This window comes from Oryctolagus cuniculus, chromosome 16, assembly GCF_964237555.1.
Source record: "Oryctolagus cuniculus chromosome 16, mOryCun1.1, whole genome shotgun sequence".
Classification (NCBI taxonomy): domain Eukaryota; kingdom Metazoa; phylum Chordata; class Mammalia; order Lagomorpha; family Leporidae; genus Oryctolagus; species Oryctolagus cuniculus.
In genome coordinates, this window is record NC_091447.1 from 71,648,034 (window position 1) to 71,720,122 (window position 72,089).

Sequence of the window (72,089 nt, forward strand, 5' to 3'; positions counted from 1 at the left end):
ATAAAAAATATAAATTTATTTGAAAGGAAGTGTTACAGAGAAGCAGAGGCAGAGAGAGAGAGATGTATTCCATCCAAGATTTACTCCCCAAATGGCTGAAATGACCAGAGCTGGGCAAACCTGAAACCAGGAGTCAGGAGACTCTTCTGGCACTCACATGTGGGTGCAGGGGCCCAAGGATGTGGGCCATCTTCTACTGCTTTTCCAGGCCATAGAAGAGAGCTGTATTGGAAGTGGAGCAGTAGGGACTTGAACTGGCACGCATATTGGATGCCAACGCTGCAGAAGGCAGTTTTACCTGATATGCCACTGTGCCAACCGTCTGCTCATATGTTTTAAAAACACTTTTTCTTTATTCTTTGTTTCTGTTGTACAGACTTACTATATTGATGATATTCTCCATTTTCACTATCCTATATTGCTGTATAGTTCATCTTAGATCTTAAGAAGGATGTCACGATGTTTAGGTATCTGTCTTCTCACATAATATCTTGAGCCTATAAATGTATCTGTGCACTGATTTATATGACATCTCCTCTATTTCTTTCTGTGTTTTCCAATCCTCCATCACTCTGCCAACTATTTGCCTCGTGATGTCTCAAGCCCTATGTGCCTTCCAGCTATGCCAGACTTTATGTATCTCTGATCTTGCTCCTGAAACCATATATTATCAGCAATTTTACCATTTTCTGTGGCTGGGTCTGATGTTCATCCTTGTAATCTTGCATTTAAAAATCTTTGACATCCAAGCCTGCTCTTAGTAGCCTATCCTTGTGCAGGCTTCAGGGTTTCCAGCCCTTTTGTTTACACCACGTCTTTCCTCAAGTGGCTCCTACTGTGCTTGTATCTTATGCCAATCCTCATGAGTCTCCAGCTCCTCTACATGTAGCCATTATCTCCCCTCACATGCTGACCTCTCTGATTCATACAGCCCATGTCAGGACACCTGTGTCTCCATTCCTTTATACACATTGACTTCACTCCTAATTCCTGGTTATTGCTGCATTCCTCTAAAGAAGGCTAAAATTCCCAATTGGTTTGCAATATTTGTCTCACTGTTGCAAATATATTGAGAATTACTGCCTGGCCTGAAAGTCAGTTGGTGGACAATCAGTTGAAAAATCACACAGATATTCACTATCAGTACAGCTGCAGTGTCCTTTCAGATTTTTCAAAACAAAATGCTAATGTTACACACAAATGGCATAACCACGAACAATGCCTGCCCTGCAACAAGGAAACAGAAACCACTTATTATTGAATGAGACAACTGTGCAGAATAGATATTCAAAATATAACCTATTGAAATACTGGATTTTGAAAATAAGTATATATTTGACTCTCAGGTCATACCAAATCTGGCTCTGATGTCTAATAGCCCCTGAAATTAGGCTCTCACTATCAAACTGCCCTGGAAAATCCCCAAGCACAAGCATCCAAGAAGCGTTCACAGCAGCAGCTTCCTGCCACACTACTGAGTGTACCACCATGTGATGTTCTCCCTAATTTCCCTTTATCCATTATCCCCCAGCTGGTACCCAATCTGGCCATCCACAACAAAAGCAGAATACTCTCTACTTGATGCTGTCCTGAAGGGGCTCCTAAGTTGATGGATTTCAGGGAAATCTCATGGGTTCCTCTGGACCTTCCTTGACATTGATGAGGCTCATCCACCCATATAGTCACCAGATAGTCACCTGTGATAGGCCCACTGGCATACTGGGTCTGAAACCCCACAGGCACTCCTCTGGATGACAGTCACCTTTTGCTGGCTCATGACATAGATAATTGGGGCCTGATTGGAGACTGAATTATAGGGCAGGCTCTCTTCAATTCATTATTGCAGTGCATCAGCCCTGCTGGGTCACTGACGGACTTAGGATAATTTCATGGTCATCATTATTAATGCAGGACCCATGTTTTCTCATGAAATCTGGCATTGTTCCTCCCCACCTCTCATTTACCATTTCTGATCCTTGGCATGCATTGAATTTGTGATAGTCTAATATCAATCTCCGGTATCTGTCTGATTTTAACTATCTAAACTGTTGAATTAAATCTGGATATGTTGGAGTTCACAATCTCTGATTCTTGCCTCATTTATTTTTAAGGAAAGAACTTAAACAGATAATGCTCTTTACAACATAAATCCAGTATCAGTATACCAACTTTCAAAATTGATAATTTAATAATATCTAATATCCATTGTTTCTGCAATGTAACATAGATTATGACTTAGGTATAGTTGTTGGAAGGATGGTTAGAGGGTTTCATTTGTATCTGCTCTTACAGTATAGGTCATGGAACCAATGTTGTGTCCTTCCCATTACCAAGTATTTTCCCTCCATTTTACAATTTGAGAGCAGAGAGGTTAACCATGTTGGGCTAGGGGAACCAATAGACTCTTTGAAAACTTACCTTGGACTAGAGCACTGTTTTCTGCCATAGTCGCTATTATTTTGGAATCTTAACATTCAAGTTGCTATCTGAGTTCCCAGTGTTTATGACATTCCCTACCATGAGGAATGACCCACAGAAAAGATCCACCTCTGTGATTCTCAGCAGTAACAGTGCCCTTCACATCAACACCAATTTTATTCCTTTTGTAAATGGAATGTCTTTGGGCCTCTTGTAGAAAACATAGTCATTTCATAACATTTTCAGCTGTATCAGTTTATTAACTGTAGCATAATTCCTGTGAGATTTTGATTGTTTCTTTCTCTATCACAGAAATTCAGCTATTTCTACCTCCCTTAGCATGGACTGTTTTTGGTTTAAGTTTTCAAATGTCATCCTAGTATTATCATCATCCTTTGGGATCTTTGACAATGGGTTAAAACCTTTGTCGTTGATGAGTGTTCTCACATTGAGAAACCCTCCCTTTTCTAAATTTTTCTTCCACCCTCAGGACTCAGTCTCATGCACACTCTGCCACTCCTGATAATACATATTGGCTAGGCCTTACAACTGTTTCTTTTTAGACACAGCAATTTTTTTTTTTTTGCAGGCCAAAACTCTGGTTTATTTCAGCATCAGCAACATCTTAGCCATCAAAAAAAAATAGACTCTACCAGGGGCGACACAAGTCTCTACAGCGAGGCTAAGGGCTCAGCCACCGGGCAATCTTCGGGGTGCGTGTGGGTGCTGCCCAGGCAATAAGTCAGGAAGTGGGGCTGGTGGCAGGCACGGGCCGGCTTCACTTCTGGGCAGGCATGAGGTCGTCGATGGCCTGGCCCTGCTCCAGCTGCTGCTCCATCTCAATGAGCAGCTTCACACCGTCCACCACCATCTGTATCAGCTCCACCTCAGAGAAGCCCAGGCGGTTGGCGTTGGAGATGTCAAAGACCCCGCCCACGGCGGGCATGTCCAGACCACCTGTGCCTCACTTCTGATTAATAATAAAAGATTATACTTCTGTAGCTAGGGCCATTATCATGAAAAGGTTATTTAGCCTTGAAAGCTACTGTTAGGAAGAGTAGATGCAGTGAAATCCCAAAGTGAAATCTATTTCTGGGTGGCAAACTCCCTTCTTTCTCTAAGGCACATGTGATATGATAATATTATATTGACATAAGTTGATGAAGTCAGAGTGGCCACAATTTGAGTGATTTTAGAAAGTCCATTGTCTGGGGAATAGTTTGGCAAGAGAGTATAGTTAAATCTAATAGCCAAAGATCATTTTCCTCAAGAGAAAGGGACATAGCAGGTTATACTATCATCAAAATTATGTAAGTATATTATAAGGCTTCATTGGAGTACTATCATAATTTAGACTTTTTTTATAGCCTTTCTTGTTTTACCCCCATAACCACCTGTTCAGTTAATATTAACAGCATTAAAATGATAGTTATGTTAAAATGCTTTATAGCCACAGTTATTAATTTTAGATTAATCAGAGATGGAAACTAATTTTCATGGGTGTAAATTATCATAATTGTAGCTAGTTGAATCATTTGGAAGCTTTCTTCACTTTTAGAACAAATTTTTAAAACCAAAAATTAAAGTTTAATATACAGTTTTGTCTTTATTGCATATAGCAATGTGTATCAACCATTTTATGTCCTAGAATCAGGATGATCATAAAAATGTTCTCTCTCTCTCTCTCTATATATATATATGTGTGTGTGTGTGTGTGTGTGTGTGTGTGTGTGTATTATAGCTGAAAGTGCTTAACATATACCTTAAACTGTAAGTCAGTATTCATTGGTGTAGATGTCTATCTGAATTTCAAGATTCTGGGTTACGCTATATAATTCTAGCAATTCATCTCATTCAGAAGAGAACAAGTTGTAGGCTGCTTACATACTCTGCTGGAATTGTGCTAACAGTGTTAAACTTCCTAAGAATCCTCCACTCTAAACTTATTACTTTTCCCCCAAATACTTTATTTTTAATTGATAGCTGGTGGCAAAGTGCTTCTGCTTAAAACAGAAATAATCTTAAGATGATAAAACAAGCTGTAATTAACATGTTCCAATCATAAACATCACTAGAATGGAGAACTCAATGCTCTGTTAAAGAGTAATGAAGCATCAAGCTATGGATGTATCTCAGTGGATCCCTAGTGGTGGAACATGTTGTGGATAATAAGAGCATTGACAGATTTGCAAGTCTTCAATTAATGACATAAAGTGTATAATAATTCAGCTCAATAGACAATATAGCCAGTTTGAAAACTTCTAATCAAAGTGGAAAAAAATTCCTCTTACATTAGTAAGCACCGAATCACAAGGGTACTTATATCATGCAGGATGCATTTATGAGTAGTAAGCCACTTTTATAATTTAAATCTTACATTACTAGAAATTATGGACTTTGCATTTGGTTAAACTTAGCTTTTTTAAAAAGATTTATTCATGTAGGATCTCTGTCCTTAATGTGCTCTACATTGAGGCTTAATGCTATAACAAGTACTCAAACAGTATATTTCACTTTGTGTTTCTTTGGGGGTGCAAACTGTTGAAATCTTTACTTAATGTATACTAAACTGATCTTCTGTTAAAAAAAAGAAGAAATTAGCAATTCCCAACTTGACTCTCACTGGGATTAAACATGACAATTGGTCTGATCTGATTTCATCATCATTTAAAAAATAATCTATTATTTTTCACTTTATGTTTCTGTGTGGGAGAAAACTGTTGAAATCTTTACTTAATGTATGCTAAACTGATCTTCTGTATATAAAGAGAATTGAAAATTAATCCTCATGTGAATGGAAGGGGATGGGAAAGGGGAGGGTTGTGGGTGGGAGGGACGTTATGGGGGGGAAGCCATTGTAATCCATAAGCCGTACTTTGGAAATTTATATTCATTAAATAAAAGTTAAAAAAAGCAATAAAAAAGATTTATTCATTTATATGGAAGTCAGAGTTACACACAGAGAGAAGCAGAGGCAGAGGCAGGGGGTCTTCCATCTGCTGGTTCACTTCCCAATTGGCTGCAATAGCTGGAGCTCTGCTTATCCAAGGCCAGGAGCCATGAGCTTCTTCCAGGTCTCTCACATAGATACAGGGGCCCAAGAATTTGGGCTATCCTCTACTGATTTTCCAGGCTATAGCCGTGAACTGGATTGTAAGTGGAGCAGCTAGGACTCGAACTGGTGCCCATGTGGGATGCCAGCACTGCAGGCAGCAGCTTTACCTGCTACACCACAGTGCCACCCCATGCTTAAACTTATAATGAACAATTTAGAGATGAAATAGAAAACATATAAAGAGTGGGGGTTGACATTTTGGTGTAGCAGGTAAAGACATCTCCTGTATTGCTGACATTTCATATTGGTGCCCCATTTGAGTCCCAGTTATTCCATTTCTGATCTGTACCCCTGCTAATGTGCCTGGGAAAGTTGCAGAGCATTGCCAAGTGCTTGGGTCGCTGCACCCACATGAGATACCTGGAAGCATATCTTGGCTATTGACCAGAAACAGCATCATTTTACCTAGCAGTAGTGCTCGAATAGAATGAAGTACAAGCTATGCATGGATTTCAACATTTTTGCACCAAAATAAGTCCCTCTATTTTTGTCTATGAACTTTTTGAAGCCTCAGTGTATTATAGGACCATATGGACCAAAAATGACTTTTCATTTGCTTACATTCATTATTTTAAAGAAAATTCTAGGGATGGTGCTGTGGTGTAGTGGTTAATGCCAATGCCTGCAGTGCTGGTATACATTATGAGTGCCCATTTGAGACCCAGGTGCTCTACTTCTGACCCAGCTCTTTCTGTGGCCTGGGAAAGCAGTAAAAGATGGCCCAAGTGCTTGCAAACATGTACCCATGTGGGAGATCAGCCCAGCTTGAGCTGTTGTGGCCATTTGGGGAGTAAACCAATGGGTGGAAGTTCTCTTCCTCTGCCTCTGCCTCTTTGTAACTCTGCCTTTCAAATAAACAACTCTTTTTAAAAATTGAAAGTTCTGTGGCTGAATAGTGTAGAAAATTATAGCGCCCCCTCTCTGTCATTCCAATTTGTTCAGGGATAGAAAATCCTTGCATGACACAAAGATCCTGGTTCAGGTTGCCAAATGTGACATTTGGAGTTCCAATCATCTCTAGTGCTGGGAGGCAATTCTGTCTTTATTCCCTTAGTTGAACTTCAGGAGGGCCAATGTATTCTGTGACTAAGATGGTTTTAAATTCTGTCTCTTGTCATAATGTCCCAGACTTCCAGCAGAAGTTCTCCCTTCACAGTAAAGAGATTGTGGCTATGTTCTTCCTGGTGCCAGCAGATGATAAGTTTGGGAAGCAATAAAATAATGTGGGCTCATGTTTTATCAAAAAAGAAAAGTATTTCATTATTTGAGTTCCTATTTGGAAGTGGAAATTATCCTAATTTAGTGTTGCTTTTCTCATATAGGTTTCCTGGAACATGAAAGAGAGACATACTATCAAACAATAGTGTATATGAGCTGGGAGAAACTATGTCAATTAACTAACCTCTTCATGTTTTCATGTGAACTTTGGACAAGGACTAGAAAATTTTATTCTGTTCCAAGTGTAGGACTCTGATTGAGGGTTTCTCACTCACAAGCAATTTTGTTTTTCCTAGTCCACCAGAATGGAACCCTTTTGCTGAGGGGGGAAATATTAATACCCTCCAAATCGAGTGTGAGTGCGATGTTCAGGTTAATTCAATCAGAATTCCACAGCTAGTCAGCGGTGAGGTGTGGATGAATCCGGAAGCAGCAGGTTTCCTTGTGACAAAATCAAGCCCAATGTCTTGGATTTCTTGGGCTTTTTCATATTTTTCTTATTTATCATGGTTCCTAATGAATTTTCTGATGTGAGCTTTGGATTTGAGGCTGGAATATGGAGTTTAGGGCATGGGAGAAATGGTCTTTTTCAATCATGGCACAACTATTGGCTTGCTCCAATTCTGGCTCTCTGTCACTCTTTTGGGTGCCTCAACCAATTTTTGGGTTTTTGAGTGGGAATTTCCTAAATGTATTCTGGGTCTGAGTGGGTTTTGCCTTCTTCCTTGCCAAATTTTGTATTCTGACGCAATACAAACAAGAGTTTAGACAGAGTATCCATTAGAAAATAAAAAAAAAAAAACAACAAATTGGCGTTTCATGCTAAGAAATCTACAGGCAACATGACCAAGAGGAGTTTCTGTGTTTTGGAAAAAGAAATGGAAACCTTTTGATAAGGGGACAGACATTAATTCCCTCCAAATTGGGTGTGAGTTCGATGTTCAGGTTAATTCAATCAGAATTCCACAGCCAGTCAGCTCGGAGGTGTGGATGAATCCGGAAGCAACCAGTTTCCTTGTGAATAAATCAAGCCCAATATCACTAAGGACTCTGGGGTTTCTTTGGCTTTTTCACGTTTTTCTTGCTTATCATGGTTTGTAATGAAGTTTCTGATGTGAGCTTTGGTTTTGAGGCTGGAAAATGGATTTCAGGGCATGGGAGGTATGGTCTTTTACAATCAGGGCACAGCTGTTGGCTTGCTACAATTCTGGCTTTCTGTCATTGTTTTGGGTGCCTAAGACGATTTTTGGTTTGTTGAGTGACAATTTCCTAAATTACTTCATGGTCTGAGTTTGCTTTGCCTTCTTCCTTCCCTAATTCAGTATTCTGAATCAATACAAACAAGAGTTTAGCCAGAGTAGCCATTATGAAATAAAAAACACAACAAATTGCCATTTCATGCTTGGAAATCTACAGGCAACAAACCAAGAGGAGTTTTTCTGTTTTGGAAAATGAAATGGAACCCTTTTGCAGAGGGGGCAGATATTAATTCCCTCCAAATCGAGTGTGAGTGGGGTTTTCAGATTAATTCAATCAGAATTCCACAGCCAGTCAGCTGGGAGGGGTGCATGACTCCGGAAGCAGCCAGTTTCCTTGTGACTAAATCAAGCCCAATATCACTAAGGACACTTGGATTTCTTTCTTTTTCTTTTTTTTTTTTACATTTTTTCTTATTTATCGTCACTTGTAATGAAGTTTCTGATGTGAGCTTTGGTTTTGAGGCTGGAACATGGTGTTCAGGGCACGGGAGGTATGGTCTTTTTCAATCAGGTCACAGCTGTTGGCTTGCTCCAATTCTGGTTTTCTGTCATTGTTTTGGGTGCCTCAAGTGAGTTTAGGTTTCTTGAGTGGCAATTTCCTAAATTGCTTCTGGGTCTGAGTTTGTTTTGCCTTCTTCCTTCCCAAATTTATTATTCTAACACAATAGAAACAACAGTTTACACAGAGTATCCATTAGGAAATAAAAAAACACAACAAATTGGCATTACAAGTTTGGAAATCTACAGGCAACACAACCAAGAGGAGTTTTTGTGTTTTGGAAAATGGAATGGAATCCTTTTGCAGAGGGGGCAGATATTAATTCCCTCCAAATTGAGTGTGCATTTGGTTTCCAGGTTAACTCAATCAGAATTCCACAGCCCGTCAGCTGGGAGGGGTGGATTAATCCGGAAGCAGCCGGTTTCCTTCTGACCAAATCAAGCCCAATATCACTAAGGACTCGTGGGTTTCTTTGGCTTTTTTCAATTTTTTTTCTTATTTGTCATGGTTTATAATGAATTTTCTGATGTGAGCTTTGGTTTTGAGTCTGGAATGTGGAGTTAAGGGCACAGGATGGATGGTCTTTTTCAATCAGGGCACAACTGTTGGCTTGCTCCAATTCTGGCTTTCTTTCCTTTTTCGGGTGCCTCAGCCAATTTTTGGTTTGTTGAGCGGCAATTACCTAAATTGCTTCGGGGTCTGAGTTGTTTTTGCCTTATCCCTCCCAAATATTTTATTCTATCGCAATAGAAACAAGAATTTAGACAGGGTATCTATTAGGAAATAAAAAAACAACAAATTGGTGTTTCATGCTTAGAAATATACAGGCAACATGACCTAAAGGAGTATTTTTTTTTTTGTTTTTTGTTTTTTTTTTTGGAAAATGAAATGGAACCCTTTTGCTGAGTTGGCAGATATTAATTCCCTCCAAATTGAGTGTGAGTGCGATGTTCAGGTTAATTCAATCAGAATTCCACAGCCAGTCAGTGGGGAGGGGTGGATTAATTTGGAAGCAGCTGGTTTCCTTGAGATTGAATCAAGAAAAATATCACTAAGGACTCTTGGATTTCTTGGGCTTTTTCATATTTTTTCTTATTTATCTTGGTTTGTAATATATTTTCTGATGTGAGCTTTGGATTTGTGACTGGAATGTGGAGTTCAGGGCATGGGAGGAATGCTCCTTTTCAATCAGGGCACAACTGTTGGCTTGCTCCAATTCTGGCTTTGTGTCATGGTTTTGGGAGCCTCAGCTGATTTTTTGGTTCTTGAGCGGCAATTACCTAAATGTATTCTGGGGATGAGTTTGTTTTGCCTTCTTCCTTCCCAAATTTTGTATTCTGACACAATACAAACAAGAGTTTAGCCAGAGTAGCCATTATGAAATAAAAATAACAAATTGGCGTTACATGCTTAGAAATGTACAGGCAACCTGACCAAGAGGAGTTTTTCTGTTCTGGATAATAAAATGGAACCCTTTTGATGAGGGGCAGATATTCATTCCCTCCATATCATGTGAGTGCAGTTTTCAGGTGAATTCAATCAGATTTCCACAGCCAGTCAGTGCAGAGGGGTGGATGAATCCAGAAGTAGCCAGTTTCCTTGTGACAAAATTTAGCCCAGTAGCACTAAGGAATCTTGGATTTCTTTTCTTTTTTTCACATTTTTTCTTATTTCTCATGGTTTGTAATGAAGTTTCTGATGTGAGCTTTGGTTTTGAGGCTGGAACATGGTGTTCAGGGCACGGGAGGTATGGTCTTTTTCAATCAGGGCACAGCTGTTGACTTGCTCCAGTTCTGGTTTCTGTCATTGTTTTGGGGGCCTCAGCCGATTTTTGGTTTCCTGAGGGGCAATTTCCTAAATGTATTCTGGGTATGAGTTTGCTTTGCCTCTTCGTTCGCAAATTTTGTATTCTGACGCAATACAACAAGAGTTTAGACAGAGTAGCCATTAGGATATAAAAAACACAACGTATTGGCGTTACATGCTTAGAAATGTACAGGCAACATGACAAAGAGGGGTTTTTGTGTTTTGGAAAATGAAATGGAACCCTTTTGCTGAGGGGGCAGATATTAATTCCTTCCAAATCGAGTGTGAGTGCAGTGCTCAGCTTAATTCAATCAGAATTCCACAGCCAGTCAGTGGAGAGGGGTGGATGAATGTGGAAGCAGCCGGTTTCCTTGTCACTAAATTTTGCCCAATATCATTAAGGATTCTGGGATTTCTTTCTGTTTTTTTTTTCACATTTTTCTTATTTCTCATGGTTTGTAATGAACTTTCTGAGGTGAACTTTGGTTTTGAGGCTGGAATATGGAGTCCAGGGTACGGGAGTAATGGTCTTTCTCAATCATGGCAAAGCTGTTGGCTTGCTCCAATTCCGGGTTTCTGTCATTGTTTTGGGGGCCTCATCCAATTTTTGGTTTCTTTACAGCAATTTCCTAAATGTATTCTGGGTATGAGTTTGTTTTGCCTTCTTCATTCCCAAATTATGTATTCGGACAAAATACAAACAAGAGTTTAGACAGAGTAGCCATTATGAAATAAAAAACACAACACATTGGTGTTTCATGCTTAGAAATCTATAGGCAACATGACCAAGAGGAGTTTCTGTGTTTGGGAAAAAGAAATGGAAACCTTTTGCTGAGGGGGCAGATATTAATTCCCTTCAAATCGAGTGTGATTTCAGTTTTCAGGTGAATTTAATGAGAATTCCACAGCCAGTCAGCTGGGAGGTGTGGATGAATACAGAAGCAGCTGGTTTCCTTGTGACTCAATCAAGCCCAAATACACTAAGGACTCTTGGATTTTTTAATTTTTGCACATTTGTTTTATTTCTCCTTGTTTGCAATGAACTTTGTGATGTGAGCTTTGGTTTTGAGGCTGGAATATGGAATTCAGGCCACAGGAGGTGTGGTCTTTTTCAATCAGGGCACAACTGTTGACTTGTTCCAGTTTCACTTTCTGTCATTGTTTTGGGTGCCTCAGCTGATTTCTGGTTTCTTTTGCGGCAATTTCCTAAATGTATTCTGGGTGTGAGTTTTCTTTGCCTTCTTCATTCCCAAATTTTGTATTCTGACACAATACAAACAAGAGTTTAGGCAGAGTAGCCATTATGAAATAAAAAACACAACAAATTGGCGTTACATGCTTAGAAATGTATAGTCAACACACCCAGGAGTAGTTTTTGTGTTTTGGAAAATGATTTGGAAACCTTTTGCCGAGGGGACAGATACTAATTCCTTCCAAATCGAGTGTGAGTGCGAGAAATATCTTGTGTGTTGTGTCTATCATAAAGGCATATACAGACATGTGTTGTTGAATTCGTGTGAAATTGAACAAACATACCACTGTGAAAGTGGTTTTAGAGAAAAGCACAATCTTACGGGAAGGAAAGTGGATCAAATGTCATGTATACAGACAGAAATATGATGTTTTCTCGGGTTTTTGAAGTTGTCTGCTTTGAAAACTCGAATGTGAGGAGGAATGGACTCCATGTGGATCCAATCAGCTTTTGCCAGCAGAAAACAAAAAGTTACATGCTAAAATGCATTCAAAACTGTCACGTTCTTAGATAATGCCCAGAAAACACGAACAAACACAGAGGTGGGAGGAAGATCTGGTTTTAAGATAGCCATGACATACCAGATATTTCTGCATTCCTCCAGGCATATCCGGACAAAGTGGTGTGGAATTCATTTGAAATTTAACCAAACAATCACCGTTTAGGTGGTTTAGCAGAAAAACGCAATCTTTCTCTTGGCAAGTGGATTCAATTCATGTTTATAGATAAAGCCCAGAAAACACAAACACAGAGGCTGTAGCAATATGTGGGATTGATATAGCCACAACACACTGGATATTTCTGCTTTCATCCAGGCATATCCGGACAAAGAGTTGTGGAATTTGGGTGAAATGTAACCAAAAATCACCGTCAAATCAGTTTTGGAGAAAAGCACAATCTTTCTGTTCGGCAAGTGGATCCAATGTTATGTTTACAAAGAGAAATAGAATGTTTTCTCGATATTCTGAATTGTTCTGCCGAGAAAACTCGAATGTGTGGAGGATTTGACTGCATGTGGAACCAATTACGGTTTTCCGGTAGAAAATAAAAAGTTACATCCTAAAAATGCATTCAAAACCACCAAGTCCGTAGAAAAATCCCAGAAAACACAGACAAACACAGAGGCTGTAGCAAGAGCTGGGATTGAGATAACCACAAAACACATCGGATATTTCTGCTTTCCTCCAAAATATCTGAACAAAATATTGTGGAATTTGGGTGAAATGTAATGAAAAAATCACCGTCAACGTGGTTTTGGAGAAAAGCACAATCTTTCTGTTCGGAAAGTGAATCCAATGTCATGTTTACAAACAGAAATAGCATGTTTTCTCGGGTTTCTGAATTGTTCTGCCGAGAAAACTCGAATGTGTGGAGGAATTGGCTCCATGTGGAACCAATTAGCATTTGACAGCAGAAAACTAAAAGTTACATGCTAAAATGCATTCAAAACCATCAAGTCAATATATAAAGCCCAGAAAACAAAAGAAACCCAGAGCCTGTAGCAAGATCCGGGATTGAGATAGACACAACATACCAGATATTTCTGCTTTCATCCAGTCATATTCGGACAAAGTGTTGTGGAATTCGGGTGAAATTTAACAAAAATCACCCTCAAAGTGCTTTTGGAGAAAAGCACCATCTTTTTGTTAGGCAATTGGATCCAATGTCATGTTTACAAACAGAAATAGCATGTTTTCTCAGGATTCTGAATTGTTATGCTGAGAAAACTCGAAGTGGAGGAATTGACTCCATGTGGAACCAATTAGCGTTTGCCAGCAGAAAACAAAAAGTTACATGCTAAAATGCATTCAAAACCATCAAGTCCATAGAAAAAGCCTAGAAAACACAAACAAACACAGAGGCTGTAGCAAGAGCTGGGATTGAGATAACCACAAAACACACGGGATATTTCTGCTTTCATCCAGGCATATCCGGACAAAGTGATCTGGAATTCGGGTGAAATTTAACGCAAAAACCACCGTCAAAGTGGTTTTGGAGAAAAGCACATTCTTTCTGTTCAGCAAATGCATCCAATGTCATATTTACAAACAGAAATAGCTGGTTTTCTTGGGTTTCTGAAGCTCTTTGCTTAGAAAATTGAATGTGTGGAGGGATTTACTCCATGTGGAACGTATTAGCGTTTGCTTGTAGAAAACAAAAAGTTACATGCTAAAATGCATTCAAAACCATAAAGTCCGTAGAGAATGTCCAGAAAACACAAACAAACAGAGAGGCTGTAGCAAGATCTGGGATTGAAATAGCCACAACACACTGGATATTTCTGCTATCATCCAGGCATATCCGGAAAAAGTGTTATGGAATTTGGGTGAAATTTATTCAAAAAATCATGGTGAAAGTGGTTTTGGAGAAAAGCACAATATTTCTATTCGGCAAGTGAATCCAATGTCATGTTTACAAACAGAAACAGCATGTTGTCTCGGGTTTCTGAAGCTCTCTGCCTAGAAAACTCGAATGTGTGGACGAATTGACTCCATGTCAAACCAATTAGCCTTTTCTGGGAGAAAAGAAAAGGTTACATGCTAAAATGCATTTAAAACAGTCAAGTTCATAGATAAAGCCCAGAAAACACAAACAAACACATAGGCTGTAGCAAGATCTGGGATTGAGATAGGCACAACACACTGGATATTTCTGCTTTCCTCCAGGTATATCCGGACAAAGTGTTGTGGAATTCGGGTGAAATTTAACAAAAAATCACCCTCAAAGTTCTTTTGGAGAAAAGCACCATCTTTTTGTTCTGGAAGTGGATCCATTGTCATGTTTACAAACAGAAATAGCATGTTTTCTCAGGATTCTGAATTGTTATGCTGAGAAAACTCGAATGTGTGGAGGAATTGACTCCATGTGGAACCAATTAGTGTTTCGCAGCAGAAAACAAAAAACTTACATGCTAAAATGCATTCAAAACTGTAAAGACGGCCGGCGCCGTGGCTCAATAGGCTAATCCTCCACCTTGCGGCGCCGGCACACCGGGTTCTAGTCCCGGTTGGGGCGCCGGATTCTGTCCCGGTTGCCCCTCTTCCAGGCCAGCTCTCTGCTATGGCCAGGGAGTGCAGTGGAGGATGGCCCAGGTGCTTGGGCCATGCACCCCATGGGAGACCAGGAAAAGCACCTGGCTCCTGGCTCCTGTCAGGATCAGCGCGGTGCGCCGGCTGCAGCGGCGGCCATTGGAGGGTGAACCAACGGCAAAAGGAAGACCTTTCTCTCTCTGTCTCTCTCTCTCACTGTCCACTCTGCCTGTCAAAAAAAAAAAAAAAACTGTAAAGTCCATAGAGAATGTCCAGAAAACACAAACACACACAGAGGCTGTAGCAAGATCTGGGATTGAGATAGCCAAAACACACCAGATAGTTTTGTTTTCATCCAGGAGTATCTGGACCAATTGTTGTGGATTTCGGGAGAAATTTAACCAAAAAATCACCGTGAAAGTGGTTTTGGAGAAAAGCACAATCTTCCTGTTCGGCAAATGCATCCAATGTCATGTTTACAGAAAGAAATATCATGTTTTCTCAGGTTTCTGAAGCTTTCTTCCTAGAAAACTCGAATGTGTGGAGGATTTGACTCCAGGTGGAACCAATTAGCGTTTGCCAGCTGAAAACAAAAAACTTACATGCTAAAATGCATTCAAAACCGTAAAGTCCATAGAGAATGTCCAGAAAACACAAACACACAGAGGCTGTAGCAAGATCTGGGATTGAGATAGCCACCAAACACCAGATATTTCTGCTTTCATCCAGGCATATCCGGACAAAGTGTTGTGGAATGTGGGTGAAATGTAACCAAAAAATCACCGTCAAAGCAGTTTTGGAGAAAAGCACAATCTTTCTGTTCGGCAAGTGGGTCCAATGTCACGTTTACTAAGAGAAATAACATGTATTCTCGGGATTCTAAATTGTTCTACATAGAAAACTCGAATGTGTAAGGAATTGACTCCATGTGGAACCAATTAGCGTTTGCCAGCAGAAAACAAAAAGTTACATGCTAAAATGCATTCAAAACAGTCAACTCTGTAGATAAAGCCCAGAAAACACAAACACACACAGAGGCTGTAGCAAGATCTGGGATTGAGATAGCCACAACACACCAGATCTTTTTGTTTGTATCCAGGAGTATCTGGACAAATTGCTGTGGTTTTCCGGTCAAATTTAACCAAAAAATCACTGTCAAAGTGGTTTTGGAGAAAAGCACAATCTTTCTGTTCTGCCAGTGGATCCAATGTCACGTTTATAAAGAGAAATAGCATGTTTTCTCGGGACTCTTTATTGTTCTGCCTAGAAAACAAGAATGTGTTGAGGAATTGACTCCATGTGGAACCAATTAGCATTTGCCAGGAGGAAACAAAAAGTTACATGCTAAAATGCATTCAAAACCGTCAATTCCATAGATAAAGCCCAGAAAACCAAACAAACACAGAGGCTGTATCAAGATCTCGGATTGAGATAGCCACAACACACCACATATTTCTGCGTTCATCCCAACATATACGGACAAAGTTTGTGGAATTTGGGTGAAATTTAACCAAAAAATCAGCGTCACAGTGGTTTTGGAGAAAAGTACAATCTTTCTGTTCAGCAAGTGGATCCAATCTCATGTATACAAACAGAAATAGCATGTTTTCCCCGGTTTCTGAATTGTTCTGCCAAGAAAACTCGAATATGTGGAGGAATTGACTCCATGTCGAACCAATTAGCGTTTGCCAGCATAAAACAAAAAGTTACATGATAAAATGCATTCAAAACTGTCAAGTCTGTAGATAAAGCCCAGAAAACAAACAAACACATAGGCTGTAGCAAGATCTGGGTTTGTGATAACCACAACACACCGGTTATTTCTGTTTTCCTCCAGGCATATCCGGAGAATGTGTTGTGGAATTCAGGTGAAATGTAACCAAAAAATCACCGTCAAAATTGTTTTGGAGAAATGCACCATTTTTCTGTGTGGCAAGTGGATCAAATATCATGTTTACCAAGAGAAATAGCATGTTTTCTTGGATTTCTGAAGCTCTGTGCCTAGAAAACTTTAATGTGTGGAGGAATTGACCCCATGTGGAACCAATTAGCCTTTTCCAGGAGAAAACAAAAGGTTACATGTTATAATGCATGTAAAACTGTCAAGTCTGTAGATAAAGCCCAGAAAACACAAACACAAAGCCTTAGCAAGATCTAGGATTGAGATTGTTAGGGTCCAAAACAGCCCACCACCCAAGGAACGACTCCAAGAGACTTTTTCTCTCATGTAACCAGCAAAGGGTTAAATTTATTGATCCAACATGTTGGGGCCCTCTGACAAGGACAGAGGAGCAGTGAGGAACTACAGCATAGGGTTTATAAAGGCAAAAACCGCAAAATCAGGAGGAGGGAGAGAATACACGGTTGCTAAGCGGTTGCTAAAATCTTACAAACAGGAATTATGATTTTAAGACATAGACAAATCACATCTTCATTATTAGCCCAGGTAACCCAGGTGCAACCTTTCTACTTTTAAGCTTGAACAATCATGCTAGGGGGTTTTTGTGCGTTGCCAAGGGTGATGTGGTGCACTGCTTTTGTCCAACTATTTGAGATCATAGTTTCAGACAAGAGTCTCACGATGGGGGGGGGGGTTGCTTTCCCAGAATGTAGTCTCAAGTGCTCCAAAATGGAGTCCCTACTGTCAAGGTGCTACTTTACTCTGTCTTATTTTCACAGCTGCACCAGGAAGGTTTAAACCTGTAAGCTTAAGCTTAACATTTTACACCCGCACATATACAATTTTAACTCTTCAAGAAAGCCACAACACACCGGATATTTCTGCTTTCATCTAGGCCTATCCGGACAAAGTGTTGTGGAATTTGGGTGAAATGTAACCAAAAAATCACCGTCAAAGCGGTATTGGAGAAAGCACAATGTTTTTGTTCGGCAAGTGGATCCAATGTCATGTTTATAAACAGAAATAGCATGTTTTCCCAGGTTTCTGAATTGCTCTGCCAAGAAAACACGATTGTGTGGAGGAATTGACTCCATGTGGAACCAATTAGTGTTTGCCAGCAGAAAACAAAAACTTACATGCAAAAACACATTAAAAACTGTAAAGTACATAAAGAATGTCCAGAAAATGCAAACAAACACAGAGGCTGTAGCAAGATCTGGGATCGAGAGAGCCACAACACACCGGATATTTCTGCTTTCATCCAGGCATTTCCAGACAAAGTGTTGTGGAATTCGGGTGAAATTTAACCAAAAAATCACCGTGAAAGTGGTTTTGGAGAAAAGCACAATCTGTTCGGCAAGTGGGTACAATGTCATGTTTACAAACAGAAACAGCATGTTGTCTTGGGTTTCTGAAGCTCTCTGCCTACAAAATTTGAATTTGTGGAGGAATTGACCCCATGTGGAACCATTTAGCCTTTGCCAGCAGGAAACAAAAGGCTACATGCTAAAATGCATTTAAAACCGTCAAGTCCGTTCATAAAGCCCAGAAAACACAAACAAACCCAGAGGCTGTAGGAAGATCTGGGATTGAGATAGCCACAACACACCGGATATTTCTGCTTTCCTCCAGGCATATCGGGACAAAGGGTTGTGGAATTCGGGTGAAATGTAACCAAAAAATCACTGTCAAAGTGGTTTTGGAGAAAAGCACCATTTATCTGTTCGGCAAGTGGATCCAATGTCACGTTTTCAAAGAGAAATAGCATGTTTTCTCGGGATTCTGAATGGTTCTGCCAAGAAAACTTGAATGTGTGGAGGAATTGATTCCATGTGGAACAAATTAGTATTTGCTGGCAAAAAGCTAAACGTTCCAAGGTAAAATGCATTCAAAACCATAGATAAATCCAAGATAAACACAAACAAAGCCAGTCCATAGATAAAGTCCATAGATAAAGCCCAGAAAAGACAAACAAACCCAGAGCCTTAGCAAGATCTGGGATTGAGATAGCCACAACACACCAGATATTTCTGCTTTCATCCATGCATATCCGGACAAAGTGTTGTGGAATTTGGGTGAAATTTACCCAAAAAATCACCGTCAAAGTGTATTGGAGAAAGTACAATATTTTTGTTGGGCAAGTGGATCCAATGTCATGTTTACAAAGAGAAATAGCATGTGTTCTCAGGATTCTGAACAGTTCTGCCAAGAAAACTTCAATGTGTGGAGGAATTGACTCCATGTGGAACCAATTATCGTTTGCCAGCAGAAAACAAAGTTACATGCTAAAATGCGTTCAAAAAATTCAAGTCCATAGATAAAGCCCAGAAAACACAAACACAAAGGCTGTAGCAAGATCTGGGATTGAGATAGCCACAACACACCGGATATTTCTGCTTACATGCAGGCATATCCCGAAAAATAGTTGAGGAATATTTGAGAAATTTAACCAAAATTCACCGTCCAAGTGGTTTGAGAGAAAAGCACAATCTTTTTGTTTGGCAAGTGGATCCAATGTTATGTTTACAAAGAGAAATAGCATGTTTTCTCGGGATAATGAATTGTTCTGCCGAGAAAACTTGAAATTGTGGAGGAATTGACTCCATGTGGAACGAATTAGCGTTTGCAGGTAGAAAAGAAAAAGTTACATGCTAAAATGCATTCAAAACCGTCAAGTCCGAAGATAAAGCCCAGAAAACACAAACAAACATAGAGGCTGTAGCAAGATCTGGGATTGAGATAGCCACAACACACCAGATATTTCTTCTTTCATCCAGGCATATCCGGACAAAGTGTTGTGGAAATTGGGTGAAATTTAACCAAAAAATCACCGTAAAATTGGTTTTCGAGAAAAGCACAATCTTTCTGTTCGGCAAGTGTATCCAATGTCATGTTTACAAACAGAAATAGTATGTTTTTTTAATGTTTCTGTAGCTCTCTGCCTAGAAAACTTGAATGTGTGGAGGAATTGACTTCATGGGGAACCAATTAGCGTTTGCCGGCAGAAAACTAAATGTTACATGCTAAAATGCATTGATAACCGTCAAGTCCATAGAGAAAGCCCAGAAAACACAAACAAACACAGAGGCTGTAGCAAGATCTGGTATTCAGATTGTCACAACACACCGGATATTTCTGCTTTCATCCAGGAATATCGGACAAAGTTTGTGAAATTAAGGTGAAATTTAACCAAAAATCACAGTCAAAGTGGTATTTCAGAAAAGCACAAGATTTTGTTCTGCAAGCGGATCCAATCTCATGTTTACAAAGAGAAATAGCATGTTTTCTTGGGATTCTGAATAGTTCTGCCGAGAAAACTCGAATGTGTGGAGGAATTGACTATATGTGAAACCGATCAGCGTTTGACAGCAGGAAACAAAATGTTACATGCTAAAATGCATTCAAAACCATCAAGTTTATAGATAAGCCCAGAAAACACAAACAAACACAGAGGCGGTAGCAAGAACTGGGATTGAGAGAGTCACAACACACCGGATATTTCTGCTTTCATCCAGGCATACCCGGCCAAAGTGTTGTGGAATTCAGGTGAAATGTAACCAAAAAATCACCGTCACAGTGGTTTTGGAGAAAAGTACAATCATTCTATTCAGCAAGTGGATCCAATCTCATGTTTACAAACAGAAATAGCATGTTTTCCCCGGTTTCTGAATTGTGCTGCCAAGAAAACTCGAATGTGTGGAGGAATTGACTCCATGTGGAACCAATTAGCGTTTGCCGGAAGAAAACAAAAAGTTACATGCTAAAATGCATTCAAAACCATCAAGTACATAGATAAAGCCCAGAAAACACAAACAAACACAGAGACTGTAGCAACATCTGGGATTGAAAGAGTACTACACACTGGATATTTTTGCTTTCATCCAGGCATATCCGGACAATGTATTGTGGACTTCGGTTGAAATTTAACCAAAAAAACACCGTCAAAGTGTTTTTGGAAAAAGCACAATCATTTTGTTTGGCAAGTGGATCAAATCTCATGTTTACAAAGGGAAATAGCATGTTTTCTCTGGATTCTGAATTATTCTACCTAGAAAACACGAATGTGTGGGGGAATTGACTCCATGTGGAACCGATTAGCGTTTGCTAGCAGGAAACAAGAAGTTATATGCTAAAATGCATTCAAAACTGTCAAGTCCGTAGATAAAGCCCAGAAAACACAAACGAACACAGAGGCTGTAGCAAGATCTGGGATTGAGATAGCCTCAACACACCAGATATTTCTGCTTTCATCCAGGCATATCCGGACAAAGAGTTGTGGAAAAATGTGTGAAATTTAACCAAAAAATCACCATCAAAGTGGTGTTCGTCACCTGGATCCAATGACATGTTTACGAACAGAATTAGCATGTTTTCTCGGGTTTCTGATACTCTCTGTCTAGAAAACTTGAATGTGTGGAGGAATTAATTCCATGAGTAACCAATTAGGGTTTGCCGGCAGAAAACAAAAAGTTACATGCTAAAATGCATTCAAACTGTAAAGTCCATACATAAAGCCCAGAAAACACAAACAAACAAAGAGTCTGTAGCAAGATCTGGGATTGAGATATCCACAAAACACAGGATATTTCTGCTTTTCCAGGCAAATCCGGACAAAGTGTTGTTGAATTCGGGAAAAATTTAACCAAAAAATCACCATCAAAGTGGTTTTGGAGAAAAGCACAATCTTTCTGTTCGGCAAGTGTTTCAAATGTCACGTTTGCAAGAAGAAATAGCAGTTTTCTCAGGATTCTGAAGCTTTCTGCCTAGAAAACTCGGATGTGCAGAGGATTTGACTCCAGGTGGAAGCAATTAGAATTTGCCGGCACAAAACAAAAACTTATATGCTCAAACGCATTCAAAACCGTAAAGTCCATAGAGAATGTCCAGAAAACACAAAAAAACACAGAGGCTGTAGGAAGATCTGGGATTGAGATAGCCACAACACACCAGATCTTTTGGTTTCCATCCAGGAGTATCTGGACAAATTGTTGTGGTTTTTGAGTGAAATTTAACCAAAAAATCATCGTCAAAGCGGTTTTTTGAGAATATACAATCTTTCTGATCAGCAAATGCACCCAATGTTATGTTTACAAAAAGAAATATCATGTTTTCTCGGGTTTCTGAAGCTTTCTGAATAGAAAACTCGAATGCATGGAGGATTGACTCCAGGTGGATACAATTAGAGCTTGCCGGGAGAAAACAAAAAGTGTCATGCTAAAATGCATTCAAAACCATAAAGTCTGTGGAGAATGCCCAGAAAACACAAACAAACACAGAGGCTGTAGCAAGATCTGGGATTGAGATAGCCACAACACACCGGATATTTCTGCGTTCATCCCAACATATCAGGACAAATTGTTGTGGAATTCGGGTGAAATTTAACCAAAAAATCACGGTGAACGTGGTTTTGGAGAAAAGCACAATCTTTCTGTTCGGCAAGTGCATCCAATGTCATGTTTACAAAAAGAAATGTTGTGTTTTCTCGGGTTTCTGAAGCTTTCTGCCTAGAAAACTCGGATGTGCAGAGGATTTAACTCCATGTGGAAGCAATTAGAATTTGCCGGCACAAAAAAAAACTTACATGCGCAAACGCATTGAAAAACATAAAGTCCATAGAGAATGTCCAGAAAACACAAAAAAACACAGAGGCTGTAGGAAGATCTGGGATTGAGATAGCCACAACACACCAGATATATCTGCTTTCATTCCGGGAAATCCTGACAAATTGTTGTGGAATTCGGGTGAAATTAAAAAAAATAAATAAAAACAAACACCATTTAAGTGGTTTGGGAGAAAAGCACAATCTTTCTTTTCGGCAAGTGCATCCAATGTCATGTTTACAAACACAAATACTACTTTTTCTCAGGTTTCAGAAGATTTCTGCCTGGAACACTGGAATGTGTCAAGGATTAGACTCCAGGTGGAACCAATTAGCTTTTGCCAGCTGAAAACAAAAACTTACATGCTAAAATGCATTCAAAACCGTAAAGTCCATAGAGAATGTCCAGAAAACACAAACACACACAGAGGCTGTAGCAAGATCTGGGATTGTGATAGCCACAACACACCCGATCTTTTTGTTTGCATCCAGGAATATCTGGAAAAATTGTTGTGGTTTTTGGGTGAAATTTAACCAAAAAATCACCGTCAAAGTGGTTTTTGGAGAAAATACAATCTTTCTGTTCAGAAAATGCACCCAATGTTATGTTTACAAAAAGAAATATCATGTTTTCTCGGGTTTCTGAAGCTTTCTTCCTAGAAAACTCGAATGTGTGGAGGATTTGACTCCAGGTGGAACCAATTCGCGTTTGCGGCAGAAAACAAAAAGTGTCATGCTAAAATGCATTCAAAACCGTAAAGTCCATAGAGAATGTCCAGAAAACACAAACAAACACAGAAGCTGTAGCAAGATCTCGGATTGAGATGCCATAACACAGCAGATATTTCTGCCTTCATCCCATATTTCAGGACAAATTGTTGTGGAATTTGGGTTAAATTCATCCAAAAAATCACGGTGAAACTGGTTTTGGAAAAAAGCACAATCTCTGTGTTCGGCAAGTGCATCCAATGTCATGTTTACATAAACAAATATTGTGTTTCCTCAGGTTTCTGAAGCTTTCGTTCTAGAAACCTCGAATGTGCACAGGATTTAACTCCATGTGGAACCAATTAGAATTTATTGGCACAAAACAAAAACTTACATGCAAAAACGCATTCAAAACCGTAAAGTCCATAGAGAATGTCCAGAAAACACAAACACACACAGAGGCTGTAGCAAGATCTGGGATTGAGATAGCCACAACACACCAGATAGTTTTGTTTTCATCCAGGAGTATCTGGACAAATTGTTGTGGATTTCAGGTGAAATGTAACCAAAAATCACCGTGAAAGTGGTTTTGGAGAAAAGCACAATCTTCCTGTTCGGCAAATGCATCCAATGTCATGTTTACAGAAAGAAATATCATGTTTTCTCAGGTTTCTGAAGCTTTCTTCCTAGCAAACTCGATTGTGTGGAGGATGTTACTCCAGGTGGAACCAATTAGCGTTTGCCAGCAGAAATCAAAAAGGGTCCTGCTAAAATGCATTCAAAACCTTAAAGTCCATAGAGAATATCCAGAAAACACAAACACACACAGAGGCTGTAGCAAGATCTGGGATTGAGATAGCCACAACACACCAGATAGTTTTGTTTTCATCCAGGAGTATCTGGACAAATTGTTGTGGTTTTCTGGTGAAATTTAACCAAAAAATCACTGTCAAAGTGGTTTTGGAGAAAATCACAATCTTTCAGTTTCGCAACTGCATCCAATGTCATGTTTCCAGAAAGAAATATCATGTTTTCTCAGGTTTCTGAAGCTTTCTTCCTAGAAAACTCGAATGTGTGGAGGATTTGACTCCAGGTGGAACCAATTAGCGTTTGCAAGCTGAAAAGAAAAAACTTACATGCTAAAATGCATTCAAAACCTTAAAGTCCATAGAGAATGTCCAGAAAACACAAAAACACAGAGTCTGTAGCAAGATCTGGGATTGAGATAGCCACAACACACCAGATAGTTTTGTTTTCATCCAGGAGTATCTGGACAAATTGTTGTGGGTTTCGGGTGAAATTTAACCAAAAATCACCGTGAAAGTTGTTTTGGAGAAAAGCACAATCTTCCTGTTCGGCAAATGCATCTAATGTCATGTTTACAGAAAGAAATATAATGTTTTCTCAGGTTGCTGAAGCTTTCTTCCTAGAAAACTCGAATGTATGGAGGATTTGACTCCAGGTGGAACCAATTAGCGTTTGCCGGAAGAAAACAAAATGTATCATGCTAAAATGCATTCTAAACCGTAAAGACTGCAGAGAATGTCCAGAAAACACAAACAACCACAGAGACTGTATCAAGATCTGGGATTGAGATAGCAACAACACACCAGATAGTTTTGTTTGCATCCAGGAGTATCTGGACAAATTGTTGTGGTTTCCGGGTGAATTTTAACTAAAAAACACCGTCAAAGTGGTGTTGGAGAACAGCACAATCTTTCTGTTCATCAAATACACCCAATGTCATGTTTACAAAAACAAATATTGTGTTTTCTCAGGTTGCTGAAGCTTTCTGCCCAGAAAACTTGAATGTATGGAGGATTTGAATCCAGGTGGTACCAATTAGCGTTTGCAGGGAGAAAACAAAAAGTGTCATGCTAAAATGCATTCAAAACCGTAAAGTCCATAGAGAATGTCCAGAAAACATAAACAAACACAGAGGCTGTAGCAAGATCTGGGATTGAGATAGACATAACCCACCAGATATTTCTGCGTTCATGCAGGAGTATCTGGAAAATTGTTTTGGAATTCAGGTGAAATTTATCCAAAAAATCATGGTGAAAGTGGTTTTGGAGAAAATCACAATCTTTCTGTTCAGCAAATGCATCCAATTTTATGTTTACAAAAGCAAATATCATGTTTTCTCGAGTTTCTGAAGCTTTCTGAATAGAAAACTTGAATGTGTTGAGGATTGACTCCAGGTGGAACCAATTAGCGTTTGGCAGCAGAAAACTAAAAGGATCCTGCTAAAATGCACTCAAAACCTTAAAGTCCATAGAGAATGTCCAGAAAACACAAACACACACAGAGGCTGTAGCAAGATCTGGGATTGAGATAGCCACAACACACCAGATAGTTTTGTTTTCATCCAGGAGTATCTGGACAAATTGTTGTGGATTTCGGGTGAAATGTAACCAAAAATCACCGTGAAAGTGGTTTTGGAGAAAAGCACAATCTTCCTGTTCGGCAAATGCATCCAATGTCATGTTTACAGAAAGAAATATCATGTTTTCTCAGGTTTCTGAAGCTTTCTTCCTAGAAAACTCGAATGTATGGAGGATTTGACACCAGGTGGAAACAATTAGCGTTTACCAGCAGAAAACAAAAAGGGTCCTGCTAAAATGCATTCAAAACCTTAAAGTCCATAGAGAATGTCCAGAAAACACAAACACACACAGAGGCTGTAGCAAGATCTGGGACTGAGATAGCTAAAAATCACCAGATAGTTTTGTTTTCATCCAGGAGTATCTGGACAAATTGTTGTGGATTTCGGGTGAAATTTAACCAAAAATTACCGTGAAAGTGGTTTTGGAGAAAAGCACAATCTTCCTGTTCAGCAAATGAATCCAATGTCATGTTTCCAAATACAAATATCATGTTTTCTCAGGATTCTGGAGCTTTCTTCCTAAAAAAACTCCAATGCGTGGAGGATTTGACTCCAGGTGGAACCAATTAGCGTTTGGCAGCAGAAAACAAAAAGTATCATGCTAAAATACATTGAAAACCTTAAAGTCCATAGAGAATGTCCAGAAAACACAAACACACACAGAGGCTGTAGCAAGATCTGGGATTGAGATAGCCATAACCCACCAGATATTTCAGCGTTCATGCAGGAGTATCTGGAAAATTGTTGTGGAATTCGGGTGAAATTTATCCAAAAAATCACTGTGAAAGTGGTTTTGGAGAAAATCACAATTTTTCTGTTCAGCAAATGCATCCAATGTTATGTTTACAAAAACAAATATCATGTTTTCTCGAGTTTCTGAAGCTTTCTGAATAGAAAACTTGAATGTGTTGAGGATTGACTCCAGGTGGAACCAATTAGCATTTGGCAGCAGAAAACAAAAAGGGTCCTACTAAAATGCACTCAAAACCTTAAAGTCCATAGAGAATGTCCAGAAAACACAAACACACTCAGAGGCTGTAGCAAGATCTGGGACTGAGATAGCTAAAAATCACCAAATAGTTTTGTTTTCATCCAGGAGTATCTGGACAAATTGTTGTGGATTCCGGGTGAAATTCAACCAAAAATCACCGTGAAAGTGGTTTTGGCGAAAAGCACAATCTTTCTGTTCAGCAAATGCATCCAATGTCATGTTTACAGAAAGAAATATCATGTTTTCTCAGGTTTCTGAAGCTTTCTTCCTAGAAAACTCGAATGTGTAGAGGATTTGACTCCAGGTGGAACCAATTAGCGTTTGCCAGCTGAAAACAAAAAACTTCCATGCTAAAATGCATTCAAAACCGTAAAGTCCATAGAGAATGTCCAGAAAACACAAACACACACAGAGGCTGTAGCAAGATCTGGGATTGAGATAGCCACCACACACCAGATAGTTTTGTTTGCATCCAGGAGTATCTGGACCAATTGTTGTGGATTTCGTATGAAATTTATCCAAAAAAATCACGGTGAAAGTGGTTTTGGGGAAAATCACAATCTTTCTGTTCATCAAATGCATACAATGTCATGTTTACAAAAACAAATATTGTGTTTTCTCAGGTTGCTGAAGCTTTCTGCCAAGAAAACTTGAATGTATGGAGGGTTTGAATCCAGGTGGAACCAATTAGCGTTTGCTGGGAGAAAACAAAAAGGTTCCTGCTAAAATGCATTCAAAACCGTAAAGTCCATAGAGAATGTCGAGAAAACACAAACACTCACAGAGGGTGTAGCAAGATCTGGGATTGAGATAGCTAAAAATCACCAGATAGTTTCCTTTTCATGCAGGAGTATCTGGACAAATTGTTGTAGTTTTGAAGTGAAATTTAACCAAAAAATCACGGTGAAAGTGGTTTTGGAGAAAAGCACAATCTTCCTGTTCGGCAAATGCATCCAATGTCATGTTTACAGAAAGAAATATCATGTTTTCTCAGGTTTCTGAAGCTTTCTTCCTAGAAAACTCGAATGTGTGGAGGATTTGACTCCAGGTGGAACCAATTAGCGTTTGGCAGCAGAAAACTAAAAGGGTCCTGTTAAAATGCACTCAAAACCTTAAAGTCCATAGAGAATGTCCAGAAAACACAAACACACACAGTGGCTGTAGCAAGATCTGGGATTGAGATAGCCACAACACACCAGATAGTTTTGTTTTCATCCAGGAGTATCTGGACAAATTGTTGTGGATTTCGGATGAAATTTAACCAAAAATCACCTTGAAAGTGGTTTTGGAGAAAAGCACAATGTTCCTGTTCGGCAAATGCATCCAGTGTCATGTTTCCAAATACAAATATCATGTTTTCTCAGGTTTCTGGAGCTTTCTTCCTAAAAAACTCGAATGCGTGGAGTATTTGGCTCCAGGTAGAACTAATTAGCGTTTGCCAGTAGAAAATAAAAAGTATCATGCTAAAAAGCATTCTAAACCGTGAAGTCCGTAGAGAATGTCCAGAAAACACAAACACACACAGAGGCTGTAGCAAAATCTGAGATTGAGATAGCCACAACACACCAGATAGTTTTGTTTGCATCCAGGAGTATCTGGACAAATTGTTGTGGTTTCCGGGTGAAATATAACTAAAAAAAACTGTCAAAGTGGTGTTGGAGAATAGCACAATCTTTCTGTTCATCAAATGCATCCAGTGTCATGTTTACAAAAACAAATATTGTGTTTTCTCAGGTTGCTGAAGCTTTCTGCCCAGAAAACTTGAATGTATGGAGGATTTGAATCCAGGTGGAACCAATTAGCGTTTGCTGGGAGAAAACAAAAAGTGTCATGCTAAAATGCATTCAAAACCGTAAAGTCCATAGAGAATGTCCAGAAAACACAAACAAACACAGAGGCTGTATCAAGATCTGGGATTGAGATAGCCATAACCCACCAGATATTTCTGCGTTCATGCAGGAGTATCTGGAAAATTGTTGTGGAATTCGGGTGAAATTTAACCAAAAAATCACCGTGAAAGTGGTTTTGGAGAAAAGCACAATCTTTCTTTTCAGCAAATGCATCCAATGTTATGTTTACAAAAACAAATATCATGTTTTCTCGGGTTTCTGAAGCTTTCTTCCTAGAAAACTCGAATGTGTTGAGGATTGACTCCAGGTGGAACCAATTAGCGTTTGGCAGCAGAAAACAAAAAGGGTCCTTTTAAAATGCACTCAAAACCTTAATGTCCATAGAGAATGTCCAGAATACACAAACACACACAGAGGCTGTAGCAAGATCTGGGATTGAGATAGCCACAACACACCAGATAGTTTTGTTTTCATCCAGGAGTATCTGGACAAATTGTTGTGGATTTCTTGGGAAATTTAACCAAAAAATCACCGTGAAAGTGGTTTTGGAGAAAAGCACAATCTTCCTGTTCGGCAAATGCATCCAATGTCATGTTTACAGAAAGAAATATCATGTTTTCTCAGGTTTCTGAAGCTTTCTTCCTAGAAAACTCGAATGTGTGGTGGATTGACTCCAGGTGGATCCAATTAGCGTTTGCCAGCCGAAAACAAAAAACTTACATGCTAAAATGCATTCAAAACCGTGAAGTCCATAGAGAATATCCAGAAAACACAAACAACCACAGAGGCTGTAGCAAGATCTGGGATTGAGATAGCCACAACACACCAGGTAGTTTTGTTTACATCCAGGAGTATCTGAACAAATTGTTGTGGTTTCTGGGTGAAATTTAACTAAAAAAACACCGTCAAAGTGGTGTTGGAGAACAGCAAAATCTTTCTGTTCATCAAATGCATCCAATGTCATGTTTACAAAAACAAATATTGTGTTTTCTCAGGTTGCTGAAGCTTTCTGCCCAGAAAACTTGAATGAATGGAGGATTTGAATCCAGGTGGAACCAATTAGCGTTTGCTGGGAGAAAACAAAAAGTGTCATGCTAAAATGCATTCAAAACCGTAAAGTCCATAGAGAATGTCCAGAAAACACAAACAAACACAGAGGCTGTAGCAAGATCTGGGATTGAGATAGCCATAACCCACCAGATATTTCTGCGTTCATGCAGGAGTATCTGGAAAATTGTTGTGGATTTCGGGTGAAATTTATCCAAAAAATCACGGTGAAATTAGTTTTGGAGAAAATCACAAGATTTCTGTTCATCAAATGCATCCAATGTCATGTTTACAAAAACAAATATCATGTTTTCTCGGGTTTCTAAAGCTTTCTGAATAGAAAACTCGAATGTGTGGAGGATTTGACTCCAGGTGGAACCAATTAGCGTTTGCCAGCTGAAAACAAAAAACTTACATGCTAAAATGCATTCAAAACCGTAAAGTCCATAGAGAATATCCAGAAAACACAAACACACACAGAGGCTGTAGCAAGATCTGGGATTGAGATAGCCACAACACACCAGATAGTTTTGTTTTCATCCAGGAGTATCTGGACAAATTGTTGTGGATTTCTTGGGAAATTTAACCAAAAAATCACCGTGAAAGTGGTTTTGGAGAAAAGCACAATCTTCCTGTTCGGCAAATGCATCCAATGTCATGTTTACAGAAAGAAATATCATGTTTTCTCAGGTTTCTGAAGCTTTCTTCCTAGAAAACTCGAATGTGTGGAGGATTTGACTCCAGGTGGAACCAATTATTGTTTGCCGGCAGAAAACAAAAAGGGTCCTGCTAAAATGCTTTGAAAACCATAAAGTCCGTAGAGAATGTCCAGAAAACGCAAACAACCACAGAGGCTGTATCAAGATCTGGGATTGAGATAGCCACAATACACCAGATATTTTTGTTTGCATCCAGGAGTATCTGGACAAATTGTTGTGGTTTCCGGTTGAAATTTTACTAAAAAAACACCGTCAAAGTGGTGTTGGAAAACAGCACAATCTTTCTGTTCATGAAATGCATCCAATGTCATGTTTACAAAAACAAATATTGTGTTTTCTCAGGTTTCTGAAGCTTTCTTCCTCGAAAACTCGAATGTGTGGAGGATTTGACTCCAGGTGGAACCAATTAGCGTTTGCCAGCTGAAAACAAAAAACTTCCATGCTAAAATGCATTCAAAACCATAAAGTCCATAGAGAATGTCCAGAAAACACAAACACACACAGAGGCTGTAGCAAGATCTGGGATTGAGATAGCCACAACACACCAGATAATTTTGTTTTCATCCAGGAGTATCTGGACAAACTGTTTTGGATTTCAGGTGAAATCTAACCAACAATCACCGTGAAAGTGGTTTTGGAGAAAAGCACAATCTTTCTGTTCAGCAAATGCATCCAATGTCATGTTTACAGAAAGAAATATCATGTTTTCTCAGGTTTCTGAAGCTTTCTTCCTAGAAAACTCGAATGTGTGGAGGATTTGACTCCAGGTGGAACCAATTAGCGTTTGCCAGCTGAAAACAAAAGCTTCCATGCTAAAATGCATTCAAAACCGTAAAGTCCATAGAGAATGTCCAGAAAACACAAACACACACAGAGGCTGAAGCAAGATCTAGGATTGAGATAGCCACAACACACCAGATAGTTTTGTTTTCATCCAGGAGTATCTGGACAAACTGTTGTGGATTTCGGGTGAAATTTAACCAAAAGTCACCGTGAAAGTGGTTTTGGAGAAAAGCACAATCTTCCTGTTCAGCAAATGCATCCAATGTCATGTTTCCAGAAAGAAATATCCTGTTTTCTCAGGTTTCTGAAGCTTTCTTCCTAGAAAACTCGAATGTGTGGAGGATTTGACTCCAGGTGGAACCAATTAGCGTTTGCCAGCTGAAAACAAAAGCTTCCATGCTAAAATGCATTCAAAACCGTAAAGTCCATAGAGAATGTCCAGAAAACACAAACACACACTGAGGCTGTAGCACGATCTGGGATTGAGATAGCCACAACACACCAGATATTTTTGTTTGCATCCAGGAGTATCTGGACAAATTGTTGTGGATTTCGGGTGAAATTTAACCAAAAATCACCGAGAAAGTGGTTTTGGAGAAAAGCACAATCTTCCTGTTCGGCAAATGCATCCAATGTCATGTTTACAGAAAGAAATATCATGTTTTCTCAGGTTTCTGAAGCTTTCTTCCTAGAAAACTCGAATGTGTGGAGGATATGACTCCAGGTGGAAGCAATTAGCGTTTGCCAGCTGAAAACAAAAACTTCCATGTTAAAATGCATTCAAAACCGTAAAGTCCATAGAGAATGTCCAGAAAACACAAACACACACAGAGGCTGTAGCAAGATCTGGGATTGAGATAGCCACAACACACCAGATAGTTTTGCTTTCATCTAGGAATATCTGGATAAATTGTTGTGGATTTTGGGTGAAATTTAATGAAAATCACCGTGAAAGTGGTTTTGGAGAAAAGCACAATCTTCCTGTTCGGCAAATGCATCCAATGTCATGTTTACAGAAAGAAATATCATGTTTTCTCAGGTTTCTGAAGCTTTCTTCCTAGAAAACTCGAATGTGTGGAGGATTTGACTCCTGGTGGAACCAATTAGCGTTTGCCAGCTGAAAACAAAAACTTCCATGCTAAAATGCATTCAAAACCGTAAAGTCCATAGAGAATGTCCAGAAACACAAACAACCACAGAGGCTGTAGCAAGATCTGGGATTGAGATAGCTAAAAATCACCAGATAGTTTTGTTTTCATCCAGGAGTATCTGGACAAATTGGTGTGGATTTCTTGGGAAATGTAACCAAAAATCACCGTGAAAGTGGTTTTGGAGAAAAGCACAATCTTCGTGTTCGGCAAATGCATCCAATGTCATGTTTACAGAAAGAAATATCATGTTTTCTCAGGTTTCTGAAGCTTTCTTCCTAGAAAACTCGAATGTAGGGAGGATTTGACTCCAGGGGAACCAATTAGCGTTTGACGGCAGAAAACAAAAAGGGTCCTGCTAAAATGCATTGAAAACCGTAAAGTCCGTAGAGAATGTCCAGAAAACGCAAACAACCACAGAGGCTGTATCAAGATCTGGGATTGAGATAGCCACAACACACCAGATATTTTTGTTTGCATCCAGGAGTATCTGGACAAATTGTTGTGGTTTCCGGTTGAAATTTTACTAAAAAAACACCGTCAAAGTGGTGTTGGAAAACAGCACAATCTTTCTGTTCATCAAATGCATCCAATGTCATGTTTACAAAAACAAATATTGTGTTTTCTCAGGTTTCTGAAGCTTTCTTCCTAGAAAACTCGAATGTGTGGAGGATTTGACTCCAGGTGGAACCAATTAGCGTTTGCCAGCTGAAAACAAAAACGTACATATAAAATGCATTCAAAACCGTAAAGTCCATAGAGAATGTCCAGAAAAAACAAAGCCACACAGAGGCTGTAGCAAGATCCGGGATTAAGATAGCCACAACACACCAGATAGTTTTGTTTTCATCCAGGAGTATCTGGACAAATTGTTGTGGATTTTGGGTGAAATTTATTGAAAAATCACCGTGAAAGTGGTTTTGGAGAAAAGCACAATCTTTCTGTTCAGCAAATGAATCCAATGTCATGTTTCCAAATAAAAATATCATGTTTTCTCAGGTTTCTGGAGCTTTCTTCCTAAAAAACTCGAATGCGTGGGGGATTTGGCTCCAGGTGGAACCAATTAGCGTTTGCAGGCAGAAAACATAAAGGGTCCTGCTAAAATGCATTCAAAACCGTAAAGTCCATAGAGAATGTCCAGAAAACACAAACACACACAGAGGCTGTAGCAAGATCTGGGATTGAGATAGCCACAACACACCAGATAGTTTTGTTTTCATCCAGGAGTATCTGGACAAATTGTTGTGCATTTCGGGTGAAATGTAACCAAAAATCACCGTGAAAGTGGTTTTGGAGAAAAGCACAATCTTCCTGTTCGGCTAATGCATCCAATGTCATGTTTGCAGAAAGAAATATCATGTTTTCTCAGGTTTCTGTAGCTTTCTTCCTAGAAAACTCGAATGTGTGGAGGATTTGACTCCAGGTGGAACCAATTAATGTTTGCCGGCAGAAAACAAAAAGGGTCCTGCTAAAATGCATTCAAAACCGTAAAGTCCGTAGTGAATGTCCAGAAAACACAAACAACCACAGAGGCTGTAGCAAGATCTGGGATTGTGATAGCCACAACACACCAGATATTTTTGTTTACATCCAGGAGTATCTGAACAAATTGTTGTGGTTTGCGGGTGAAATTTAACTAAAAAAACACAGTCAAAGTGGTGTTGGTGAACAGCACAATCTTTCTGTTCATCAAATGCATCCAATGTCATGTTTACAAACACAAATATCATGTTTTCTCAGGTTTCTGAGGCTTTCTGCCCAGAAAACTTGAATGTATGGAGGATTTGAATCTAGGTGGAACCAATTAGCGTTTGCTGGGAGAAAACAAAAAGTGTCATGCTAAAATGCATTCAAAACCATAAAGTCCATAGAGAATGTCTAGAAAACGCAAACAAACACAGAGGCTGAAGCAAGATCTGGGATTGAGATAGCCATAACCCACCAGATATTTCTGCATTCATGTAGGAGTATCTGGAAAATTGTTGTGGAATTCAGGTGAAATTTATCCAAAAAATCACGGTGAAAGTGGTTTTGGAGAAAATCACAATCTTTCTTTTCAGCAAATGCATCCAATGTTATGTTTACAGAAAGAAATATCATGTTTTCTCAGGTTTCTGAAGCTTTCTTCCTAGAAAACTCGAATGTGTGGAGGATTTGACTCCAGGTGGAACCAATTAGCGTTTGCCAGCAGAAAACAAAAAGGGTCCTGCTAAAATGCACTCAAAACCTTAAAGTCCATAGAGAATGTCCAGAAAACACAAACACACACAGAGGCTGTAGCAAGATCTGGGATTGAGATAGCCACAACACACCAGATAGTTTTGTTTTTATCCAGAGTATCTGGACAAAATGTTGTAGTATCCGGGTGAAATTTAACCAAAAATCCCCGTGAAAGTGGTTTTGGAGAAAAGCACAATCTTCCTGTTCGGCAAATGCATCCAATGTCATGTTTACAGAAAGAAATATCATGTTTTCTCAGGTTTCTGAAGCTTTCTTCCTAGAAAACTCGAATGTGTGGAGGATTTGACTCCAGGTGGAACGAATTAGCGTTTGGCAGCTGAAAACAAAAAAACGTACATGCTAAAATGCATTCAAAACCGTAAAGTCCATAGAGAATGTCCAGAAAACGCAAACAACCACAGAGGCTGTAGCAAGATCTGGAATTGAGATAGCCACAACACACCAGATAGTTTTGTTTTCATCCAGGAGTATCTGGACAAATTGTTGTGGATTTTGGTTGAAATGTAACCAAAAATCACCGTGAAAGTGGTTTTGGGAAAAGCACAATCTTGCTGTTCGGCAAATGCATCCAATGGCATGTTTACAGAAAGAAATATCATGTTTTCTCAGGTTTCTGAAGCTTTCTTCCTAGAAAACTCGAATGTGTGGAGGATTTGACTCCAGGTGGAACCAATTAGCGTTTGCCAGCTGAAAACAAAAAAACGTACATGCTAAAATGCATTCAAAACTGTAAAGTCCATAGAGAATGTCCAGAAAACCCAAACACACACAGAGGCTGTAGCAAGATCTGGGATTGAGATAGCCACAACACACCAGATAGGTTTGTTTTCATCCAGGAGTATCTGGCCAAATTGTTGTGGATTTTGGTTGAAATGTAACCAAAAATCACCGTGAAAGTGGTTTTGGAGAAAAGCACAATCTTCCTGTTCGGCAAATGCATCCAATGGCATGTTTACAGAAAGAAATATCATGTTTTCTCAGGTTTCTGAAGCTTTCTTCCTAGAAAACTCGAATGTGTGGAGGATTTGACTCCAGGTGGAACCAATTAGCGTTTGCCAGCTGAAAACAAAAACTTCCATGCTAAAATGCATACAAAACCGTAAAGTCCATAGAGAATGTCCAGAAAACACAAACCCACACAGAGGCTGTAGCAAGATCCGGGATTAATATAGCCACAACACACCAGATAGTTTTGCTTTCATCTAGGAATATCTGGACAAATTGTTGTGGATTTTGGGTGAAATTTAATGAAAATCACCGTGAAAGTGGTTTTGGAGAAAAGCACAATCTTTCTGTTCAGCAAATGAATCCAATGTCATGTTTCCAAATAAAAATATCATGTTTTCTCAGGTTTCTGGAGCTTTCTTCCTAAAAAACTCGAATGCGTGGAGGATTTGGCTCCAGGTGGACCCATTAGCGTTTGCCAGCTGAAAACATAAAGGGTCCTGCTAAAATGCATTCAAAACCGTAAAGTCCATAGAGAATGTCCAGAAAACACAAACACACACAGAGGCTGTAGCAAGATCTGGGATTGAGATAGCCAGAACACACCAGATAGTTTTGTTTTCATCCAGGAGTATCTGGACAAATTGTTGTGGATTTCTTGGGAAATGTAACCAAAAATCACCGTGAAAGTGGTTTTGGAGAAAAGCACAATCTTTCTGTTCAGCTAATTCATCCAATGTCATGTTTGCAGAAAGAAATATCATGTTTTCTCAGGTTTCTGAAGCTTTCTTCCTAGAAAACTCGAATGCGTGGAGGATTTGATTCCAGGTGGAACCAATTAGCGTTTGCCAGCTAAAAACAAACACTTACATGCTACAATGCATTCAAAACCGTAAAGTCCATAGAGAATGTCCAGAAAACACAAACAACCACAGAGGCTGTAGCAAGATCTGGGATTGAGATAGCCACAACACACCAGATATTTTTGTTTACATCCAGGAGTATCTGAACAAATTGTTGTGGTTTCCGGGTGAAATTTAACTAAAAAAACACAGTCAAAGTGGTGTTGGAGAACAGCACAATCTTTCTGTTCATCAAATGCATCCAATATCATGTTTACAAAAACAAATATCATGTTTTCTCAGGTTTCTGAAGCTTTCTGCCCAGAAAACTTGAATGTATGGAGGATTTGAATCCAGGTGGAACCAATTAGCGTTTGCAGGGAGAAAACAAAAAGTGTCATGCTAAAATACATTCAAAACCATAAAGTCCATAGAGAATGTCTAGAAAACGCAAACAAACACAGAGGCTGAAGCAAGATCTGTGATTGAGATAGCCATAACCCACCAGATATTTCTGCATTCATGTAGGAGTATCTGGAAAATTGTTGTGGAATTCAGGTGAAATTTATCCAAAAAATCACGGTGAGAGTGGTTTTGGAGAAAATCACAATCTTTCTTTTCAGCAAATGCATCCAATGTTATGTTTACAGAAAGAAATATCATGTTTTCTCAGGTTTCTGAAGCTTTCGTCCTAGAAAACTCGAATGTGTGGAGGATTTGACTGCAGGTGGAACCAATTAGCGTTTGGCAGCTAAAAACAAAACCTTACATGCTAAAATGCATTCAAAACCGTAAAGTCCATAGAGAATGTCCAGAAAACACAAACCCACACAGAGGCTGTAGCAAGATCTGGGATTAAGATAGCCACAACACACCAGATAGTTTTGTTTTCATCTAGGAGTATCTGGACAAATTGTTGTGGATTTTGGGTGAAATTTAATGAAAATCACCGTGAAAGTGGTTTTGGAGAAAAGCACAATCTTTCTGTTCTGCAAATGAATCCAATGTCATGTTTCCAAATAAAAATATCATGTTTTCTCAGGTTTCTGAAGCTTTCTTCCTAGAAAACTCGAATGTGTGGAGGATTGGACTCCAGGTGGAACCAATTAGCGTTTACCAGCTGAAAACAAAAAAACTTCCATGCTAAAATGCATTCAAAACCGTAAAGTCCATAGAGAATGTCCAGAAAACACAAACAAACACAGAGGCTGTAGCAAGATTTGGGATTGAGATAGCCACAACACACCAGATAGTTTTGTTTTCATCCAGGAGTATCTGGACAAATTGTTGTGGATTTCGGGTGAAATGTAACCAAAAATAACCGTGAAAGTGGTTTTGGAGAAAAGCACAATCTTCCTGTTTGGCAAATGCATCCAATGTCATGTTTACAGAAAGAAATATCATGTTTTCTCAGGTTTCTGAAGTTTTCTTCCTAGAAAACTCGAATGTGTGGAGGATTTGACTCCAGGTGGATCCAATTAGCGTTTGCCAGCTGAAAACAAAAAACTTACACATGCTAAAATGCATTCGAAACCATAAAGTCCATAGAGAATGTCCAGAAAACACAAACACACACAGAGGCTGTAGCAAGATCTGGGATTGAGATAGCCACAACACACCAGATAGTTTTGTTTTCATCCAGGAGTATCTGGACAAACTGTTTTAGATTTTAGGTGAAATTTAACCAAAAATCACCGTGAAAGTGGTTTTGGAGAAAAGCACAATCTTCCTGTTCGGCAAATGCATCCAATGTCATGTTTACAGAAAGAAATATCATGTTTTCTCAGGTTTCTGAAGCTTTCTTCCTAGAAAACTCGAATGTGTGGAGGATTTGACTCCAGGTGGAACCAATTAGTGTTTGCCAGCTGAAAACAAAAACTTACATGCTAAAATGCATTCAAAACTGTAAAGTCCATAGAGAATGTCCAGAAAACACAAACACACACAGAGGCTGTAGCAAGATCTGGGATTAAGATAGCCACAACACACCAGATAGTTTTGTTTTCATCCAGGAGTATCTGGACAAATTGTTGTGGATTTCGGGTGAAATTTAATGAAAAATCACCGTGAAAGTGGTTTTGGAGAAAAGCACAATCTTTCTGTACAGCAAATGAATCCAATGTCATGTTTCCAAATAAAAATATCATGTTTTCTCAGGTTTCTGGAGCTTTCTTCCTAAAAAACTCGAATGCGTGGAGGATTTGGCTCAAGGTGGAACCAATTAGCGTTTGCCAGCAGAAAACATAAAGGGTCCTGCTAAAATGCATTCAAAACCTTAAAGTCCATAGAGAATGTCCAGAAAACACAAACACACACAGAGGCTGTAGCAAGATCTGGGATTGAGATAGCCACAACACACCAGATAATTTTGTTTTCATCTAGGAGTATCTGGACAAATTGTTGTGGATTTCTTGGGAAATGTAACCGAAAATCACCGTGAAAGTGGTTTTGGAGAAAAGCACAATCTTTCTGTTCAGCTAATGCATCCAATGTCATGTTTGCAGAAAGAAATATCATGTTTTCTCAGGTTTCTGTAGCTTTCTTCCTAGAAAACTCGAATGTATGGAGGATTTGACTCCAGGTGGAACCAATTAGCGTTTGCAGGCAGAAAACAAAAAGGGTCCTGCTAAAATGCATTCAAAACCGTAAAGTCCATAGTGAATGTCCAGAAAACACAAACAACCACAGAGGCTGTAGCAAGATCTGGGATTGAGATAGCCACAACACACCAGATAGTTTTGTTTTCATCCAGGAGTATCTGAACAAATTGTTGTGGTTTCCGGGTGAAATTTAACTAAAAAAACACAGTCAAAGTGGTGTAGGAGAACAGCACAATCTTTCTGTTCATCAAATGCATCCAATGTCATGTTTACAAACACAAATATCATGTTTTCTCAGGTTTCTGAAGCTTTCTGCCCAGAAAACTTGAATGTATGGAGGATTTGAATCCAGGTGGAACCAATTAGCGTTTGCTGGGAGAAAACAAAAAGTGTCATGCTAAAAGGCATTCAAAACCATAAAGTCCATAGAGAATGTCTAGAAAACGCAAAGAAACACAGAGGCTGAAGCAAGATCTGGGATTGAGATAGCCATAACCCACCAGATATTTCTGCATTCATGTAGGAGTATCTGGAAAATTGTTGTGGAATTCAGGTGAAATTTATCCAAAAAATCACGGTGAAAGTGGTTTTGGAGAAAATCACAATCTTTCTTTTCAGGAAATGCATCCAAAGTTATGTTTACAGAAAGAAATATCATGTTTTCTCAGGTTTCTGAAGCTTTCTTCCTAGAAAACTCGAATGTGTGGAGGATTTGACTCCAGGTGGAACCAATTAGCGTTTGCCAGCTGAAAACAAAAAACTTACATGGTAAAATGCATTCAAAACCGTAAAGTCCATAGAGAATCTCCAGTAAACACAAACACACACAGAGGCTGTAGCAAGATCTGGGATTGAGATAGCCACAACACACCAGATAGTTTTGTTTTCATCCAGGAGTATCTGGACAAATTGTTGTGGATTTCAGGTGAAATTTAACCAAAAATCACCGTGAAAGTGGTTTTGGAGAAAAGCACAATCTTCCTGTTCGGCAAATGCATCCAATGTCATGTTTACAGAAAGAAATATCATGTTTTCTCAGGTTTCTGAAGCTTTCTTCCTAGAAAACTCGAATGTGTGGAGGATTTGACTCCAGGTGGAAACAATTAGCGTTTGCCAGCAGAAAACAAAAAGGGTCCTGATAAAATGCACTCAAAACCTTAAAGTCCATAGAGAATGTCCAGAAAACACAAACACACACAGAGGCTGTAGCAAGATCTGGGATTGAGATAGCCACAACACACCAGATAGTTTTGTTTTTATCCAGAGTATCTGGACAAAATGTTGTAGTATCCGGGTGAAATTTAACCAAAAATCACCGTGAAAGTGGTTTTGGAGAAAAGCACAATCTTCCTGTTCGGCAAATGCATCCAATGTCATGTTTACAGAAAGAAATATTATGTTTTCTCAGGTTTCTGAAGCTTTCTTCCTAGAAAACTCGAATGTGTGGAGGATTTGACTCCAGGTGGAACCAATTAGCGTTTGCCAGCTGAAAACAAAAAAACGTACATGCTAAAATGCATTCAAAACCGTAAAGTCCATAGAGAATGTCCAGAAAACACAAACACACACAGAGGCTGTAGCAAGATCTGGGATTGAGATAGCCACAACACACCAGATAGTTTTGTTTTCATCCAGGAGTATCTGGACAAATTGTGGTGGATTTCGGGTGAAATTTAACCAAAAATCACCGTGAAAGCGGTTTTGGAGAAAAGCACAATCTTCCTGTTCGGCAAATGCATCCAATGTCATGTTTTCAGAAAGAAATATCATGTTTTCTCAGGTTTCTGAAGCTTTCTTCCTAGAAAACTCGAATGTGTGGAGGATTTGACTCCAGGTGGAACCAATCGGTGTTTGCCAGCTGAAAACAAAAAACTTCCATGCTAAAATGCATTCAAAACCGTAAAGTCCATAGAGAATGTCCAGAAAACACAAACACACACAGAGGCTGTAGCAAGATCTGGGATTGAGATAGCCACAACACACCAGATAGTTTTGTTTTCATCCAGGAGTATCTGGACAAACTGTTGTGGGTTTCGGGTGAAATGTAACCAAAAATCACCGTGAAAGTGCTTTTGGAGAAAAGCACAATCTTCCTGTTCGGCAAATGCATCCAATGTCATGTTTACAGAAAGAAATATCATGTTTTCTCAGGTTTCTGAAGCTTTCTTCCTAGAAAACTCGAATGTGTGGAGGATTTGACTCCAGGTGGAACCAATTAGGGTTTGGCAGCTAAAAACAAAAACTTACATGCAAAAATGCATTCAAAACCGTAAAGTCCATAGAGAATGTCCAGAAAACACATACACACAGAGGCTGTAGCAAGATCTGGGATTGAGATAGCCACAACACACCAGATAGTTTTGTTTTCATCCAGGAGTATCTGGACAAATTGTTGTGGATTTCGGGTGAAATGTAACCAAAAATCACCGTGAAAGTGGTTTTGGAGAAAAGCACAATCTTCCTGTTCGGCAAAGGCATCCAATGTCATGTTTACAGAAAGAAATATCATGTTTTCTCAGGTTTCTGAAGCTTTCTTCCTAGAAAACTCGAATGTGTGGAGGATTTGACTCCAGGTGGAATCAATTAGCGTTTGCCAGCCGAAAACAAAAAACTTATATGCTAAAATGCATTAAAAACCGTAAAGTCCACAGAGAATGTCCAGAAACCCAAACACACAGAGAGTCTGTAGCAAGATCTGGGATTGAGATAGCCACAACACACAAGATAGTTTTGTTTTCATCCAGGAGTATCTGGACAAATTGTTGTGGATTTCGGGTGTAATGTAACCAAAAATCACCGTGAAAGTGGTTTTGGAGAAAAACACAATCTTCCTGTTCGGCAAATGCATCCAATGTCATGTTTACAGAAAGAAATATCATGTTTTCTCAGGTTTCTGAAACTTTCTTCCTAGAAAACTCGAATGTGTGGAGGATTTGACTCCAGGTGGAACCAATTAGCGTTTGGCAGCTGAAAACAAAAATCTTACATGCTAAAATGCATTCAAAACCGTAAAGTCCATAGAGAATGTCCAGAAAACCCAAACACACACAGAGGCTGTAGCAAGATCTGGGATTGAGATAGCCACAACACACCAGATAGTTTTGTTTTCATCCAGGAGTATCTGGACAAATTGTTGTGGATTTCGGGTGAAATATAACCAAAAATCACCGTGAAAGTGGTTTTGGAGAAAAACACAATCTTCCTGTTCGGCAAATGCATCCAATGTCATGTTTACAGAAAGAAATATCATGTTTTCTCACGTTTCTGAAACTTTCTTCCTAGAAAACTCGAATGTGTGGAGGATTTGACTCCAGGTGGAACCAATTAGCGTTTGCCAGCTGAAAACAAAAATCTTACATGCTAAAATGCATTCAAAACCATAAAGTCCATAGAGAATGTCCAGAAAACCCAAACACACACAGAGGCTGTAGCAAGATCTGGGATTGAGATAGCCACAACACACCAGATAGTTTTGTTTTCATCCAGGAGTATCTGGACAAATTGTTGTGGATTTCGGGTGAAATGTAACCAAAAATCAACGTGAAAGTGGTTTTGGAGAAAAGCACAATCTTCCTGTTCGGCAAAGGCATCCAATGTCATGTTTACAGAAAGAAATATCATGTTTTCTCAGGTTTCTGAAGCTTTCTTCCTAGAAAACTCGAATGTGTGGAGGATTTGACTCCAGGTGGAATCAATTAGCGTTTGTCAGCTAAAAACAAAACCTTACATGCTAAAATGCATTTAAAACCGTAAAGTCCACAGAGAATGTCCAGAAACCCAAACACATAGAGAGGCTGTAGCAAGATCTGGGATTGAGATAGCCACAACACACCAGATAGTTTTGTTTTCATCCAGGAGTATCTGGACAAATTGTTGTAGATTTGAAGTAAAATATAACCAAAAATCACCGTGAAAGTGGTTTTGGAGAAAAGCACAATCTTCCTGTTCGGCAATTGCATCCAAAGTCATGTTTACAGAAAGAAATATCATGTTTTTTCAGGTTTCTGAAGCTTTTTCCTAGAAAAATCGAATGTGTGGAGGATTTGACTCCAGGTGGAACCAATTAGCGTTGGCAGCCTAAAACAAAACCTTACATGCTAAAATGCATTCAAAACCGTAAAGTCCATAGAGAATGTCCAGAAAACCCAAACACACACGCGGTTGTAACAAGATCTGGGATTGAGATAGCCACAACACACCAGATAGTTTTGTTTTCATCCAGGAGTATCTGGACAAATTGTTGTAGATTTGAAGTAAAATTTAACCAAAAAATCACCTTGAAAGTGGTTTTGGAGAAAAGCACAATCTTCCTGTTCAGCAATTGCATCCAATGTCATGTTTACAGAAAGAAATATCATGTTTTCTCAGGTTTCGGAAGCTTTCTTCCTAGAAAACTCGAATCTGTGGAGGATTTGACTCCAGGTAGAACCAATTATCGTTTGGTAGCCTAAAACAAAACCTTACATGCTAAAATGCATTCAAAACCGTAAAGTCCATAGAGAATGTCCAGAAAACACAAACACACACAGAGGCTGTAGCAAGATCTGGGATTGAGATAGCCACAACACACCAGATAGTTTTGTTGTCATCCATGAGTATCTGGACAAATTGTTGTGGATTTTGGGTGAAATTTAACCAAAAATCACCATGAAAGTGGTTTTGGAGAAAAGCACAATCTTCCTGTTCGGCAAATGCATCCAATGTCATGTTTACAGAAAGAAATATCATGTTTTCTCAAGTTTTTGGAGCTTTCTTCCTAGAAAACTCGAATGTGTGGAGGATTTGACTCCAGGTGGAACCAATTAGCGTTTGGCAGCTAAAAACAAAAACTTACATGCTAAAATGCATTCAAAACCGTAAAGTCCATAGAGAATGTCCAGAAAACACAAACACACACAGAGGCTGTAGCAAGATCTGGGATCGAGATAGCTGCAACCTACCAGATAGTTTTGTTTTCATCCAGGAGTATCTGGACAAATTGTTGTAGATTTGAATTAAAATTTAACCAAAAAATCACCGTGAAAGTGGTTTTGGAGAAAAGCACAATCTTCCTGTTCGGCAATTGCATCCAATGTCATGTTTACAGAAAGAAATATCATGTTTTCTCAGGTTTCTGAAACTTTGTTCCTAGAAAACTCAAATGTGTGGAGGATTTGACTCCAGGTGGAACCAATTAGCGTTTGGCAGCTGAAAACAAAAACTTACATGCAAGAATGCATTCAAAACCGTAAAGTCCATAGAGAATGTCCAGAAAACACAAACAAACACAGAGGCTGTAGCAAGATCTGGGATTGAGATAGCCACAACACACCAGATAGTTTTGTTTACATCCAGGAGTATCTGGACAAATTGTTGTGGATTTTGGGTGAAATTTAACCAAAAATCACGGTGAAAGTGGTTTTGGAGAAAAGCACAATCTTCCTGTTCGGCAAATGCATCCAATGTCATGTTTACAGAAACAAATATCTTGTTTTCTCAGGTTTCTGAAGCTTTCTTCCTAGAAAACTCGAATGTGTGGAGGATTTGACTCCAGGTGGAATCAATTAGCGTTTGGAAGCTAAAAACAAAACCTTACATGCTAAAATGCATTCAAAACCGTAAAGTCCATAGAGAATGTCCAGAAAACACAAACACACACAGAGGCTGTAGCAAGAACTGGGATTGAGATAGCCACAACACACCAGATAGTTTTGTTGTCATCCAGGAGTATCTGGACAAATTGTTGTGGATTTTGGGTGAAATTTAACCAAAAATCACCATGAAAGTGGTTTTGGAGAAAAGCACAATCTTCCTGTTCGGCAAATGCATCCAATGTCATGTTTACAGAAAAAATATCATGTTTTCTCAGGTTTCTGAAGCTTTCTTCCTAGAAAACTCGAATGGGTGGAGGATTTGCCTCCAGGTGGAACCAATTAGCGTTTGGCAGCTAAAAACAAAAACTTACATGCTAAAATGCATTCAAAACCGTAAAGTCCATAGAGAATGTCCAGAAAACACAAACACACACGAGGCTGTAGCAAGATCTGGGATTGAAATAGCCACAACACACCAGATAGTTTTGTTTTCATCCAGGAGTATCTGGACAAATTGTTGTAGATTTGAAGTAAAATTTAACCAAAAAATCACCTTGAAAGTGGTTTTGGAGAAAAGCACAATCTTCCTGTTCGGCAATTGCATCCAATGTCATGTTTACAGAAAGAAATATCATGTTTTCTCAGGTTTCTGAAGCTTTCTTCCTAGAAAACTCGAATGTGTGGAGGATTTGACTCCAGGTGGAACCAATTAGCGTTTGGCAGCTAAAAACCAAAACTTCCATGCTAAAATGCATTCAAAACCGTAAAGTCCATAGAGAATGTCCAGAAAACACAAACACACACAGAGGCTGTAGCAAGATCTGGGATTGAGATAGCTGAAAATCACCAGATAATTTTGTTTTCATCCAGGAGTATCTGGACAAATTGTTGTAGATTTGAAGTAAAATTTAACCAAAAAATCACCTTGAAAGTGGTTTTGGAGAAAAGCACAATCTTCCTGTTCGGCAAATGCATCCAATGTCATGTTTACAGAAAGAAATATCATGTTTTCTCAGGTTTCTGAAGCTTTCTTCCTAGAAAACTCAAATGTGTGGAGGATTTGACTCCAGGTGGAACCAATTAGCGTTTGGCAGCTGAAAACAAAAACTTCCATGCTAAAATGCATTCAAAACCGTAAAGTCCATACAGAATATCCAGAAAACACAAACACACACAGAGGCTGTAGCAAGATCTGGGATTGAGATAGCCACAACACACCTGATAGTTTTGTTGTCATCCAGGAGTATCTGGACAAATTGTTGTGGATTTCGGGTGAAATTTAACCAAAAATCACCGTGAAAGTGGTTTTGGAGAAAAGCACAATCTTCCTGTTCGGCCAATGCATCCAATGTCATGTTTACAGAAAGAAATATCATGTTTTCTCAGGTTTCTGAAGCTTTCTTCCTAGAAAACTCGAATGTGTGGAGGATTTGACTCCAGGTGGAACCAATTAGCGTTTGGCAGCTAAAAACAAAAACTTACATGCTGAAATGCATTCAAAACCGTAAAGTCCATAGAGAATGTCCAGAAAACACAAACACAGAGGCTGTAGCAAGATCTGGGATTGAGATAGCCACAACACACCAGATAGTTTTGTTGTCATCCAGGAGTATCTGGACAAATTGTTGTGGATTTTGGGTGAAATTTAACCAAAAATCACCGTGAAAGTGGTTTTGGAGAAAAGCACAATCTTCCTGTTCGGCAAATGCATCCAATGTCATGTTTACAGAAAGAAATATCATGTTTTCTCAGGTTTCTGAAGCTTTCTTCCTAGAAAACTCGAATGTGTGGAGGATTGGACTCCAGGTGGAACCAATTAGCGTTTGGCAGCCTAAAACAAAACCTTACATGCTAAAATGCATTCAAAACCGTAAAGTCCATAGAGAATGTCCAGAAAACACAAACACACTCAAGGCTGTAGCAAGATCTGGGATTGAGATAGCCACAACACACCAGATAGTTTTGTTTTCATCCAGGAGTATCTGGACAAATTGTTGTAGATTTGAAGTAAAATTTAACCAAAAAATCACCTTGAAAGAGGTTTTGCAGAAAAGCACAATCTTCCTGTTCGGCAATTGCATCCAATGTCATGTTTACAGAAAGAAATATCATGTTTTCTCAGGTTTCTGAAGCTTTCTTCCTAGAAAACTCGAATGTGTGGAGGATTTGAGTCCAGGTGGAACCAATTAGCGTTTGGAAGCCTAAAACAAAACCTTACATGCTAAAATGCATTCAAAACCGTAAAGTCCATAGAGAATTTCCAGAAAACTCAAACACACACAGAGGCTGTAGCAAGATCTGGGATTGAGATAGCCACAACACACCAGATAGTTTTGTTGTCATCCAGGAGTATCTGGACAAATTGTTGTGGATTTCGGGTGAAATTTAACCAAAAATCACCGTGAAAGTGGTTTTGGAGAAAAGCACAATCTTCCTGTTCGGCAAATGCATCCAATGTCATGTTTACAGAAAGAAATATCATGTTTTCTCAGGTTTCTGAAGCTTTCTTCCTAGAAAACTCGAATGTGTGGAGGATTGGACTCCAGGTGGAACCAATTAGCGTTTGGCAGCTAAAAACAAAAACTTCCATGCTAAAATGCATTCAAAACCGTAAAGTCCATAGAGAATGTCAAGAAAACACAAACACACACAGAGGCTGTAGCAAGATCTGGGATTGAGATAGCCACAACACACCAGATAGTTTTGTTGTCATCCAGGAGTATCTGGACAAATTGTTGTAGATTTGAAGTGAAATTTAACCAAAAAATCACCGTGAAAGTGGTTTTGGAGAAAAGCACAATCTTCCTGTTCGGGAAATGCATCCAATGTCATGTTTACAGAAAGAAATATCATGTTTTCTCAGGTTTCTGAAGCTTTCTTCCTAGAAAACTCGAATGTGTGGAGGATTGGACTCCAGGTGGAACCAATTAGCATTTGGCAGCCTAAAACAAAACCTTACATGCTAAAATGCATTCAAAACCGTAAAGTCCATAGAGAATGTCCAGAAAACACAAACACACACGAGGCTGTAGCAAGATCTGGGATTGAGATAGCCACAACACACCAGATAGTTTTGTTTTCATCCAGGAGTATCTGGACAAATGGTTGTAGATTTGAAGTAAAATTTAACCAAAAAATCACCTTGAAAGTGGTTTTGGAGAAAAGCACAATCTTCCTGTTCGGCAATTGCATCCAATGTCATGTTTACAGAAAGAAATATCATGTTTTCTCAGGTTTCTGAAGCTTTCTTCCTAGAAAACTCGAATGTGTGGAGGATTTGAGCCCAGGTGGAACCAATTAGCGTTTGGAAGCCTAAAACAAAACCTTACATGCTAAAATGCATTCAAAACCGTAAAGTCCCTAGAGAATGTCCAGAAAACACAAACACAGAGGCTGTAGCAAGATCTGGGATTGAGATAGCCACAACACACCAGATAGTTTTGTTGTCATCCAGGAGTATCTGGACAAATTGTTGTGGATTTCTTGGGAAATTTAACCAAAAATCACCGTGAAAGTGGTTTTGGAGAAAAGCACAATCTTCCTGTTCGGCAAATGCATCCAATGTCATCTTTACAGAAAGAAATATCATGTTTTCTCAGGTTTCTGAAGCTTTCTTCCTAGAAAACTCGAATGTGTGGAGGATTTGACTCCAGGTGGAACCAATTAGCGTTTGGCAGCTAAAAACAAAAACTTACATGCAAAAATGCATTCAAAACCGTAAAGTCCATAGAGAATGTCCAGAAAACACATACACACACAGAGGCTGTAGCAAGATCTGGGATTGAGATAGCCACAACACACCAGATAGTTTTGTTTACATCCAGGAGTATCTGGACAAATTGTTGTGGATTTTGGGTGAAATTTAACCAAAAATCACCGTGAAAGTGGTTTTGGAGAAAAGCACAATCTTCCTGTTCGGCAAATGCATCCAATGTCATGTTTACAGAAAGAAATATCATGTTTTCTCAGGTTTCTGAAGCTTTCTTCCTAGAAAACTCGAATGTGTGGAGGATTTGACTCCAGGTGGAACCAATTAGCATTTGCCAGCAGAAAACAAAAAGGGTCCTGCTAAAATGCATTCAAAACCGTAAAGTCCATAGAGAATGTCCAGAAAACACAAACACACACGAGGCTGTAGCAAGATCTGGGATTGAGATAGCCACAACACACCAGATAGTTTTGTTTCCATCCAGGAGTATCTGGACAAATGGTTGTAGATTTGAAGTAAAATTTAACCAAAAAATCACCTTGAAAGTGGTTTTGGAGAAAAGCACAATCTTCCTGTTCGGCAATTGCATCCAATGTCATGTTTACAGAAAGAAATATCATGTTTTCTCAGGTTTCTGAAGCTTTCTTCCTAGAAAACTCGAATGTGTGGAGGATTTGACTCCAGGTGGAACCAATTAGCGTTTGGCAGCTAAAAACAAAAACTTACATGCTGAAATGCATTCAAAACCGTAAAGTCCATAGAGAATGTCCAGAAAACACAAACACACACAGAGGCTGTAGCAAGATCTGGGATTGAGATAGCCACAACACACCAGATAGTTTTGTTTCCATCCAGGAGTATCTGGACAAATGGTTGTAGATTTGAAGTAAAATTTAACCAAAAAATCACCTTGAAAGTGCTTTTGGAGAAAAGCACAATCTTCCTGTTCGGCAATTGCATCCAATGTCATGTTTACAGAAAGAAATATCATATTTCTCAGGTTTCTGAAGCTTTCTTCCTAGAAAACTCGAATGTGTGGAGGATTTGAGCCCAGGTGGTACCAATTAGCGTTTGGAAGCCTAAAACAAAACCTTACATGCTAAAATGCATTCAAAACCGTAAAGTCCCTAGAGAATGTCCAGAAAACACAAACACAGAGGCTGTAGCAAGATCTGGGATTGAGATAGCCACAACACACCAGATAGTTTTGTTGTCATCCAGGAGTATCTGGACAAATTGTTGTGGATTTCTTGGGAAATTTAACCAAAAATCACCGTGAAAGTGGTTTTGGAGAAAAGCACAATCTTCCTGTTCGGCAAATGCATCCAATGTCATCTTTACAGAAAGAAATATCATGTTTTCTCAGGTTTCTGAAGCTTTCTTCCTAGAAAACTCGAATGTGTGGAGGATTTGACTCCAGGTGGAACCAATTAGCGTTTGGCAGCTAAAAACAAAAACTTACATGCAAAAATGCATTCAAAACCGTAAAGTCCATAGAGAATGTCCAGAAAACACATACACACACAGAGGCTGTAGCAAGATCTGGGATTGAGATAGCCACAACACACCAGATAGTTTTGTTTACATCCAGGAGTATCTGGACAAATTGTTGTGGATTTTGGGTGAAATTTAACCAAAAATCACCGTGAAAGTGGTTTTGGAGAAAAGCACAATCTTCCTGTTCGGCAAATGCATCCAATGTCATGTTTACAGAAAGAAATATCATGTTTTCTCAGGTTTCTGAAGCTTTCTTCCTAGAAAACTCGAATGTGTGGAGGATTTGACTCCAGGTGGAACCAATTAGCGTTTGGCAGCTAAAAACAAAAACTTCCATGCTAAAATGCATTCAAAACCGTAAAGTCCATAGAGAATGTCCAGAAAACACAAACACACACAGAGGCTGTAGCAAGATCTGGGATTGAGATAGCCACAACACACCAGATAGTTTTGTTTACATCCAGGAGTATCTGGACAAATTGTTGTGGATTTGAAGTAAAATTTAACCAAAAAATCACCGTGAAAGTGGTTTTGGAGAAAAGCACAATCTTCCTGTTCGGCAAATGCATCCAATGTCATGTTTACAGAAAGAAATATCATGTTTTCTCAGGTTTCTGAAGCTTTCTTCCTAGAAAACTCGAATGTGTGGAGGATTTGACTCCAGGTGGAACCAATTAGCGTTTGGCAGCTAAAAACAAAAACTTCCATGCTAAAATGCATTCAAAACCGTAAAGTCCATAGAGAATGTCCAGAAAACACAAACACACATGAGGCTGTAGCAAGATCTGGGATTGAGATAGCCACAACACACCAGATAGTTTTGTTTACATCCAGGAGTATCTGGACAAATTGTTGTGGATTTTGGGTGAAATTTAACCAAAAATCACCGTGAAAGTGGTTTTGGAGAAAAGCACAATCTTCCTGTTCGGCAAATGCATCCAATGTCATGTTTACAGAAAGAAATATCATGTTTTCTCAGGTTTCTGAAGCTTTCTTCCTAGAAAACTCGAATGTGTGGAGGATTTGACTCCAGGTGGAACCAATTAGCATTTGCCAGCAGAAAACAAAAAGGGTCCTGCTAAAATGCATTCAAAACCGTAAAGTCCATAGAGAATGTCCAGAAAACACAAACACACACGAGGCTGTAGCAAGATCTGGGATTGAGATAGCCACAACACACCAGATAGTTTTGTTTCCATCCAGGAGTATCTGGACAAATGGTTGTAGATTTGAAGTAAAATTTAACCAAAAAATCACCTTGAAAGTGGTTTTGGAGAAAAGCACAATCTTCCTGTTCGGCAATTGCATCCAATGTCATGTTTACAGAAAGAAATATCATGTTTTCTCAGGTTTCTGAAGCTTTCTTCCTAGAAAACTCGAATGTGTGGAGGATTTGACTCCAGGTGGAACCAATTAGCGTTTGGCAGCTAAAAACAAAAACTTACATGCTGAAATGCATTCAAAACCGTAAAGTCCATAGAGAATGTCCAGAAAACGCAAACAACCACAGAGGCTGTAGCAAGATCTGGGATTGAGATAGCCACAACACACCAGATAGTTTTGTTTTCATCCAGGAGTATCTGGACAAATGGTTGTAGATTTGAAGTAAAATTTAACCAAAAAATCACCTTGAAAGTGCTTTTGGAGAAAAGCACAATCTTCCTGTTCGGCAATTGCATCCAATGTCATGTTTACAGAAAGAAATATCATATTTCTCAGGTTTCTGAAGCTTTCTTCCTAGAAAACTCGAATGTGTGGAGGATTTGAGCCCAGGTGGAACCAATTAGCGTTTGGAAGCCTAAAACAAAACCTTACATGCTAAAATGCATTCAAAACCGTAAAGTCCCTAGAGAATGTCCAGAAAACACAAACACAGAGGCTGTAGCAAGATCTGGGATTGAGATAGCCACAACACACCAGATAGTTTTGTTGTCATCCAGGAGTATCTGGACAAATTGTTGTGGATTTCTTGGGAAATTTAACCAAAAATCACCGTGAAAGTGGTTTTGGAGAAAAGCACAATCTTCCTGTTCGGCAAATGCATCCAATGTCATCTTTACAGAAAGAAATATCATGTTTTCTCAGGTTTCTGAAGCTTTCTTCCTAGAAAACTCGAATGTGTGGAGGATTTGACTCCAGGTGGAACCAATTAGCGTTTGGCAGCTAAAAACAAAAACTTACATGCAAAAATGCATTCAAAACCGTAAAGTCCATAGAGAATGTCCAGAAAACACATACACACACAGAGGCTGTAGCAAGATCTGGGATTGAGATAGCCACAACACACCAGATAGTTTTGTTTACATCCAGGAGTATCTGGACAAATTGTTGTGGATTTTGGGTGAAATTTAACCAAAAATCACCGTGAAAGTGGTTTTGGAGAAAAGCACAATCTTCCTGTTCGGCAAATGCATCCAATGTCATGTTTACAGAAAGAAATATCATGTTTTCTCAGGTTTCTGAAGCTTTCTTCCTAGAAAACTCGAATGTGTGGAGGATTTGACTCCAGGTGGAACCAATTAGCGTTTGGCAGCTAAAAACAAAAACTTCCATGCTAAAATGCATTCAAAACCGTAAAGTCCATAGAGAATGTCCAGAAAACACAAACACACACAGAGGCTGTAGCAAGATCTGGGATTGAGATAGCCACAACACACCAGATAGTTTTGTTTACATCCAGGAGTATCTGGACAAATTGTTGTGGATTTGAAGTAAAATTTAACCAAAAAATCACCGTGAAAGTGGTTTTGGAGAAAAGCACAATCTTCCTGTTCGGCAAATGCATCCAATGTCATGTTTACAGAAAGAAATATCATGTTTTCTCAGGTTTCTGAAGCTTTCTTCCTAGAAAACTCGAATGTGTGGAGGATTTGACTCCAGGTGGAACCAATTAGCGTTTGGCAGCTAAAAACAAAAACTTCCATGCTAAAATGCATTCAAAACCGTAAAGTCCATAGAGAATGTCCAGAAAACACAAACACACATGAGGCTGTAGCAAGATCTGGGATTGAGATAGCCACAACACACCAGATAGTTTTGTTTACATCCAGGAGTATCTGGACAAATTGTTGTGGATTTTGGGTGAAATTTAACCAAAAATCACCGTGAAAGTGGTTTTGGAGAAAAGCACAATCTTCCTGTTCGGCAAATGCATCCAATGTCATGTTTACAGAAAGAAATATCATGTTTTCTCAGGTTTCTGAAGCTTTCTTCCTAGAAAACTCGAATGTGTGGAGGATTTGACTCCAGGTGGAACCAATTAGCATTTGCCAGCAGAAAACAAAAAGGGTCCTGCTAAAATGCATTCAAAACCGTAAAGTCCATAGAGAATGTCCAGAAAACACAAACACACACGAGGCTGTAGCAAGATCTGGGATTGAGATAGCCACAACACACCAGATAGTTTTGTTTCCATCCAGGAGTATCTGGACAAATGGTTGTAGATTTGAAGTAAAATTTAACCAAAAAATCACCTTGAAAGTGGTTTTGGAGAAAAGCACAATCTTCCTGTTCGGCAATTGCATCCAATGTCATGTTTACAGAAAGAAATATCATGTTTTCTCAGGTTTCTGAAGCTTTCTTCCTAGAAAACTCGAATGTGTGGAGGATTTGACTCCAGGTGGAACCAATTAGCGTTTGGCAGCTAAAAACAAAAACTTACATGCTGAAATGCATTCAAAACCGTAAAGTCCATAGAGAATGTCCAGAAAACACAAACACACACAGAGGCTGTAGCAAGATCTGGGATTGAGATAGCCACAACACACCAGATAGTTTTGTTTTCATCCAGGAGTATCTGGACAAATGGTTGTAGATTTGAAGTAAAATTTAACCAAAAAATCACCTTGAAAGTGCTTTTGGAGAAAAGCACAATCTTCCTGTTCGGCAATTGCATCCAATGTCATGTTTACAGAAAGAAATATCATATTTCTCAGGTTTCTGAAGCTTTCTTCCTAGAAAACTCGAATGTGTGGAGGATTTGAGCCCAGGTGGAACCAATTAGCGTTTGGAAGCCTAAAACAAAACCTTACATGCTAAAATGCATTCAAAACCGTAAAGTCCCTAGAGAATGTCCAGAAAACACAAACACAGAGGCTGTAGCAAGATCTGGGATTGAGATAGCCACAACACACCAGATAGTTTTGTTGTCATCCAGGAGTATCTGGACAAATTGTTGTGGATTTCTTGGGAAATTTAACCAAAAATCACCGTGAAAGTGGTTTTGGAGAAAAGCACAATCTTCCTGTTCGGCAAATGCATCCAATGTCATCTTTACAGAAAGAAATATCATGTTTTCTCAGGTTTCTGAAGCTTTCTTCCTAGAAAACTCGAATGTGTGGAGGATTTGACTCCAGGTGGAACCAATTAGCGTTTGGCAGCTAAAAACAAAAACTTACATGCAAAAATGCATTCAAAACCGTAAAGTCCATAGAGAATGTCCAGAAAACACATACACACACAGAGGCTGTAGCAAGATCTGGGATTGAGATAGCCACAACACACCAGATAGTTTTGTTTACATCCAGGAGTATCTGGACAAATTGTTGTGGATTTTGGGTGAAATTTAACCAAAAATCACCGTGAAAGTGGTTTTGGAGAAAAGCACAATCTTCCTGTTCGGCAAATGCATCCAATGTCATGTTTACAGAAAGAAATATCATGTTTTCTCAGGTTTCTGAAGCTTTCTTCCTAGAAAACTCGAATGTGTGGAGGATTTGACTCCAGGTGGAACCAATTAGCGTTTGGCAGCTAAAAACAAAAACTTCCATGCTAAAATGCATTCAAAACCGTAAAGTCCATAGAGAATGTCCAGAAAACACAAACACACACAGAGGCTGTAGCAAGATCTGGGATTGAGATAGCCACAACACACCAGATAGTTTTGTTTACATCCAGGAGTATCTGGACAAATTGTTGTAGATTTGAAGTAAAATTTAACCAAAAAATCACCGTGAAAGTGGTTTTGGAGAAAAGCACAATCTTCCTGTTCGGCAAATGCATCCAATGTCATGTTTACAGAAAGAAATATCATGTTTTCTCAGGTTTCTGAAGCTTTCTTCCTAGAAAACTCGAATGTGTGGAGGATTTGACTCCAGGTGGAACCAATTAGCGTTTGGCAGCTAAAAACAAAAACTTCCATGCTAAAATGCATTCAAAACCGTAAAGTCCATAGAGAATGTCCAGAAAACACAAACACACATGAGGCTGTAGCAAGATCTGGGATTGAGATAGCCACAACACACCAGATAGTTTTGTTTACATCCAGGAGTATCTGGACAAATGGTTGTAGATTTGAAGTAAAATTTAACCAAAAAATCACCTTGAAAGTGGTTTTGGAGAAAAGCACAATCTTCCTGTTCGGCAATTGCATCCAATGTCATGTTTACAGAAAGAAATATCATGTTTTCTCAGGTTTCTGAAGCTTTCTTCCTAGAAAACTCGAATGTGTGGAGGATTTGACTCCTGGTGGAACCAATTAGCGTTTGGCAGCTAAAAACAAAAACTTACATGCTGAAATGCATTCAAAACCGTAAAGTCCATAGAGAATGTCCAGAAAACACAAACACACACAGAGGCTGTAGCAAGATCTGGGATTGAGATAGCCACAACACACCAGATAGTTTTGTTTTCATCCAGGAGTATCTGGACAAATGGTTGTAGATTTGAAGTAAAATTTAACCAAAAAATCACCTTGAAAGTGGTTTTGGAGAAAAGCACAATCTTCCTGTTCGGCAATTGCATCCAATGTCATGTTTACAGAAAGAAATATCATATTTCTCAGGTTTCTGAAGCTTTCTTCCTAGAAAACTCGAATGTGTGGAGGATTTGAGCCCAGGTGGAACCAATTAGCGTTTGGAAGCCTAAAACAAAACCTTACATGCTAAAATGCATTCAAAACCGTAAAGTCCCTAGAGAATGTCCAGAAAACACAAACACAGAGGCTGTAGCAAGATCTGGGATTGAGATAGCCACAACACACCAGATAGTTTTGTTGTCATCCAGGAGTATCTGGACAAATTGTTGTGGATTTCTTGGGAAATTTAACCAAAAATCACCGTGAAAGTGGTTTTGGAGAAAAGCACAATCTTCCTGTTCGGCAAATGCATCCAATGTCATCTTTACAGAAAGAAATATCATGTTTTCTCAGGTTTCTGAAGCTTTCTTCCTAGAAAACTCGAATGTGTGGAGGATTTGACTCCAGGTGGAACCAATTAGCGTTTGGCAGCTAAAAACAAAAACTTACATGCAAAAATGCATTCAAAACCGTAAAGTCCATAGAGAATGTCCAGAAAACACATACACACACATAGGCTGTAGCAAGATCTGGGATTGAGATAGCCACAACACACCAGATAGTTTTGTTTACATCCAGGAGTATCTGGACAAATTGTTGTGGATTTTGGGTGAAATTTAACCAAAAATCACCGTGAAAGTGGTTTTGGAGAAAAGCACAATCTTCCTGTTCGGCAAATGCATCCAATGTCATGTTTACAGAAAGAAATATCATGTTTTCTCAGGTTTCTGAAGCTTTCTTCCTAGAAAACTCGAATGTGTGGAGGATTTGACTCCAGGTGGAACCAATTAGCGTTTGGCAGCTAAAAACAAAAACTTCCATGCTAAAATGCATTCAAAACCGTAAAGTCCATAGAGAATGTCCAGAAAACACAAACACACACAGAGGCTGTAGCAAGATCTGGGATTGAGATAGCCACAACACACCAGATAGTTTTGTTTACATCCAGGAGTATCTGGACAAATTGTTGTAGATTTGAAGTAAAATTTAACCAAAAAATCACCGTGAAAGTGGTTTTGGAGAAAAGCACAATCTTCCTGTTCGGCAAATGCATCCAATGTCATGTTTACAGAAAGAAATATCATGTTTTCTCAGGTTTCTGAAGCTTTCTTCCTAGAAAACTCGAATGTGTGGAGGATTTGACTCCAGGTGGAACCAATTAGCGTTTGGCAGCTAAAAACAAAAACTTCCATGCTAAAATGCATTCAAAACCGTAAAGTCCATAGAGAATGTCCAGAAAACACAAACACACATGAGGCTGTAGCAAGATCTGGGATTGAGATAGCCACAACACACCAGATAGTTTTGTTTACATCCAGGATTATCTGGACAAATTGTTGTAGATTTGAAGTAAAATTTAACCAAAAAATCACCTTGAAAGTGGTTTTGGAGAAAAGCACAATCTTCCTGTTCGGCAATTGCATCCAATGTCATGTTTACAGAAAGAAATATCATGTTTTCTCAGGTTTCTGAAGCTTTCTTCCTAGAAAACTCGAATGTGTGGAGGATTTGACTCCAGGTGGAACCAATTAGCGTTTGGCAGCTAACAACAAAAACATCCATGCTAAAATGCATTCAAAACCGTAAAGTCCATAGAGAATGTCCAGAAAACACAAACACACACGAGGCTGTAGCAAGATCTGGGATTGAGATAGCCACAACACACCAGATAGTTTTGTTTTCATCCAGGAGTATCTGGACAAATGGTTGTGGATTTTGGGTGAAATTTAACCAAAAATCACCGTGAAAGTGGTTTTGGAGAAAAGCACAATCTTCCTGTTCGGCAAATGCATCCAATGTCATGTTTACAGAAAGAAATATCATGTTTTCTCAGGTTTCTGAAGCTTTCTTCCTAGAAAACTCGAATGTGTGGAGGATTTGACTCCAGGTGGAACCAATTAGCGTTTGGCAGCTAAAAACAAAAACTTCCATGCTAAAATGCATTCAAAACCGTAAAGTCCATAGAGAATGTCCAGAAAACACAAACACACACAGAGGCTGTAGCAAGATCTGGGATTGAGATAGCCACAACACACCAGATAGTTTTGTTTACATCCAGGAGTATCTGGACAAATTGTTGTAGATTTGAAGTAAAATTTAACCAAAAAATCACCGTGAAAGTGGTTTTGGAGAAAAGCACAATCTTCCTGTTCGGCAAATGCATCCAATGTCATGTTTACAGAAAGAAATATCATGTTTTCTCAGGTTTCTGAAGCTTTCTTCCTAGAAAACTCGAATGTGTGGAGGATTTGACTCCAGGTGGAACCAATTAGCGTTTGGCAGCTAAAAACAAAAACTTCCATGCTAAAATGCATTCAAAACCGTAAAGTCCATAGAGAATGTCCAGAAAACACAAACACACATGAGGCTGTAGCAAGATCTGGGATTGAGATAGCCACAACACACCAGATAGTTTTGTTTACATCCAGGAGTATCTGGACAAATGGTTGTAGATTTGAAGTAAAATTTAACCAAAAAATCACCTTGAAAGTGGTTTTGGAGAAAAGCACAATCTTCCTGTTCGGCAATTGCATCCAATGTCATGTTTACAGAAAGAAATATCATGTTTTCTCAGGTTTCTGAAGCTTTCTTCCTAGAAAACTCGAATGTGTGGAGGATTTGACTCCTGGTGGAACCAATTAGCGTTTGGCAGCTAAAAACAAAAACTTACATGCTGAAATGCATTCAAAACCGTAAAGTCCATAGAGAATGTCCAGAAAACACAAACACACACAGAGGCTGTAGCAAGATCTGGGATTGAGATAGCCACAACACACCAGATAGTTTTGTTTTCATCCAGGAGTATCTGGACAAATGGTTGTAGATTTGAAGTAAAATTTAACCAAAAAATCACCTTGAAAGTGGTTTTGGAGAAAAGCACAATCTTCCTGTTCGGCAATTGCATCCAATGTCATGTTTACAGAAAGAAATATCATATTTCTCAGGTTTCTGAAGCTTTCTTCCTAGAAAACTCGAATGTGTGGAGGATTTGAGCCCAGGTGGAACCAATTAGCGTTTGGAAGCCTAAAACAAAACCTTACATGCTAAAATGCATTCAAAACCGTAAAGTCCCTAGAGAATGTCCAGAAAACACAAACACAGAGGCTGTAGCAAGATCTGGGATTGAGATAGCCACAACACACCAGATAGTTTTGTTGTCATCCAGGAGTATCTGGACAAATTGTTGTGGATTTCTTGGGAAATTTAACCAAAAATCACCGTGAAAGTGGTTTTGGAGAAAAGCACAATCTTCCTGTTCGGCAAATGCATCCAATGTCATCTTTACAGAAAGAAATATCATGTTTTCTCAGGTTTCTGAAGCTTTCTTCCTAGAAAACTCGAATGTGTGGAGGATTTGACTCCAGGTGGAACCAATTAGCGTTTGGCAGCTAAAAACAAAAACTTACATGCAAAAATGCATTCAAAACCGTAAAGTCCATAGAGAATGTCCAGAAAACACATACACACACATAGGCTGTAGCAAGATCTGGGATTGAGATAGCCACAACACACCAGATAGTTTTGTTTACATCCAGGAGTATCTGGACAAATTGTTGTGGATTTTGGGTGAAATTTAACCAAAAATCACCGTGAAAGTGGTTTTGGAGAAAAGCACAATCTTCCTGTTCGGCAAATGCATCCAATGTCATGTTTACAGAAAGAAATATCATGTTTTCTCAGGTTTCTGAAGCTTTCTTCCTAGAAAACTCGAATGTGTGGAGGATTTGACTCCAGGTGGAACCAATTAGCGTTTGGCAGCTAAAAACAAAAACTTCCATGCTAAAATGCATTCAAAACCGTAAAGTCCATAGAGAATGTCCAGAAAACACAAACACACATGAGGCTGTAGCAAGATCTGGGATTGAGATAGCCACAACACACCAGATAGTTTTGTTTCCATCCAGGAGTATCTGGACAAATTGTTGTAGATTTGAAGTAAAATTTAACCAAAAAATCACCTTGAAAGTGGTTTTGGAGAAAAGCACAATCTTCCTGTTCGGCAATTGCATCCAATGTCATGTTTACAGAAAGAAATATCATGTTTTCTCAGGTTTCTGAAGCTTTCTTCCTAGAAAACTCGAATGTGTGGAGGATTTGACTCCAGGTGGAACCAATTAGCGTTTGGCAGCTAACAACAAAAACATCCATGCTAAAATGCATTCAAAACCGTAAAGTCCATAGAGAATGTCCAGAAAACACAAACACACACGAGGCTGTAGCAAGATCTGGGATTGAGATAGCCACAACACACCAGATAGTTTTGTTTTCATCCAGGAGTATCTGGACAAATGGTTGTAGATTTGAAGTAAAATTTAACCAAAAAATCACCTTGAAAGTGGTTTTGGAGAAAAGCACAATCTTCCTGTTCGGCAATTGCATCCAATGTCATGTTTACAGAAAGAAATATCATGTTTTCTCAGGTTTCTGAAGCTTTCTTCCTAGAAAACTCGAATGTGTGGAGGATTTGAGCCCAGGTGGAACCAATTAGCGTTTGGAAGCCTAAAACAAAACCTTACATGCTAAAATGCATTCAAAACCGTAAATTCCCTAGAGAATGTCCAGAAAACACAAACACAGAGGCTGTAGCAAGATCTGGGATTGAGATAGCCACAACACACCAGATAGTTTTGTTGTCATCCAGGAGTATCTGGACAAATTGTTGTGGATTTCTTGGGAAATTTAACCAAAAATCACCGTGAAAGTGGTTTTGGAGAAAAGCACAATCTTCCTGTTCGGCAAATGCATCCAATGTCATCTTTACAGAAAGAAATATCATGTTTTCTCAGGTTTCTGAAGCTTTCTTCCTAGAAAACTCGAATGTGTGGAGGATTTGACTCCAGGTGGAACCAATTAGCGTTTGGCAGCTAAAAACAAAAACTTCCATGCTAAAATGCATTCAAAACCGTAAAGTCCATAGAGAATGTCCAGAAAACACAAACACACACAGAGGCTGTAGCAAGATCTGGGATTGAGATAGCCACAACACACCAGATAGTTTTGTTTACATCCAGGAGTATCTGGACAAATTGTTGTAGATTTGAAGTAAAATTTAACCAAAAAATCACCGTGAAAGTGGTTTTGGAGAAAAGCACAATCTTCCTGTTCGGCAAATGCATCCAATGTCATGTTTACAGAAAGAAATATCATGTTTTCTCAGGTTTCTGAAGCTTTCTTCCTAGAAAACTCGAATGTGTGGAGGATTTGACTCCAGGTGGAACCAATTAGCGTTTGGCAGCTAAAAACAAAAACTTCCATGCTAAAATGCATTCAAAACCGTAAAGTCCATAGAGAATGTCCAGAAAACACAAACACACATGAGGCTGTAGCAAGATCTGGGATTGAGATAGCCACAACACACCAGATAGTTTTGTTTACATCCAGGAGTATCTGGACAAATGGTTGTAGATTTGAAGTAAAATTTAACCAAAAAATCACCTTGAAAGTGGTTTTGGAGAAAAGCACAATCTTCCTGTTCGGCAATTGCATCCAATGTCATGTTTACAGAAAGAAATATCATGTTTTCTCAGGTTTCTGAAGCTTTCTTCCTAGAAAACTCGAATGTGTGGAGGATTTGACTCCTGGTGGAACCAATTAGCGTTTGGCAGCTAAAAACAAAAACTTACATGCTGAAATGCATTCAAAACCGTAAAGTCCATAGAGAATGTCCAGAAAACACAAACACACACAGAGGCTGTAGCAAGATCTGGGATTGAGATAGCCACAACACACCAGATAGTTTTGTTTTCATCCAGGAGTATCTGGACAAATGGTTGTAGATTTGAAGTAAAATTTAACCAAAAAATCACCTTGAAAGTGGTTTTGGAGAAAAGCACAATCTTCCTGTTCGGCAATTGCATCCAATGTCATGTTTACAGAAAGAAATATCATATTTCTCAGGTTTCTGAAGCTTTCTTCCTAGAAAACTCGAATGTGTGGAGGATTTGAGCCCAGGTGGAACCAATTAGCGTTTGGAAGCCTAAAACAAAACCTTACATGCTAAAATGCATTCAAAACCGTAAAGTCCCTAGAGAATGTCCAGAAAACACAAACACAGAGGCTGTAGCAAGATCTGGGATTGAGATAGCCACAACACACCAGATAGTTTTGTTGTCATCCAGGAGTATCTGGACAAATTGTTGTGGATTTCTTGGGAAATTTAACCAAAAATCACCGTGAAAGTGGTTTTGGAGAAAAGCACAATCTTCCTGTTCGGCAAATGCATCCAATGTCATCTTTACAGAAAGAAATATCATGTTTTCTCAGGTTTCTGAAGCTTTCTTCCTAGAAAACTCGAATGTGTGGAGGATTTGACTCCAGGTGGAACCAATTAGCGTTTGGCAGCTAAAAACAAAAACTTACATGCAAAAATGCATTCAAAACCGTAAAGTCCATAGAGAATGTCCAGAAAACACATACACACACATAGGCTGTAGCAAGATCTGGGATTGAGATAGCCACAACACACCAGATAGTTTTGTTTACATCCAGGAGTATCTGGACAAATTGTTGTGGATTTTGGGTGAAATTTAACCAAAAATCACCGTGAAAGTGGTTTTGGAGAAAAGCACAATCTTCCTGTTCGGCAAATGCATCCAATGTCATGTTTACAGAAAGAAATATCATGTTTTCTCAGGTTTCTGAAGCTTTCTTCCTAGAAAACTCGAATGTGTGGAGGATTTGACTCCAGGTGGAACCAATTAGCGTTTGGCAGCTAAAAACAAAAACTTCCATGCTAAAATGCATTCAAAACCGTAAAGTCCATAGAGAATGTCCAGAAAACACAAACACACACAGAGGCTGTAGCAAGATCTGGGATTGAGATAGCCACAACACACCAGATAGTTTTGTTTACATCCAGGAGTATCTGGACAAATTGTTGTAGATTTGAAGTAAAATTTAACCAAAAAATCACCGTGAAAGTGGTTTTGGAGAAAAGCACAATCTTCCTGTTCGGCAAATGCATCCAATGTCATGTTTACAGAAAGAAATATCATGTTTTCTCAGGTTTCTGAAGCTTTCTTCCTAGAAAACTCGAATGTGTGGAGGATTTGACTCCAGGTGGAACCAATTAGCGTTTGGCAGCTAAAAACAAAACTTCCATGCTAAAATGCATTCAAAACCGTAAAGTCCATAGAGAATGTCCAGAAAACACAAACACACATGAGGCTGTAGCAAGATCTGGGATTGAGATAGCCACAACACACCAGATAGTTTTGTTTCCATCCAGGAGTATCTGGACAAATTGTTGTAGATTTGAAGTAAAATTTAACCAAAAAATCACCTTGAAAGTGGTTTTGGAGAAAAGCACAATCTTCCTGTTCGGCAATTGCATCCAATGTCATGTTTACAGAAAGAAATATCATGTTTTCTCAGGTTTCTGAAGCTTTCTTCCTAGAAAACTCGAATGTGTGGAGGATTTGACTCCAGGTGGAACCAATTAGCGTTTGGCAGCTAACAACAAAAACATCCATGCTAAAATGCATTCAAAACCGTAAAGTCCATAGAGAATGTCCAGAAAACACAAACACACACGAGGCTGTAGCAAGATCTGGGATTGAGATAGCCACAACACACCAGATAGTTTTGTTTTCATCCAGGAGTATCTGGACAAATGGTTGTAGATTTGAAGTAAAATTTAACCAAAAAATCACCTTGAAACTGGTTTTGGAGAAAAGCACAATCTTCCTGTTCGGCAATTGCATCCAATGTCATGTTTACAGAAAGAAATATCATGTTTTCTCAGGTTTCTGAAGCTTTCTTCCTAGAAAACTCGAATGTGTGGAGGATTTGAGCCCAGGTGGAACCAATTAGCGTTTGGAAGCCTAAAACAAAACCTTACATGCTAAAATGCATTCAAAACCGTAAATTCCCTAGAGAATGTCCAGAAAACACAAACACAGAGGCTGTAGCAAGATCTGGGATTGAGATAGCCACAACACACCAGATAGTTTTGTTGTCATCCAGGAGTATCTGGACAAATTGTTGTGGATTTCTTGGGAAATTTAACCAAAAATCACCGTGAAAGTGGTTTTGGAGAAAAGCACAATCTTCCTGTTCGGCAAATGCATCCAATGTCATCTTTACAGAAAGAAATATCATGTTTTCTCAGGTTTCTGAAGCTTTCTTCCTAGAAAACTCGAATGTGTGGAGGATTTGACTCCAGGTGGAACCAATTAGCGTTTGGCAGCTAAAAACAAAAACTTACATGCAAAAATGCATTCAAAACCGTAAAGTCCATAGAGAATGTCCAGAAAACACATACACACACAGAGGCTGTAGCAAGATCTGGGATTGAGATAGCCACAACACACCAGATAGTTTTGTTTACATCCAGGAGTATCTGGACAAATTGTTGTGGATTTTGGGTGAAATTTAACCAAAAATCACCGTGAAAGTGGTTTTGGAGAAAAGCACAATCTTCCTGTTCGGCAAATGCATCCAATGTCATGTTTACAGAAAGAAATATCATGTTTTCTCAGGTTTCTGAAGCTTTCTTCCTAGAAAACTCGAATGTGTGGAGGATTTGACTCCAGGTGGAACCAATTAGCGTTTGGCAGCTAAAAACAAAAACTTCCATGCTAAAATGCATTCAAAACCGTAAAGTCCATAGAGAATGTCCAGAAAACACAAACACACATGAGGCTGTAGCAAGATCTGGGATTGAGATAGCCACAACACACCAGATAGTTTTGTTTCCATCCAGGAGTATCTGGACAAATGGTTGTAGATTTGAAGTAAAATTTAACCAAAAAATCACCTTGAAAGTGGTTTTGGAGAAAAGCACAATCTTCCTGTTCGGCAATTGCATCCAATGTCATGTTTACAGAAAGAAATATCATGTTTTCTCAGGTTTCTGAAGCTTTCTTCCTAGAAAACTCGAATGTGTGGAGGATTTGACTCCAGGTGGAACCAATTAGCGTTTGGCAGCTAAAAACAAATACTTACATGCTGAAATGCATTCAAAACCGTAAAGTCCATAGAGAATGTCCAGAAAACACAAACACACACAGAGGCTGTAGCAAGATCTGGGATTGAGATAGCCACAACACACCAGATAGTTTTGTTTTCATCCAGGAGTATCTGGACAAATGGTTGTAGATTTGAAGTAAAATTTAACCAAAAAATCACCTTGAAAGTGCTTTTGGAGAAAAGCACAATCTTCCTGTTAGGCAATTGCATCCAATGTCATGTTTACAGAAAGAAATATCATGTTTTCTCAGGTTTCTGAAGCTTTCTTCCTAGAAAACTCGAATGTGTGGAGGATTTGACTCCAGGTGGAACCAATTAGCGGTTGGCAGCTAAAAACGAAACCTTACATGCTAAAATGCATTCAAAACCGTAAAGTCCATAGAGAATGTCCAGAAAACACAAACACAGAGGCTGTAGCAAGATCTGGGATTGAGAAAGCCACAACACACCAGATAGTTTTGTTGTCACCCAGGAGTATCTGTACAAATTGTTGTGGATTTCGGATGAAATTTAACCAAAAATCACCGTGAAAGTGGTTTTGGAGAAAAGCACAATCTTCCTGTTTGGCAAATGCATCCAATGTCATGTTTACAGAAAGAAATATCATGTTTTCTCAGGTTTCTGAAGCTTTCTTCCTAGAAAACTCGAATGTGTGGTGGATTTGACTCCAGGTGGAACCAAGAAGCCCTTGGCAGCTAAAAACAAAACCTTACATGCTAAAATGCATTCAAAACTATAAAGTCCATAGAGAATGTCCAGAAAACACAAACACACACAGACGCTGTAGCAAGATCTGGGATTGAGATAGCCACAACACACCAGATAGTTTTGTTTACATCCAGGAGTATCTGGACAAATTGTTGTGGATTTCGGGTGAAATTTAACCCAAAATCACCGTGAAAGTGGTTTTGGAGAAAAGCACAATCTTCCTGTTCGGCAAATGCATCCAATGTCATGTTTACAGAAAGAAATATCATGTTTTCTCAGGTTTCTGAAGCTTTCTTCCTAGAAAATTCGAATGTGTGGCGGATTTGACTCCAGGTGGAACCAATTAGCGTATGAAAGCTGAAAACAAAAACTTATATGCTAAAATGCATTCAAAACCGTAAAGTCCAGGGAGAATGTCCAGAAAACACAAACACACACAGAGGCTGTAGCAAGATCTGGGATTGAGATAGCCACAACACACCAGATAGTTTTGTTTTCATCCAGGAATATCTGGACAAATTGTTGTGGATTTTGGGTGAAATTTAACCAAAAATCACTGTGAAAGAGGTTTTGGAGAAAAGCACAATCTTCCTGTTCGGCAAATGCATCCAATGTCATGTTTCCAGAAAGAAATATCATGTTTTCTCAGGTTTCTGAAGCTTTCTTCCTAGAAAACTTGAACGTGTGGAGGATTTGACTCCATGTGGATCCAATTAGCGTTTGGCAGCCAAAAACGAAACCTTACATGCTAAAATGCATTTAAAACCGAAAAGTCCATTGAGAATGTCCAGAAAACACAAACACAGAGGCTGTAGCAAGATCTGGGATTGAGATAGCCACAACAAACCAGATAGTTTTGTTTACATCCAGGAATATCTGAAAAGTTGTTGTGGATTTTGGGTGAAATTTAACCAAAAATCACCGTGAAAGTGGTTTTGGAGAAAAGCACAATCTTCCTGTTAGGCAAATGCATCCAATGTCATGTTTACAGTAAGAAATATCATGTTTTCTCAGGTTTCTGAAGCTTTCTTTCTAGAAAACTCGAATGTGTGGAGGATTTGACTCCAGGTGGAATCAATTAGCGTTTGGCAGCTAAAAACAAAAACTTACACGCTAAAATGCATTCAAAACTGTAAAGTCGATAGAGAATGTCCAGAAAACACAAACACAGAGGCTGTAGCAAGATATGGGATTGAGAAAGCCACAACACACCAGATAGTTTTGTTGTCACCCAGGAGTATCTGGACAAATTGTTGTGGATTTCGGGTGAAATTTAACCAAAAATCACCGTGAAAGTGGTTTTGGAGAAAAGCACAATCTTCCTGTTCGGCAAATGCATCCAATGTCATGTTTACAGAAAGAAATATCATGTTTTCTCAGGTTTCTGAAGCTTTCTTCCTAGAAAACTCGAATGTGTGGTGGATTTGATTCCAGGTGGAACCAATTAGCGGTTGGCAGCTAAAAACAAAACCTTACATGCTAAAATGCATTCAAAACCGTAAAGTCCATAGAGAATGTCCAGAAAACACAAACATACACAGAGGCTGTAGCAAGATCTGGGGTTGAGATAACTAAAAATCACCAGATGTCTTTGTTTTCATCAGGAGTATCTGGACAAATTGTTGTGGATTTTTTGTGAAATTTAACCAAAAATCACTGTGAAAGAGGTTTTGGAGAAAAGCACAATCTTCCTGTTCGGCAAATGCATCCAATGTCATGTTCACACAAAGAAATATCATGTTTTCTCAGGTTTCTGAAGCTTTCTTCCTAGAAAACTCGAATGTGTGGAGGATTTGACTCCAGGTGGAACTAGTTAGCGCTTGGCAGCTAAAAACAAAAACTTACATGCTAAAATGCATTCCAAACCATAAAGTCCATAGAGAATGTCCAGAAAACACAAACACACACAGAGGCTGTAGCAAGATCTGGGATTGAGATAGCCACAACACACCAGATATTTTTGTTTTCATCCAGGAGTATCTGGACAAATTGTTGTAGTTTTGAAGTGAAATTTAACCAAAAATCACTGTGAAAGAGGTTTTGGAGAAAAGCACAATCTTCCTGTTCGGCAAATGCATTCAATGTCATGTTTACAGAAAGAAATATCATGTTTTCTCAGGTTTCTGAAGCTTTCTTCCTAGAAAACTCGAATGTGTGGTGCATTTGACTCCAGTTGGAACCAAGAAGCGGTTGGCAGCTAAAAACAAAACCTTACATGCTAAAATGCATTCAAAACTGTAAAGTCCAGGGAGAATGTCCAGAAAACACAAACACACACCGACGCTGTAGCAAGATCTGGGATTGAGATAGCCACAACACACCAGATAGTTTTGTTTACATCCAGGAGTATCTGGACAAATTGTTGTGGATTTTTGGTGAAATTTAACCAAAAATCACCGTGAAAGTGGTTTTGGAGAAAAGCACAATCTGCCTGTTCGGCAAATGCATCCAATGTCATGTTTCCAGAAAGAAATATCATGTTTTCTCAGGTTTCTGAAGCTTTCTTCCTAGAAAACTCGAATGTGTGGAGGATTTGACTCCAGGTGCAACCAATTAGCGTTTTGCAGCTAATAACAAAACTTACATGCTAAAATGCATTCAAAACTCTAAAGTCCATAGAGAATGTCCAGAAAACACAAACACAGAGGCTGTAGCAAGATCTGGGATTGAGAAAGCCACAACACACCAGATAGTTTTGTTGTCACCCAGGAGTATCTGGACAAATTGTTGTGGATTTAGGGTGAAATTTATCCAAAAATCACCGTGAAAGTGGTTTTGGAGAAAAGCACAATCTTCCTGTTCGGCAAATGCATCCAATGTCATGTTTCCAGAAAGAAATATCATGTTTTCTCAGGTTTCTGAAGCTTTCTTCCTAGAAAACTCGAATGTGTGGAGGATTTGCCTCCGTGTGGAACCAATTAGCGTTTGGCAGCTAAAAACAAAACCTTACATGCTAAAATGCATTCAAAACCGTAAAGTCCATAGAGAATGTCCAGAAAACACAAACACACACAGAGGCTGTAGCAAGATGTGGGATTGAGATAGCCACAACACACCAGATAGTTTTGTTGTCATCCAGGAGTATCTGGACAAATTGTTGTAGATTTGAAGTAAAATTTAACCAAAGAATCACCGTGAAAGTGGTTTTGGAGAAAAGCACAATCTGCCTGTTTGGCAAATGCATCCAATGTCATGTTTACAGAAAGAAATATCATGTTTTCTCAGGTTTCTGAAGCTTTCTTCCTAGAAAACTCGAATGTGTGGTGGAATTGACTCCAGGTGGAACCAATTAGCGTTTGGCAGCTAAAAACAAAAACTTACATGCAAAAATGCATTCCAAACCGTAAAGTCCATAGAGAATGTCCAGAAAACAGAAACACACACAGAGGCTGTAGCAAGATCTGGGATTGAGATAGCCACAACACACCAGATAGTTTTGTTGTCATCCAGGTGTATCTGGACATATTGTTGTGGATTTTGGGTGAAATTTAACCAAAAATCACCGTGAAAGTGGTTTTGGAGAAAAGCACAATCTTCCTGTTCGGCAATTGCATCCAATGTCATGTTTCCAGAAAGAAATATCATGTTTTCTCAGGTTTCTGAAGCTTTCTTCCTAGAAAACTCGAATGTGTGGAGGATTTGACTCCAGGTGGAATCAATTAGCGTTTGGCAGCTAAAAACAAAACCTTACATGCTAAAATGCATTGAAAACCGTAAAGTCCATAGAGAATGTCCAGAAAACACAAACAAACACAGAGGCTGTAGCAAGATCTGGGATTGAGATAGCCACAACACACCAGATACTTTTGTATACATCCAGGAGTATCTGGAAAAATTGTTGTAGTTTTGAAATGAAATTTAACCAAAAATCACCGTGAAAGTGGTTTTGGAGAAAAGCACAATCTTCCTGTTCGGCAAATGCATCCAATGTTATGTTTACAGTAAGAAATATCATGTTTTCTCAGGTTTCTGAAGCTTTCTTCCTAGAAAACTCGAATGTGTGGAGGATTTGACTCCAGGTGGAACCAATTAGCGTTTGCCAGCTGAAAACAAAAAACTGACATGCTAAAATGCATTCAAAACCGTAGAGTCCATAGAGAATGTCCAGAAAACACAAACAAACACAGAGGCTGTAGCAAGATCTGGGATTGAGATAGCCACAACACACCAGATACTTTTGTTTACATCCAGGAATATCTGGACAAATTGTTGTGGATTTTGGGTGAAATTTAACCAAAAATCAGCGTGAAAGTGGTTTTGGAGAAAAGCACAATCTTCCTGTTCGGCAAATGCATCCAATGTCATGTTTACAGAAAGAAATATCATGTTTTCTCAGGTTTCTGAAGCTTTCTTCCTAGAAAACTCGAATGTGTGGTGGATTTGACTCCAGGTGGAACCAATTAGCGTTTGGCAGCTAAAAACAAAGACTTACATGCTAAAATGCATTCAAAACCGTAAAGTGCATAGAGAATGTCCAGAAAACACAAACACACACAGAGGCTGTAGCAAGATCTGGGATTGAGATAGCCACAACACACCAGATAGTTTTGTTTTCATCCAGGAGTATCTGGAGAAATTGTTGTAGATTGGAAGTAAAATTTAACCAAAGAATCACCTTGAAAGTGGTTTTAGAGAAAAGGACAATCTTCCTGTTCGGCAAATGCATCCAATGTCATGTTTCCAGAAAGAAATATCATGTTTTCTCAGGTTTCTGAAGCTTTCTTCCTAGAAAACTCGAATGTGTGGTGGATTTGACTCCAGGTGGAACCAATTAGCGTTTGGCAGCTAAAAACAAAACCTTACATGCTAAAATGCTTTCAAAACTGTAAAGTCCATAGAGAATGTCCAGAAAACACAAACACACACAGAGGCTGTAGCAAGATCTGGGGTTGAGATTGCCACAACACACCAGATAGTTTTGTTTACATCCAGGAGTATCTGGACAAATTGTTGTGGATTTGAAGTGAAATTTAACCAAAAAAAAGAAAAACCCTGAAAGTGGTTTTGGAGAAAAGCACAATCTTCCTGTTCGGCAAATGCATCCAATGTCATGTTTACAGAAAGAAATATCATGTTCTCAGGTTTCAAAAGCTTTCTTCCTATAAAACTCGAATGTGTGGTGGATTTGACTCCAGGTGGAACCAATTAGCGTTTGGCAGCTAAAAACAAAACCTTACATGCAAAAATGCATTCAAAACCGTAAAGTCCATAGAGAATGTCCAGAAAACACAAACACACACAGAGGCTGTAGCAAGATCTGGGATTGAGATAGCCACAACACACCAGATAGTTTTGTTGTCATCCAGGAGTATCTGGACAAATTGTTGTGGATTGGAAGTAAAATTTAACCAAAGAATCACCGTGAAAGTGGTTTTGGAGAAAAGCACAATCTGCCTGTTCGGCAAATGCATCCAATGTCATGTTTTCAGAAAGAAATATCATGTTTTCTCAGGTTCTGAAGCTTTCTTCCTAGAAAACTCGAATGTGTGGTGGATTTGACTCCAGGTGGAACCAATTAGCGTTTGGCAGCTAAAAACAAAAGCTTACATGCTAAAATGCATTCCAAACCGTAAAGTCCATAGAGAATGTCCAGAAAACAGAAACACACACAGAGGCTGTAGCAAGATCTGGGATTGAGATAGCCACAACACACAAGATAGTTTTGTTGTCATCCAGGAGTATCTGGACAAATTGTTGTGGATTTTGGGTGAAATTTAACCAAAAATCACCGTGAAAGTGGTTTTGGAGAAAAGCACAATCTTCCTGTTCGGCAAATGCATCCAATGTCATGTTTCCAGAAAGAAATATCATGTTTTCTCAGGTTTCTGAAGCTTTCTTCCTAGAAAACTCGAATGTGTGGTGGATTTGACTCCAGGTGGAACCAATTAGCGTTTGGCAGCTAAAAACAAAACCTTACATGCTAAAATGCATTGAAAACCGTAAAGTCTATAGAGAATGTCCAGAAAACAGAAACACACACAGAGGCTGTAGCAAGATCTGGGATTGAGATAGCCACAACACACCAGATAGTTTTGTTGTCATCCAGGAGTATCTGGACAAATTGTTGTGGATTTCGGGTGAAATTTAACCAAAAATCACCGTGAAAGTGGTTTTGGAGAAAAGCACAATCTGCCTATTCGGCAATTGCATCCAATGTCATGTTTCCAGAAAGAAATATCATGTTTTCTCAGGTTTCTGAAGCTTTCTTCCTAGAAAACTCGAATGTGTGGAGGATTTGACTCCAGGTGGAACCAATTAGCGTTTGGCAGCTAAAAAGAAAACCTGACATTTAAAATGCATTCAAACCCGTAAAGTCCATAGAGAATGTCCAGAAAACACAAACACACACAGAGGCTGTAGCAAGATCTGGGATTGAGATAGCCACAACACACCAGATACTTTTGTATACATCCAGGAGTATCTGGAAAAATTGTTGTAGTTTTGAAATGAAATTTAACCAAAAATCACCGTGAAAGTGGTTTTGGAGAAAAGCACAATCTTCCTTTTCGGCAAATGCATCCAATGTCATGTTTACAGAAAGAAATATCATGTTTTCTCAGGTTTCTGAAGCTTTCTTCCTAGAAAACTCGAATGTGTGGAGGATTTGACTCCAGGTGGAACCAATTAGAGTTTGCCAGCTGAAAACAAAAAACTGACATGCTAAAATGCATTCAAAACCGTAGAGTCCATAGAGAATGTCCAGCAAACACAAACACACACAGAGGCTGTAGCAAGATCTGGGATTGAGATAGCCACAACACACCAGATACTTTTGTTTACATCCAGGAATATCTGGACAAATTGTTGTGGGTTTTGGGTGAAATTTAACCAAAAATCAGCGTGAAAGTGGTTTTGGAGAAAAGCACAATCTTCCTGTTCGGCAAATGCATCCAATGTCATGTTTCCAGAAAGAAATATCATGTTTTCTCAGGTTTCTGAAGCTTTCTTCCTAGAAAACTCGAATGTGTGGTGGATTTGACTCCAGGTGGAACCAATTAGCTTTTGGCAGCTAAAAAAAAAACCTTACATGCTAAAATGCATTCAAAACCGTAAAGTCCATAGAGAATGTCCAGAAAACACAAACACACACAGAGGCTGTAGCAAGATCTGGGGTTGAGATAGCCACAACACACCAGATAGTTTTGTTGTCATGCAGGAGTATCTGGACTAATTGTTGTGGATTTCGGGTGAAATTTAACCAAAAAAAAAAAAAAAAAAAACCCTGAAAGTGGTTTTGGAGAAAAGCACAATCTTCCTGTTCGGCAAATGCATCCAATGTCATGTTTCCAGAAAGAAATATCATGTTTTCTCAGGTTTCTGAAGCTTTCTTCCTAGAAAACTCGAATGTGTGGAGGATTTGACTCCAGGTGGAACCAGTTAGCGTTTGGCAGCTAAAAACAAAACTTACATGCTAAAATGCATTCAAAACTGTAAAGTCCATAGAGAATGTCCAGAAAACACAAACACAGAGGCTGTAGCAAGA